Source organism: Tyto alba, unplaced genomic scaffold (assembly GCF_018691265.1).
Source record: "Tyto alba isolate M040663 unplaced genomic scaffold, T.alba_DEE_v4.0 Super-Scaffold_2, whole genome shotgun sequence".
NCBI classification, from domain to species: Eukaryota; Metazoa; Chordata; class Aves; order Strigiformes; family Tytonidae; genus Tyto; species Tyto alba.
Genome location: NW_024881282.1, coordinates 78,734,852 through 78,806,940, shown reverse-complemented (window position 1 = coordinate 78,806,940; position 72,089 = coordinate 78,734,852). Strand labels below are relative to the sequence as shown.

Here is a 72,089-nt window from a genome sequence, read left to right as displayed (position 1 = left end):
TGAAAATAGAAGTATGCTAGCTCAAGGATTTTGTTTTGAGGAACTTGAGATAAAGGATGGAGAGAAAAAATATCAATAATTTATATCATATACACCTATTTGTTAGATTTCCAGCCACAAATACATTAAGTTAAATTACTTGTAGGAGAAATTGTTTTGTAACTCACAAAAGGTCAATAATCTAAAGAATTAGTCTAAGTTATCTAAAACAATGAGCACAAAAAAAGTTACTAAGACTGTTTTCTTTGGGGGGAAGGATGAAAGGCCTTTGCCATGGAAGAGAAAGATCACCTTTATCACAGCAACAAATCCAGATGCCTCTTTCACTAGGTGGGACAGAAGGAGCTCAGAAGTTTTCTTCTCTTTCCAAGATTTCTAAAGATTAGAAAGATTTATGCTATTTACCTATATATGGATAGATTTATGATATTTACCTATATGTGGATTTGTCCTATGTATGGATCTGTCCTGTGCTATGTCCTTCACCTAACAATGTCTGGAGCTGTTTATCAGGAAATAGTTAAAGCTGAGAATAACATGCCTGGTGAGTTATCCAGGGCTCCAGAAGAGGGGAATAATGTTTGCTGCCATTTGGTAACCACCTGGCCCTCTGGAGCACACCAGTCATCTCCCGACACAGGGGTTGTTGTGGTGTGGTACACACAGGCTAAGGAGCCCTAAATGGAATTAGAGACGGTTCATTTTCTTGTGTTGCTGGAGACCAGTAAGAGATTAACAAAGAAAGAATTGCCTTGCCAGTTTATTCATTCCTGTCAAGAAGGCAAGCTGTTATTTTGAAAGGAGCTAATGACACGATGGCGAAAACCATATAAGCTGAACAGAAACTTCTACTGCATCCTCCAGCCAATTGTAAAGTCAGCCAGCAGAAATCCTGGAAGTGGTACAAGTCTTCCTGCATTGAGAGCACTCACTTCTGGATGCCAAGAATAAATCTCACTCTGAGGGAAACCTCTGAAATAAGTGCTGTTGACTGAGCTTTTACTGGCTGTGAAGGCAGAGCTGAGTGTGGCAGACAGTGTCATGCCATACCAGATGCTGCATCCCCTCTGGCCCCCTTTATACCAGATTTTGCCTTACTTGTCAGTGTGGGAAGAAAAGGAGATGGTGCAGTCCCCCTTCCTTTGCCTCAGACTGGCAAGTCTGGGCCCCTCCTTTGGTTCACTCCAGCTACTCTGTGCTGTCCCAGAAAGCTGAAACAGTCATAAACATCATTTAACTGGTTGATTAAGTCAGTTCACAGCTGCTTTTCATCACCAGAATTTTGCAAAGCAATCATTGAGTCTAGGCCGTTATTTTAAGTTCCTTTACCAAGACAAATCACTAAGTTGCACAAAGACAGTTTTGGGACTTAATGACATCCTAAAGAAGAACACAGCACTGGGAAGGTTGGTGCAATAACCAAGAAAGCTCTGATTTGCAAGTAGTGTTTGGTAGTGACCTCTTTCATCTGTAAGGTGGGAGAATGGCTTCTGTAATTCTTTCTGAATGCTGAACACCTGTATTTCCCTAAACAAGACAGTCTTTAAGTTACATCATACCTTGAACTTGAAATTTAGCTACTGGAAAGAGCAGGAAATATATAATTCATGAAAAAAAAAATAGAATTCAAGTCAAGACAGCTCATGCTAAAATACCCTACGTCTTGTGCAATGTCATAAAGTCCTTGGCTAACTCAGGCATCATCTAGGAAATCCCATCGCCAGATCCTAGCAAAGATCGAGCAAGTATTTCCTTACAGACATATTAAATTGAAGCCCAGTCCAACGTACTCCTTTTCTCAGTTCCTTGAGCCAGGTTCCTAGTGAAAACTCCTAATGATGTTAGTTATTCAGTGTGGATGAGTGAGCACTGAATAAGGCCTGTGGGATTTGGCTTTCTGAGAATCATGTTCAGCATCCTTTTTCCTGTGTCCAGGGTTTTCTGCATTTGAAATATTTCTCACCACCTGATTGTGGGTGCTATATATGCTCTCTTCATAAATTCATTCCAAATCACTGAAAAGAACACTTATTTTCTGTGTTATTTATTTTAGGTTACTGTGGCCATAGTAACCATATACAAAGTCAGGATATTGCAAACACACAGTAATAAGAAATTATTCAGAAGGTGTATTTAGAAAAATAAATAACCAGAGGAAAATGAGCTCAGTAGTATTAAGAAAAATTCAAAACCAAAATCAGAATTAAATAATTCCCCACAGATTCTGGTACTATGCAGTAAAAGAGAAATTAAAATGTACCCTGATGTTGATTTTATTTGACAAATCTCAGTCATAACTATGACAATTTTATTCCTCTCCGTCATCTCCATACCCCAAACCACTCAGATCCCCAAATAACCGGATTATTTCTTCCACACTGAGTAATAAGAAAGATAGCTAAACACTTTCTTCACTAGAGGTTCTCTCTTGCAGGAAGAACCTCATTTTTTCAGGAGTGGGTGCAGCCTTGAACCAAACTGGGAGACATGCATGACTTTGCAACCCTGGCTGTCATGTAACTGTGCTGTTTAGTCCACCAACTATACCAACACTGCTTACATCCAGTTTGATGATTTGTGACACTTGTGACCTGTTTGATGACTTGAAGTTGCCTTTGAAGTTGGCTAGATGGTGCTAGAATACACTTCTGTGTTACATTATCGAGCATGTGTCTCATATTCTCCTTACTGTTGATCAGAGAGCACTTAAAACTCAGTTTTACATTTTAAGTGTCTCCACACTTAAAATTAGTAAAATGAGTCAGTTCTACAGTCCAGCCCTCCTGGACCAGAAATTATTAGCAGTGGCCCATTAACTAACTATTGAGTTGATTTTAAGGATGGAAATTTTTTTGAAAAGTAAATTTTAAAAATCCCTTCCATTGCCATAGGATACGGCTGCTTGGCAATATACTGGTGCTTTGTAGCCCTGAAGGTTAGTTTGTCTTCCTTAATATAGAAATTTGTATCAGTTGTGCATTTTAATTTTCCTTGCTGTCACAAATCTTGACCCTTGTTGGTCTCCCTAGATGTCTTTGCAGGGTGGCTGTGTGTTTTTCTTTGTTTCTTTGTAACTCACTTGGGTCTACCAACTCAAAGAACTGTGATGTAATTAATATGGGAGAGCTTCAGAGACAGTTGAGCACAGCCTGAATTTATATTTTCATTTGGCTGGTCGGAAAATTGGTTACAAATCAAAATGAATGTGTTATCCCAGATATCACACTGTTCTGTGGACAGCTACACACGCATGGCAACAGCTGAAGTGAAAATGTAAGTCTCAGAGGACATTTAACCTCCAATATTTTCAACTTCTCTTATCACCACTGACCCCAAATTACATATTGGTCTCTTCACAAAGATAAAAAAAGGGTTTGACATGCTGAAAAATGAATTATAGCAAATAAATTCAATGTGTACCAATACAATCCTGATATTCTGCTTGTAAGCAAACAGTTGCTGGTATTTTATAACTAGTTTTGGAAAAATTAGTTGGACCTTTGCTGATATGTGTTAGCTGACTGCTGTAAAGCCTGCAGGAGCTTCGGTGCCTACCACCAAACAGCACCTTCCAGTAATACAAGAAAGATAATCACAGCTCAGACATTTCCGTGAATATGGTTGCATGTTTGCAAAATAGCAGGAAGTTCCCTTTTCCCTCCAATTTGAAAACTGAAGAAATAAAGAGGGTTTTTTTGCAACTCGTGCAGGAGAAACCACAAAAAAGAAGAGACCTGATACAGAGAAAGCACTTTTCTGTTAAGGTAAATATTGATGCAGCTGTTTATTGCCCTATCTACTGAGGAAAACAATACCTCTATAAGGTCAAAAGACTTTCAAATAAACATTAATACACTTTCTGGAGGAGTAAGTTTCAAATTATTGCAGAAGGATCTGTCACGTGAATGCAGAACTTGCTGATTCATTCATATAGGATTTGCTGCTGTCAGTCCTCCCTCTTGAGCAAGAGATGTTGAACAAGTTTCAGGCCACAACGTTGGACTGCTCCACGTACTGGGAACTAGATGGAGTCTCTGGGATGGATTTTCAGTGCAATCTGTACAAGAGGGAGGTTTCAGTGCTCAAAGAGAGTAATGTTGGTTTCTTTGCCAAGTGACAGTCCTGAGCACTGTGTTATTGAGGCTTGTGAGATTTCTTTTTTCTTCTCTTTTCCATGCAAAGCCAACCAACCTCAGCAAGAGGGACATAGATACCCCTGCCCAAGATGCTATAAGGGAGCTAGCCTTAAGCTGGTTGAGAGGATTAAAATCTCTTCTGGTTAGGGAGTGACTGGCATTTGAGTTAGCCACATGACCTGTGACTGAAAAGGAAGGAGTTGAGGAGTCCTTCTCCAGATGTGTTTAAATAGGGTTGCACATAGTCTGAGAATGACTACAGGCTTATGCTTTGTAATTGGAATAATACATGCTGTGGGTATTCCCAAAACTCCCAGGAGTATAAGTGACTGGTGTGCTCACATGTGGACAGATGAAGCTTAGCTGATTGTGGCCAGGAAGTGTCACTTAGATCAGGTGGGAGTTTTGATTTAGGCACCCAGAGCCAGATGCAATATATTGAAGAGACAGTTCTGAAGATAGATCCCATGGCACACATAGCAAAAATAAAACCAAAACCCTTCTCTCTGGTGCTGGGCAACCCTAAACACACCAAATATGAAGGGAGGAATTCATATGAGCTACTTCTTTCAGTTCCTTGGTCAAAAGGTTAGAAATAAGCCTTTGTCATTTGTGGTATATCACATCACAAGCCTTGAGCTTAGAGGAATCATGACTCATAAGTGCCTCTTTTTGTCCATTAACTACAAAAAAAGGTGTAATGTGCTGGTATAATACCTATGATAAGGACATGTAACACTTGGTGACATAAACCTCAGCATAACTGTCTCCTGGGATAACTGAAGTGTCAAGCACTGGAAGGGAGGAAGAGCAGTAACACCAAAACCACAGATGAGCTGAAAGACTTCATACGTGCCAGCTCACTCAGGGGCATGCACTGGGGCATGTGCACAGAGAGTGTCCTGGGCTCATACCCCTTTTCCCTTATCTTTGAGTGAAAGACAGCGTATTCTAACTGAAGAATATAAGCATCCTCCATATTGCACTGTAAGAGCACTTAGAGGCCCCAGGCCAGAGCAGCGGTCATTTGTTTTTTTGCCCTGTTCAAATACATAAATGATGACCTCTGTCTAGGTCAGCAAGACAGATAAGAGGCAGGAGTCACAGGGCAAGATGTCTGTAAGGCTACCATGAGGAGTGAGTTGCTTGAGTCTGGTGGATACACCTGGATGATCATTGACCTCTATGCTGCTGGGGAGCTGCTCCCAGGACTTGCCTCCTCCACCCTTTCCAGCTTCCAGACCACAACAGGCATAAGAGATGTGCAACCTTAGTGTTCTTTCTGACAGAGTAACTTGGACTACCCAGCACACCTCTATGACCACAGCAACTCACATGTTCCAACTTAATTTTAAATTATCTAATTTAATTGTAGGAAATGGCCTTTGACCTTATGTTGCTGCTTTTAAAAAGATTGTTTCAGCTCCAGCCATTATATTTATGCATGAACCACCTACTTAGATATGGAAATTGTTGCAGTCCAAGGGGATTTCATTAAGTAATTAAGGAGGAGGGCATATAATGGCATTTGCTGTAACTAGATCTACAAAGCCAATCAATAAGTGCCCATATGTGCATGAGCCAGGAGAATTTCAATACCATCAGCATCCCTGTGAAAAAAAAACACTGCAAGAAGCAGCTCTTTTATCTGTGACAAAATCTTGTGGTCTCAGGCATATTTTCATTGCTTAGAAGAATTGCATGAGCCATGCTGTCATATCAAACTGCACAAAGCAGGCAGATTTATCATCTGCCTGGAAAAGCATGGCAACCAAAGAGCTTTGTGTTTCCAAGCCAAGAGCTTGACAAGCACTGTAAGAACAAAACCTGCTCTATATCAGAGCTTTCATAATCAGGCCATGTTTTGCATTTATGTTCCAAGTTTGCTACTCTTAAAGGTCAGTTTTGTTCCGAGTCCGAAAGAAATTCATGGTATTAAGTGTTAATGCAGCTGTAAATACAACTTTCCAGCTTTTTTCTGTTTTATTTTTTTTCCTCCTGTTCTGTTGGCTAAAACCCTAAACAGCTGGTGTTGGCTAGATTGCATTCTTAGGGTGAAGAGTTTGTCCTACACACACAGAATGTGTTCATTCCTCAGGAATTGAATGACCACACCAGAGCTAAAGAATATGTAAAGCATACAATTTATTTTGGACTATGATTTCTTCAGATGCTGAAAGCTGGTATATTTATTAACTTTTGACTACAAACCACTGACTTTCAGTAGAAAAATGCATACAAGAAAGAGCAAAAACTTTTACTGTGAGGTAGTATTTGGAACTTCACTAAATACTTGCTGTTTTTATACCTTCTGGTTTACAACACTGAATCTCTGAACACAGAAATGAGACAAAGCAGACAAGTTTTTATTTGCAAGAAACCTTTCATTAAGGCAAAATGTCTCAAACAGACACTGACTGCACTAATGGAAAAATTTCCCTTGAAACTGTGGGAGCTGGTGTGGGTCACCTGTTTGAAGACAGACCAGGTCATCATTTGCAGTAGCTCATGCATGGTTTGCAATCCAAACCTATGCTATTCAAATTGCATCCATTATAGTCTAGGTTTGGGTTATACTTATCAGTTGCTCTTTTGGTTAGGTGGGTAATGGTAGGCCCCATGATCAATCACCCTGGGGTCACATTTTCAGGGCTCTTTACAACCAGAGCAACCTGAGTCTTGTGCCCAAGGTCCAGGGGTAGCTGACTAACTGTTATTTAAGACTCAGTGAAATTAATAGGAGTCATAGGTGTAAGCAGTACTTCAATCATCAGATCTCTTCTAACACTTGGGTTTTAAATATCTTGTATGTGACAGTTTAAGCTCTGGAAGACAGAACTGATGTTCGAGGGAAGCATAGATCTGAGGCCCACTTGTGACCACCAAGAGCTGGGACTGTGGCCTAGAAAATGAGTAAATGGTTTTTATTCTTTGGCATCACAGTTATTAAAATGTCCCAATCCTACCAAGAAATCTGTGACTCTTCTCAAACCCTTTTCCTAATCCTGAAAAGCTCAGAAATTGATGGCACCAGAAAAAGTCTGTGCTCTTCCCCGAAGGAGGGCCAGTCCCTCTCAGGCTGCCGGCACATCAAGGCTGCCCAGCCTCTGACCCTGCAGCTCTCTGCACTGACATGTCCTGTGCTCTGATCAAACTGTTGCACACACTGAGTATATCACTAATACCCTGTATGGAACAGCCCTGGACACACATATTTTGCATTGAAGCATGGAGTTCTTTGAGCAATGGGGTTGGCAGGTATTTAGAGACATTATCAGTCTTGTATACAGGGCTGAGATATGCAGGAAAAAGATAGTCTGTCTGAGACATGTTTATACGTCTTTTACCCTACTGCATTCACTTTAATTTTGTTGAGTTATGATGGTAAAGTGGGTCAAGTGTGGGGCCACACCCACCTGAAGGGCCATGGCATATGTTATCTCCATTTCTGTAGTCTCACAGACAGTTATCTGATTTTACCACCCTGACTAGTCGGGGGTTTCAGGTACGGTTGTGTACACAGTTGGAAAACAGTCATTATCAAAAGAATGCATGGTTATCAAGGAAGAAGAAATGGGTGAGGAGGGTGTGATGTAGCATACAGTGTCATGGGTGTGATTGCAGATATAATGGAGAGCTCCAACCTTATCACGTGGTGCAATTTTACTTTTTGTCCTTATTTATGTAGGTATCCAGTAATGATGTCATGTGTGCAGCAACTGCTTCACAATATGGCTTTTTGCATGTTTGTTAGTTGTCAATGCCTGTCTGAAGGAACCATCAGCAGCCGCTGCTGAGGGCTGGAGGAAGCAGACTGATGAGGACAGAAGTAGCAAAACCCAGTATTTTATATATCAGCAGCTGTGTGTAACTCCCTGATGAGTCAGCAGCTGGAGATGAATTCATGTGATGGCAGCTGCCCTCTTTGGCAAAGACAGTAATGGAGAAAGTTTAATACACATTGCATATCTGTCATTTTAACACGCCTCCACCACCTACTCAGACCTGGAAACACTCTCCCTGCCCTCCAGGCACTCAGTGTGAAGTCTTAGTCTTCAGGAGGGACACCCAGCTATCCTGTGCTGTGCTTCAATCAGGCAAGACTTGCTGCAAAGTTAATTTCAAGAGCTAATTTGGTTAATGGATACATCATTTAAACCACAGCAACACAAAAGTCTTCACTATGGTACCAGCTCCCTGCAGGATCATCCCCATGTCAAGTTCAGTTTGTATGGATAAATCTATTTAAAACTCATTTTTCTTCAGCAAAAGACAAGTGTGCCAAAAAATAATTTCAGTCAGTAGTCAGAGGAAGTGATCTCTTGTTTAAAATATATTAAAAGACCAATCTAGTACTTATGTATATAAAAAGACCATAAGATAAATTTTATACTAAATTGCTGTAAAATTTAGGATGAAATCCTCATTCTAAGATTGTTATCAGAAACTTCCATAGTGTACAGTGACCATTGGACATACATACAGTATGCTCCTCATATCAGATGTAGGTCAGTCAACTGAAACTGTGTCTTCAGGACATCCATGCATATATGTTGCAAATAGAAACAGAGAGGGAAACTTGAACAAGCCCAGCATTTGGCATCTTGTCTGTTTAGCAACACAGATAACTGCTGATGTAACATCTTGGTCCTTATTTCTCTGAGGAATAACACTAGAGTCTATTTCTGACACTCTGTTCATATAATTCAAGCTGTTTGATTTTGAAAAATAAACTGATCATCCATCATTGTAAAGGGTCTCTTGAGTGTTACAAGAAGTGCTTTCCCCTAGGCATTAGGATGTCATTTCACTGGCATGAGAGATAATAGCCCATGACTTGTCAGGCACAGATTCTAACATTTCTCTTTTGATCAGTAATTATATATAAAAACATATATAGATGTATACATATCATCCCTCTCACACATCCACAAATAATCAGTCCTGGAAATAGAGGTGGTCAAACCCAACAAAACCTTATTTTTTCTTCTTTGATGATATCTTCAATTTTAATATGATTGAATTTCAAGGGGGACTCAAAATTTCTCATCTCTTCCCTAAGTTATATTAATGCCAATAAATTATTTGAAATAACTATTAAAAAAATATATTATTTTCAGGGAAACCTATTTTTAATAAATCATTTCAATAGTCTTCTCAAAAACCTTTCATATTTTTAATATTTTTAGCATTAAAAACATGAATATGTAAAGAAAAATATATATATTTTTAATAAGTTCTATTTTCTAAATAAAAGAAAGACTGCTATCCAATTTTCATAACTCCAGGAAGTATACATATGTTATGATTAAAGACAATAAATACACACAGATGGATAAATACTTTATTTCCATAAATAATGGGCACAGGTGAATAGTGTTCTAACCATAATTTCAGTTAGACCTGATGAGATTGCTGAAGATCTGGTTCTCAACAGGGCTCACACTATTAGCTTGACAATGGAGATCAGAAATGGCTCATATCCTGATCACTTGTAAAACCCTACAGAACACCCTGTAGACATGTTTTTGAAGGTAAGCTACAAAGCCAATTTTGCAATTTACATGATTCTTTTAGTTCCTGTCATTGAGGGCTGCTATCATAGGCACCCTATTAATTGGATAGTTATTATTGGTGCAAATATGTTATCACAACATATAAATGTCTATCTAGCTACTTTCATTGTAATATGTGTGTTCTTCCCAGATACAAAAAATATAAACATAACCTCCTTTCTCTGCAACCAAAACATGTCCTGTAGTAAAGGCAGTATATCAGTTAATGGTTAGTTTGATTTACAACAGAAAATCTGGGAGGAATGTTGTAACTGCTGCAACTATGTTTAAGCAAATATTCTAAATACAAAATTACACAAATACATACAGAGCCATTTCTAGACATGTCTGCATTGTAAGTAAAACTGAGCTCAAATGCTCAAGCAGGTCATGGTCAGATGTCCCTACAGCCACAGGAAGCAGAGAGAATCAGAGAAGGTGAATTTTCTGGATGGATAATGAGGATATTAAAAAGAAGAAGTCTTGGAAAGTGGGAGTTGTTGTTGTGATGGTATGGTAAAGGGCAGCAACTGGATTTGCTGAACAAGAAGATCTTACATATACTCTCATGTCCTTCATCAAAGCTGGCCAGCCTGGCTCTCTGAGCAAGAACAGGGTCTGCAACAGCTGGCAAACAAGCTGAGCGTCTTCACATTGTTCACATGCCTGGGAGTATGTGATCTCTTGAAGTTCAAATACTGCACTATTTTTTCACAAGCTGAAATGCAACTTTGTAAAAAAAAAAAAAAAAAAAAAAAAAAGATATCTCTGTAATATCTATTTCTTGTGGAAGCCATACATTAACATATATGAACGAATTAGGTAACACTTGCAACACTACCAAGCTGTGTGAGGCGGTGATGCAATGCTTATTTTATGCTCTTGATTAATGCAAAAAAGGGGCCTCAGCTGAAGTCTCACCACGTCCAAGTGTATCCACCCAAACCCCGGTGCAGGGTGAGCTGCTCAGACAGGACATTTGGGGAATTTGGGACTGTCAGCCTAGATATTGCATTGCCATCTAGTGTACATCACAGAAACTGCGTGGAAAGGCCTGGAAGTTAAAATGCACAGCACTGAATATGTATAAAAAAGTAAGGAGGGTTCTCAGAAATGTTCAGTTAGAGGGTTATCATGTAATGGCAACAGGAAATTCATAATAGAAATCTCAAATCTCATTCCTTCTTTTACTAAAGGAGAAACAATCAATGTTCTGAGGGAACAGCAAGAGAAATTTGAAACTCTTAGTCCTTCCATTTTCCTTTCCTGGATGTAGGACAACCCAGGGAAGAACCAGCACTGTGTCAACCCTCCCTGTAAATACAGAAAGGACAAGCTGCAGGTAAGACCCACACAGTGTTTCCTCTTTCAATTCAGTATTTATTTGCAAATAGAATTCAAATACATACCTCTCATTTCTCATTCAAAATTATTCAATGTTTGCCTTTGGGATTTCTCCATGGTTTGCACATTACTCCTACACTGCAAACAGTGACTCAATGAGCTGGGAAGCATCGATCTCTGAGACTTCTGGCAGGTGTGCTGCACTCCCAAGTTTTGCTGCATGGGTGAGTGTGGACCAAAAAATTCAACATCGCCAAACTGTAAAATATGCATTTTTATATCTAAACATGCCGTTCAGGGTTTCAGGCTGCAGGAGAGCATTTCTTCCTAAACGGTATTTTGGAACATCTAAGCAGTGGCTGTAAAAAAAAACCTTAGAATAGATTAGCAAGATAAATTAGTATAAATCTTCTCTCTTTTGCCTACAAAGAGGTTTAGGGGAGGTTCCACAGGAAGACTCAGGTGTGAAACAAGAACAGCAAAGGATTGAAGTACCTGGCCCTGTGTCTATGAAGACGGTAACTTGACTGCTCAGCAAGGAAGGATCAGGCACCTGAGATGGGCATATGCAAAGGTCAGCTGTCTCAGAGGGACTCTGTCAAAGCTAACCAAAAAGTCTTGGTAACTAGCTTCCTATATGAATTTTATGGCCCCCTGTACTCATGATTTCTTTTGCAGCCTTGTTTTCAGCCCAGAAACTGTGTTAAAGAGCCCAGTCCTGAAAAATGCAGTTATGGAAAGAGATTATAAAATGATCTAGCAAAACTTCTCACATGACGTGCTCTGGGATATTTGAGATATCCATGAGGAACAAGTGGTATGATGTGAACTCTATGGGAGAACCTAAACTAGCTGCTAATAAAAAAATTATGTGTCTGGAGATATACTGAATTTATACAGTTAGGCAGCTGAGACTGTTCACAACATTCCTGTTTTCCCTGGTTTGCTTGCACACGTGTGTGACACACACCCACACTTGGTGTTCATCAGCAGTGAACAGTTTGGGAACCGGTGTGCAACAAAGTCACTAGTGATGTGATGTTCCTGGTGCCCCAACCTGTGCAATGCCCAGGGCCTGCTGTGTTCAGCCTTGTAGTCCTTCTGGAGCACTGCATCCCAGCTTTCACTTTATAGCTGTCTTCCTGCACACCCCTACCTGCACCTGAGGCTGTTATCCCTGTCCTATTCTTCCAGAGTGCTGTCATCCTCATTGCCTTGCACAGGGGCGCTCAAAAATTGCTGTTATGGATGTTCAATTGGGTTTTGATGAAAGTCATTGACACTGCTATGTGAGTTGGCCTTCCTTCCTCCCTCTGCATTTCATTCTCCACTTCATAATTTGTACTTTAAAGACATATATAAGGGAGAAGAGGAGCATAGCAGGTAAGAGTTGTTCAGATAAACAATTAACATTTCCCTGTAATGTACACGTACAAGGCTCAGCAGCGAATTAGAGCTGCAAAATCTGTTCCAGATTGAAGCATGTGTCAGTCAACTTTATTAGCACAACGAGGGAGGGAAAGCAATGGTGAGATCAAGATGTAACTGCAGTTACTTTGAAAATGGTATTTGCAGATGGTGCTTCACTGGAGAGGATGCCCTGAGAAGGCTAATCATCTGGCAGGACCCCTGTCACTTCTCATGCAGGCTGGCCACTTGGGAGCACATTCACTCTTTTTTTTCTTTCTCTCTTCTCCCCTTCCTTCCCTTGTATATTTGTTTGGGTTTTGTTTTGCCCAAATGGAAGAGATATTGTTACAGTTATTGCACCCCGTGAGTTATGGACCCCACAAATAAATCATTTTGCCTGTAAACCTACTTCATCATCCTTTGTGTAGTAGTGAGAACTGGTCTTTTTCAGATGAAGACCAAATAGGTGAATTTAATCAGTTGTCAAAGATTTAAACATTCATAAAGCCATTTAACAGGTCTCAGCTCACATCTGTTTGATAGAGATAGTAGCTTAAACTGTATCCTGTGTGTGCTACATTAGAGAGGTTGAAATAAAATCAAATGTATTAGTTTAAAGTAGCACCACCACAATTTGTTTAAACTCATCTCTTTGCCTTTTCTGTCTCAGTCTAATGTGAAAATTTTCAATTCAATTTTCAGCTATTAGTGAATAAACAGATATTAGATATTACTGAATAAAGCTGTCACTTGCTATCTGTGAGGCTGCGATGTGGTGTAATCTGCCCTTTACCACTGCAGACAGAGCCACTGACCACTCTCATGTTCGTGAAGCCATGAAGCACAGATTGCAGGACAGACACTCTTAGCAGATGACTGAGCTAAATGCACTCTTGAAAGTTTTCCACATGAGTATGAGTCATTGTCATGCAAAACCATCTGTGCAGACTTGCCTTTCTTTATCCTTGTGTAAAATTTGACCAGTCTTCAGGAATATCCAGCCTCTTCACTGAGATATTCCAGAGAGAGCAGCCCCTTCCAGGTCAAAGCTGAATTAAACTGAAGGACTTAAATGCTTTGGTAGTTGGTGCTGCAGTATCTAAGGAGTGCTTGGCCCCAGGAAGGAATTCAGGTGAAACACAGGGTAAAATCTGACTCTTCATCTGGATTCATAAAAGCTGGTGTGCTAAGAAATAGATCGTCTAAATGGATTCACACAAAAATAAGAGCTTTTGGAACCCACATATTCCACATTCTTGCTGATACCTGTAGTCATTAACTTATTTTTACTGTTAGAAATGTTTCGTACATCTATCAGATATGGCTCCTTCAGGACTGTACTAACTGAAATGGTCTTAAGCAAGAGACACGTATATACACACATTTAGCAAAGCGAGTGATGCTCCTAGATAGTCAGGGAAGCCTCTGTCCTCTGCCCAGAAGATTAGATGATGGCTGGAATAGATTTCATGAATTAACCTTTTAACTGCACTGACTTGTCATTGAATTAAAGTATATGCTTTGCCAAAAGATCTTTCTTAGTGCTTTTTTCCCATTGCTCATAGGAAAACCAGAAATAATTAGAGGGTCCTCTTTCCCCTTTTGCCCTTGTTTTCTGTAGTGTGAGTCTGTGAATGTCAACAGTGTTCTTCAATTTATCCTGCTGAAGACAACCAGGCTGAGGTTGTCAAGGCTGCAGAATAAAATGCAGCTGCTACCACATCACAGTGTATGTGTGTATGCATGTCCATGTGTCCATGTGCATTAATTGTAGTGATAATTACTGATTTCAGAAAGCAGACCCAGTGTTTGACCAATGCAAAGATAAATAGTTACGCCTTCAGAGTGCAGAGAGTAGGATTGGCTTCCACATTTGTGGTAAAAACATAGGAAATGTCTGGATTGGTATGTCAGTACCCAAAAGTACCTGCACCTCCAGCAGGCTTTTACTTTCTGCTGCTGGTTTAAGGTGTCAATCATGTTTTAGATCCTATCATGAAAGAAAGTACTAGTGAGACATTTACCTGTAGAAGCATTCACATATGTGGGCTTTCCATTTGGAAAAATTAAAAGGAAAAAGTAAGGGCAAAAATGCAGCTTTCCCAGTCCTATGCATAAATATTCTAGTGGTGCTGAAATTGCAAATGTGTTTAAGATGCTTCCAAAACCTAAGTCACATAAAAGAGCACTCACATGGCTATATGTAAGTCCTGGTTTGTCCACAGATCCTTGGTGTTACACAAGTTATGCTGGGCAAGAAATAGAGTCCTGAAAAATATGGGTGTGCATGTATTTCATAAAGCAACATGTATTTCATAAAACAACAATTCACAGAAGTCAGGGGAAACCCGGGCCTTAGTAAAACATTCCAGAATATTAATGGGTATCAAAATTTCTTAGTGCTGCATATGACAATATGTCATTCAGTTAACACTTAGGATGTGGGGTTTTTTCATACTTCTTTTAAAGTGATGTAATAATTTCTGGTGATGTCAACTGACAGAGGAAACAACAATGAACAACAATTATTTTTGACTGCCTATGCTGAAATGAAGGAGAACTTGTGAAAAACTGTATGCCCTTTGGGTGGCGCCTACTGCAAAGAATTTGGTTTCTTTTCTTAAAGAGGTGAGCTGAGAAAAGTCCCATCCTGACTGTGGCTGGGTGGGCTCTCTGTCCCTGGCTCCTCTGGGTAGTGCTGTGGGAGGGTAAGACCACAGAGCACCAGAGATACCTGGTATGCAAAGAAGGGACAGAGAATAGAAAATGAAGAACATCTATTTATAAATTCAGTTTGCATTTAGTAAGCGTGAGTTATTTGCATCTTTTTTGTTTTGTTTTGTTTTATATGACTGAGGAAAAAAAAGCTGTAAACGTATTTTATGTGTTATTAATTTTTTTTTTTTAATACTGTTGATACATACACCCATGAATAAAACAAGTCATTGCCCAGTATCACAGTTAAAAGAACAGAGAAAACATCATTTTTTTTCAAGGTGTAGTATGTTTATGTTACCTTAACAGACACTGGTAGGCTAGGTGGGAAGAACAGGTTTTAAGAAAGGTTTTGAAAGCTTAATTACAGTTAGAGATCAAGAGCTGGCACACCTGCTTTGGGGTGTATGTGGGCTGTTAGATCTTGGGTCAGATCTGATTTTCACCAGTGATTTTCACCCATAAGGACATGGAGTGGGTGGGGAATGTGAGGTGTAGCATAGCTGGACTCACCTCCACCCGACCTGCCAGGCCAGCAGAGTCAGCAAAGGATATTGTTATGTTCTGTTGGATGTGCTCACACCCTGCTGCCAACACCTCCAGCTCAGGGGAGTTGCAAGCAAGTGTCTCTCTGAGCTTGGTTTGCTGGGGTTTTTCTAGAATTCCTTCAGTTTTGACATGCTGATGTTCAGCTCTGCCCACAAAGTCCCCTGCTTTTTGTAATCCAGAGCATAAATGTTGTATGTCACTGGTATTTATAATATATCATGTGACAACATAAAAGGTGATGTGCACTTCTAAGTAGCTATGATGTGCCAGAGTACAACATACCAAGGTTAGCTTTAAACTCACTCATCAATTTATAAAATCAATCTCTAGGGAAAGAAAACACACCCAAAATACAAAAAAAAAAAAAAAAAAAAAAAAAAAAAGAAAAGAAACACAAGAATGTAATTATTCAACACAGAAGACTTTATTTACAATAAGACATAAGGATATCAGAAGGAAGAGTTTGAGTTTTATTTATTTGTATTGAGTTCATTAACACTTTTAATAAACATTTATCCTGCACTGTTTGAACAAATGTAAATACTTAACATTAGCCTTCATAACATGAATTAACAATAATTATAACTGATGCTTTGGATGAAATAACTAATTATAATTCAAGTTCAGTCTAGGTGCTGAACATAGTTTAAAAGTCCAAACCTGCATTGAGAACAATGAGATTATGCATATGAACAACTGTATTTGTGTACTTGCAAAATTGGGCCCTGAGACATATAAAATCATGGCCTGACTTCCTGGATCACTGTTTCTGGAGCATCATGCAGCATAAGCAATACTAGTAGAGCACTAACTTGCTGACAATGGACTTGAAACCAAAGAAAATTAAGCTGAAATGCTAGTGTATCAAAAATGACAGGAGCATTGCTGTTGTTTCTTTCATGAAAAGGTCTCACTGTTAGATTCTGGCACAAAAGACTAGTTTTAGTATAAAAACTTGGTGTCAGATCTTGAACCACAGAAAAGACGTGCTTGTTTCAGAGAAGGTGACTTAAAGACTTAAGCTGTCCTCATATTTTTTTGACCAGTCCATAGGACACTAGAGATCCGTTCAGTTGTGTCAAACTGTTCCCAGACTAATATGGGAATAGCGCATCACATATGACAGCAGCAATAATGTAGAGATGAGAGAAAAGTCTTGTTTTTTATTGACTAGCAAGCACCATGAGTAATAAAATTCATGGACTCTCTAAGTGAGAGGAGAGGTCCCCCTGAGTTCCATACCTCCCTCACATCTCCTGCCCTGTTACTTTGCATTTCCAGCTCATGGCTAGAAAAAGAGAGACTAACCATGTACTGCACAAACCTTGAATTCAAGAATAATCCCAAAAAATTGGGATTTCTGTGATTTATCAGCTCTATTAATAGCTACACAACTTTGTCCACAAGGAATATGGGAATAAAACAACAACTTTTCAGTCTGTTGTTTTTTTCCGTTTATTTCCAAAGGGTGAAAACACCTTACTAAAGATATCCAGCCAAACATATTGTCATTTATTACCAAGGCAAATCTTTAAGGTTTAAAGTCCAATGTAGCATTATTCCCAATCATCAGGCTGAATTTAGGCTGAACTTGGTGCTCTTGTTCTGAATTCAGTGAGTCCATGGGAAAAGGAGAGACCCCACAATATCTGCCCCATTGACAATGATTTCTAAGATATGGCATTCAGAATAATGAAAAAGTAAACTATTTACGCAGATGGCAGTGTTTGCTACCTGGCTACAGGCTGATGCACTTCATTAAACAAATGGTTGCACAAATTTCCTTGTGGCAGATGGTTTATCAGTAAAGAATTGGGGCTACCTGTTTTAGTTTATGTTCTTCTACAGCAAGAATGTCAAACCCTCTGATGTTTGAGCAGAATCATTATCTCAGTCCTTCCTGTGTCTGGAGCATTCTGGAATATTTTCTCTTGACCTTAAAGGTGACATATCAGACCATTCTCCAAGGGAAACCTTGGGCAAAACAGGGTTAAAGCAGAGCAGAGAATGGTGTTCGAGCAAAAGCCAGAAAGAAAAGTACAGAGGAGGCAACAGAAAGAGCAGTGGAGCAGGATGGTAGTTAGGGAGTTGTTCAGAGTACTAAGCAGCTGTGGATACAAATGTTGATGAGCTCCATCAACATATGAATGACTGTGGTGTGTCTATGAGCCATCTCCATATAAAATTTATAAACCACATATTTTAGTAAGTCTTTTATTAACTTCATGTATTACAGTTAGTAACTTTACATAATAAACTTCACATTCAATGCAATTCACACCCCTGAATAGAGGGCAGAGAGCAATTCTATTGTAGTAGCTTCCATTCCTTGAAGGAACAGAAAGAAGCATTGCAATGATAGCATCTAGAGCACAGCATGAGCTCAAAGGTGTTGTCATTCCCAGCCTGTGCTCAGAGACAGATCTTGCAAATCCCAGAGGAAAAAAAGTATCAAGTTGAATAAAAGGAAGGTGGACAAAAATCCAACTGCATCTCAACTTCAGTCCGCTTGACTGTCATTTAAAATTTATAACAAGGTTCAAATAATCAAAGTTATTTGAAAGCATAGTTTCCATGGTCGCCTCTTTAGTGATGTCAGAATGGTGGACCTTTGGAAATATCAACTTATTTGGGTTAGTGAATTGATCTTCTCAAACTGGAAAAGCATGTTGAATTTCATAGCATGTGGACTGACTGTGCCTTGAATCATACCTTTTGTCTCTGAATTTTAACATGCTGCTTGGCTGCATTTTCAAACATTGACTACTTCTGAAGTCTTTTGTTACCTGTAGTGAAATAAAACCAGAATTCAGCATGTGATGAGGTAAGTCTTCATCTTAAAAATGTCTCTACTACAGCATACTTCTCACTATAACATTCATGTGTCTGCAAATCTTTAATATCATTCCAAAAATGTGTTTGTTTCCTTAGAATATAGAATCATAGAATGGTTTGGGTTGGAAGAAACCTTAACGATAATCTAATTCCAAATCCCCTGCCATGGGCAGGGACACCTTCCACCAGACCAGGTTGCTCAAAGCCCCGTCCAACCTGGCCTTGAACCCTTCCAGGGAGGGGGCAGCCACAGCTTCTCTGGGCACCCTGTGCCAGTGCCTCACCACCCTCACAGGGGAGAATTTCTTCCTTACATATAATCTAAATGGACTCTGTTTAAAAGTTTTAAACTTTTACCCCTCATCCTATCACTACACTCCCCGATAAAGGGTCCCTCCCCAGCTTTCTTGTAGCCCTCTAAATACTAGAAGGCTGCTATAAGGTCTCCCTAGAACCTTCTCTTCTCCAGGCTGAACAACCCGAATTGGTGATGTCAGAGCATTAATCCATCTCTTGGTTGTTCTACCCAAGATGGGAGTATATTTAGTCTTAGTGATCTAAGTATATTCAGGAGATGTTTAGACTAACATAACAGTGATATGTGACTGAGAGAAAGAAGTGAGAAACCCTAACCAACACTCAATAAAAAATGTAATTTACAGTAGATTCTCTGAACCTCAGACAGGGTTGTGGCCTGGAAGAGCACAAGAATCTGTAGCTGTTTTGTGTCTATCCCAGAGACGTACTAGAGGGCACTTCTGAACAGTTTAGCAGTCTTTGATAAAACGCCTATTTTCATAAACTCACAACAATCACATTGTGTTTTGGAAGAACAAAAATGTTGGGCTTCTGATATAGTTCCCAATACTCTGTCCTGAGTGTGTTAGGAGCTTTCTGGAAGATTAAGACTGGGAAAAGAATCTGAAAACATTACCTAAATTATCTGCATGATTTCCCACGGAACAACTACTGATTTTACTAGCGATTAAAAAATAAGAACAGCTAAATAAGTAATGATTCTAGACTTCTTTAAACCCTGTGGAAAATTTATTGCTGAGTTCTGAGCTGTTAGTGCTTACTTACTTATTTTAATTTCTTTGATCTGCATATGAAATAGGAACCCATGAATGCGAGGAACAGCACAGAACCTGTGATCATTAACACCATCTGCAGCACACTCAGCATCTGGACCCGACCGGTGACTTTATTTCTGAACATTTCTGCTTTTGCATCCCCGATAACAGCAGACTGAAACAGTGCAACAAAAATGTCAGTTAAAGGTAAGTATGCAAACCCTCACTTGCTGAATATATTCTTGGCATGTGCAAATCACAGCATGAATTTAATTGCCCAATTTCAAGGCACCAAAACTGAAAAAGCTAGGTCCGGGTTTTTTTCATTTTTTCTCAACAGTGAAGATTAATAAACAGAAAATATACTAACCTCATTTAGCCAAAGAAGAGGAAAAATATAAGGCTTTTTGACTTTTGATAAAGCTCTGAAATGAGAAAATAAAATAAATACATGTTATCTTTAGTTTGGTGCATAAGACCAGTTTCTACTTAAACATTTTTCTTCTCTAACTACATTTTTACCTTCCAGATGTACCTATTTAGTATAGTTTGGGACTGGGAAAAAAAAAACAAAAAACAAAAAACAAAAAACAAAAAACAAAAAAAAAAAAAAAAAAAAAAAAAAAAAACAACTATAATTAATAACAGAGATTTTATATATCAAGCAACCATCTCTTTCTGTCTAGTCTTCAAATGTGGATAGTCAGAAAGAAGAAAGGCTGGACACATCTAGGTGCTGGTGAGAGGGTCTGAAGATCTGTGTGGTGTTCACCTGTCAGATATACAGGATGCTGAAATGCACATATGTACATGTATATTTGGGCCAGTGAGAAAAGAAACCACCAGCGACCTGTCAATCCTTGTGATAAAATCCATCTAGTGACGGAGAACACATAAATTCTCTCTCTCATTGGATTTATTACAGAAAATATATTTTGCCTTCTAGTTCATCCTCATAGTCCCCTCTTGGGTTTTGTAAGAATGTTATTTTCAAGATCATGCTGCCTTGTAAGCTTCTGTGGGGAAATTAAATGTGTGTTACAATATTTAGGCAGTGTCTTGCTCAAGAAGGTTTGCTCTTTTGCTGAAATTTATGTTCTTTGAAAAGTCATGACTGAAATTTTTGCAAGGAAGGCAAAAAGGCTTTGGGAAAGTATTTTTATTCTTTCTTGTCCCAGCCTTTTCTACTGAAACTCTCATAGACCAATCAGCCTTCTTGAAAAAGTCTTTAAAAACAATATAATGAAGTAGTACTTACTCAATTTTTGGTGCAGGCTTCACAAGGAGGTTTACTTGCAGCCTTTTTGCAAATTGTAGTGTAAAACCAGTGATCTAAAACCAGAAAAAAAATCTCACATTAATTTATTTTTTTTAATTTGATGTCTAAGCCTAGAATATGGACTGTGTTAAAAAGCACTTTGGTATTATTTTATTCTTATGAAATGTTAATATTTCTAAGGGTCTCTCATTTCTCATAAAAATTCTGATTTTGTGGCCTTACCATAGTTACTTTTGTAATTTCCAATTAGAAATGAAGGAAAAAAAAAAAAGGTTAAAAATACTAAATGAGTCATTAAATGTATAACATTTCATATAAAAATATATTTTAGGGGTTTTTTCTATCAGAAATTACCTATGTTTTCAATAAGAAGGATGTTTAATTTGCACAGGGCTGAAAACAAACATTTCATATCAGAACAAACATATTAAAGCAAATGGTAGATCTTTTCTTCATCTCCTTCTTTCCCTATCTGTCCTCCATAAAAACAAGACAGGGTGTGATTCTTGAAAATTTCATATCAGATTTAGGAAATCTTGGATGATATTTCTTTTCCAAATAAAATGCACCAAAGATCTAATTTTAGATATCCTTACTGAAGTTACATAGTTTAACTGGCAAATTATATGACTAAAAATATTTTAGTGAGAAATCCTGAATTTTACCTTTTCATCCAAATTCAGAGCAAAATAAAATTTTGGAACCTTAGAATTCATCACACAACTCAGAAAACTTTGGTAAATACTTGTAAAGTTAAGAATCTGAATCACTGCAACAAAAGTAGAGGTAAAATTGGAAGCAATCAAAATCATCGCTGTCATAAATTCATCAAGTTTGGGAGCTCTGTTGGACAATCCTAGTCACAAACACTATATTAGGTCTGTTCTAGACTTGTCTGTTCAGACTTCTAGCAATTTTCTTGGAAATAAACTAGCCTGTATTTATTTAATTTCAACTGATATAGTAATTATACAAAAAAAGCTAGTTATATAAAATTAAAAAAAAAAAAAAAAAGTATAGAGGGAACAGAATAACTTTCATAGAAATTATTTTTCTCAAAGTACTTGAAGGTCATAGAAAAGGCATAACATACTTCAAAGTTTTCAGAATCTATTTAATCTCACATTGCTAAGAAAGAAGAATCAAAACTTATTTTCCAAACTCTGAAGGTAAGAATGAGACAAAGTTGTGCTCTAAGTTTCCCCTGCTAAAACCATAACACTTTTGTGAGCAGATCCTGCAAAAGCAAGCATGAAAATATTGTATATTCTGCTCGTCCCTCTGGTAAAAAGCTTACTGTACTACAATTAAATTTAAACACTGCAGGTTTACTAAGTTACAATTATTAAATATTTGGACTTACAGGCTCTACATCTAGAAATGTCTCATGCTCCTTCTCATTGGGGCTCAGGCCTTCAACATCATGCAATATAGAATCACTTGCGTGAAGAAAATGCGGAAGAGAGATAAATACCGGTCTTCCTATTTGAAAAAACAAAGTCACTTGAAACATCAAGACTTGTTTCAGTGCTCACCTTCTAAGGCTGTTTTCCATGCAAACATAGTTTTTTATGTAGACACACAATCCTGATAAAAATGTTAAGAGTCCCACACCCCCCCCCCCCAAAAAAAATATGAGCATTTCTGTAATGCTACTGACATGAGGAACATTTGCATGATGAATTAAATTGTAGCTACAAATCCTGCTTGTCTGTGTCTACACTGTGGCAGTACTTCCAGTTTCATGCAGAGGTGAGGACCTGACTGCTACTGTTTTCCCCCACCTTCATGATCTTCTCTCAGTAGAAAGCAAGCCTAAAGGGAACCCATGCTGTCCACTCTGCACCAAATGCAGACTCTTGGATATGTCTATTTTATTATACCAATGATAAACTAAGCCAGTGGTGTCTCTCAGCCTCTGCATGTGTATATAGTTATGTACACACACACATGGAGTGTTTGTGAATTATCACAAATACAAGGGCTGTGACTATCTCTGTTTTTTATACAGTGCCCCCTCCTTTCCTTTCTATACATGCATTCCTGCAGTTTCAGTACACAGTCTGTAGTATCATGATTTTGCATAACACTATGTAAAATACAGAAATACTATAGTTTTCATTTGGGGAAATTTGTAGAAATGTAAAAGGTCTCACAGGCAATCTGTGGAAGAAATCACAGACAAACATGAATGTCCTGGACCTTAGAGTAACATCTCAGCTACAGAACATGTACTGTCTCCCCAGTTAAATGGCTTGTTTGGCAGTACCGTGTCACTACTATACCTGCTTTGCAGGCACTAATGTCTAGGACTCCAGCTAATGTGCAGTTCTTTGATATGACTTCATCTGTACAGAAGCAATAATTATCTCCGACTTCAGCAGGTGATGCAAATGCTTCACGAGGAACTGCAAAACGATAGAGTGATATTCCCTTCACATCTTGCTTGCCTTGGAAAACTCCATAGATAGATCTGAATATAAAAGAGGAGAAACAAGTTTCAGTCATTTGGATTAAAAATCTGAATTCATGGCAATATTCCTTAAGGATCCCCCAGCTGTCTCTCTCTTAAAAGAAACAAGTACTCCAGGAAGCCAAAGTCCATGTTCTCTTCACACTGTTCAGCAATTTTTAGGGGTGTTCCTCTGTAAGGGACACTATTCCACACTTTCACAAAAGGATGTACAAACTCAGACATGAGCATGACAATGCTCAGACAAAAGTATGAATACTGATAATAAACAATATACACAAAACTAACAAATTAATTGAGAGTTCTTTTCCCTTTTAAACCCACTGTTATGAAATTTTTAAATGTTTTTAGACTACAGTAGAGATACCTATCAATTTAAATCAGGTCTGCTATAGGTTTTTGCTGATCTGATGATACTAATCTAAGCTTTATGATGCAGTCAACATTTTGTATATAACCTTATTCCATTGCATATGAATCAGAATACAACTTAAGCTTCTTTTTGCTGATACATTATCAACCAATAAGGAGGAATTACTGTTACACTGTAATGTAACCAGGGCAGCAACAGTTTGTATTGCAGCCAAATAAAAGAAGGGTTCTGAGTTTTGCAACATGGACAGAACTATATTATCCATGACCCTGTTTCAGCATGTCTTTTGGGCAATTGTTACTGTCCTTCATTGTTCATTAATCGTGAGAATTAAATGGCCAGAGGGATCTCTCAAACTGTGTGCAAGCAGCCCAAATAATTTTATCATTTTTCCTCTTCATAGAATTCCCTTTCCTGTGACTTATAAAATGCCTTCCAGTTTGGGCATACAATTACTTCACAAAAAAAAGAACTAAATTAATGTAAAAACACTGATCTTTAAAAACAGTCTGCAAAGCAAATGCCCCACATCAAACCTAGTTAAAAGGAAGCAGCTGTTTCCAGGCAGCAAAATAAATAAAGGGATCGAACCTCCCAAGGTAAATACACTGTGATGCACTTTAAATCTTTTTTTACATTGCTTTCAGCAATCCCACTGGGGAACTCAGGGACACTGGATACACACAGCAGAAGAAGCAGGCTGAAAAGCTATCAGCATGGGATGTATTAAGCAGGTTTGTTTGCTTGTAAATAGATAAAAATAAAATATATTAAAATATCCTGTGAGAAAACAATTTTGAGTATCTAGTGAATGACAGTATATCCTGTCCTGCATAGATGATATTCTGCAGAAATGCCAAAGATGGGCCTAACTGGACCGTGCTGTGCCTATTGCCTTCTCAGACCAAATAAGCAGCATATAGTCTGGATCCTGAACTTAGAAGTTCAAGACTTTGTACCCTGTGGCCCTCAATGTCTTTCATAGGTCTGTAACAGCTCACAACAGTATCAGATATTCCTGAATTATACATCTGTAACTGGATGAAATAAAAATCACCACAAATAGCTTGCTACTTGACATAAAAAAAAGCGATAGAATCAGTTTCTGAATCATGAGCACAGCTCATGAATTTAGTTGTTTAGATTAAACTTTTATGTTGAACTGTCTCAGTGACCCGAGCCCAAGCACAGCCACTGCAGCGGCCCTCTGAAACAAAAGAGCATTTGGGTGGCACACGTGGGTGTGTGGGCACAGCAAGGAGTGACCAGCCTACCTGCAAATATCAGAGGAGAAGAAGCGCAGTATCTGATCCTTCTTAACAAATGGTGGGAATGATGCCCCATCTGTAAATAAAATAAAATAAGAGCTTGAAAGCAATTCAACTTAGAAGGCATGGTTTAATTTCTAGCTCAATACTCAGCTGCTACTTTCCTATAAAGCTGTGAAAAAGGTAAACAGAATGAGTCATTTATGAGGAAAATATTTATGTAAGTTATTGCACAGTGACCTGCACTCCACAGAGAAGCTTTAATTGTTTTTGAAAGTGAGCCAAATTATAGCATCTATTTTATTACTTTTTTTTTTTTTTTACAGATGTGAAGCTGTGTGATCAAGCTCATTAAAAACAGAGGATACAAAAAACAATCCTGCTTAATACAAATCCCAATACCTACTGCCATTGCTTCAAGTTTTATGCAGTCTAAAGACCTAAATCTTTCTAGAGATGCTTGGATGCTTGGTTCACCTGCAGTTATGGCACTTGGCACTAACAAGAAACACAACTTTAGACTTCAAAACTGACCATTTAATAATCAGTGGTAAACCTTTTTTCACCAAAGATTGCTCAAGCAGACCTCTTCTTTGTAAACTGTGATCCTCTGTATAGCTAATGGAGAGAAGGCAGCACTTCTAGGGCACAGCCCATCTCATTTCATGATAGATGTGCAAAATAGGACATAAAAATAGCACTTTGGTGATGTCTTTTTCTCCACTCATTATAAAAAGAACACAGACAGCCAGTTCAGATGCATATTTCTGCATTGCAAGCATCCAGAGTTACGTAAGAAGACTCTGCCATTTTCCCAAACAAGGTGTTGTAACAAACCTTTATCCGGTACATTTGTTACTTCTTGCTACAATTTCTGTTTAGTTTCTTAGTCAGCAACCATAACCAAGGGATTGAAAACATCTGTCATATCTTTGAATCTAGTTGGCAAGAGCAAGAAAGATAAATTACATACTGCCACTTGCCCGCTGCTGACAGAAGCATTTTTTCTTAAAGAGGTTCCAAGATCATCCTAGACACACACTCTATTTCTAAATCTTGGCAGTCTTGGGGAGTTTGCAAACATTGACTCATTTCAAGCTCCATACAAGAACGCTGCTTAATATTTTTTATCTAGATATTTACTTATATTATACAAGCTGCACTTTGGTGTGAAAGCTTGCAAGATAAGAAAGAATTCTCACACATACAAGACTTTTTAAACCTGCTGCTTCTCTAAACACACAGTTTTTCCTGAGCAGTCACACTGAATGGTCTTGTAAACTGTGTGATAACCTTTGCTAACAAGGAAAAGCTCCACATTTTCACTGCACTGGAGCACTTAATCTAGTTAGCTGACTATGTTTATTACATCAGCTGTGGAAGAAGAAAAAACAAAAGCTGACCCTGAGAAAAAAGGCTTCAGGCTCCATAAGAAAGAAGAAAATATTGCCTTCTTTAAAATTAATTACACAGTTTAAAAAGGAACTAAGATTCACAGACTTTTGGAAAGTCATATTCTTGTGATGTATTTGAAATACTTCAAAATAACTTGCCATGTTCTCTGAGTTATAAGGAAAACAATCTATTCCAGGTAAAGAAGTACAGGAAAAAAAAAAAAAAAAAAAAAGAAACCAGCCCAAAAATCTGCTTGTTTTAATGCTCGCCCACTGAAGGCCTACAGCTCTTTGCAAAAGCCTCCATCATGATGTCTGCCAGCCTCAGCTTAACAGATTGTGGTGTCCTCACAGCGATGTTTTCACTCATCAAGAAGAAAACTATTATCTTCAACAAATTTATCTTAAACAACTCAACTGTTTTCACATGCATTCCAAAAGCAAATTCAAAAATATTCTGTAGTTTATTCATCCCAAACTAAACTACTTCTCTTCTTCAGTCCGTTACACTTGCTAGTGGCCTCCAAACCACCTGTCTGACATCCTTCTCCCTTGTCACCTCAATTTCTTTTCATATCTCAGTAAAAAACTTTTCTGGCCATTCTGGTGCATAGAATTTTATTTTTCAACACTGTAAATGAATGTGCATCATTAGAATGCAAAGATAATTTTCAACTGCTATAACAAAGAAAAAGAATCTTAATTATGTTGTACTGTAAAAATTAGTAGAAAGAGAGAGCTGAATTCTTTTGTTGTGTCTCTTCCACATCTACTCTAGCTGAAGAAGGTGTGTGTACATGTACATAGAAAATAATATACAATGATGTATAATATATATATTATAATAGATACACAAATATGCATGTAGTAGTACGTATACTTTCATATTTATACAGACATTTAATATATAGAATACATATCTGTCAAAGCCCAGGGGAAATAACTTAAATATTGCATCTTTTTATTCCCTTGCAATACCAAGAAATGTGTTGAAGTTGTAAAAAGCTTCAATAGGCTCACCTGTGCCATTAACCAAATCGCAGTGACCTTCCCAGTATGAAAGATTCCTTTAAGATAAAAAAAAAAAGTCATGCTGAATGTAGTATATTATACCATGTAATCCATTTCATTACCTGTTTGCTCAATATAACTGCTCCAGTATAGGCCAGGTCCATTAGCAAAGTCAGAGGATAGATTTGTTCATTCATTTATTCAGATAAACTAAATGATGCGTTTGAATAGTATAAAAAGGATCTAGCTACTTAATTATGAAAAACGGAAGTAACTACTTGTGTCAAAGGATCAGTAACAGTCTTAAATCCAGTCTCCTAACAGAACCATTAATAGCTAAGAGACGTGGTTTTGCTAAGCCCAGGGCTTGATCCTTGAATTGCTGAAGATTTTCCATTTATCTATAGCTGTTAGTGAATCACGTTTTAAAAGCCATACCTTGAAAATATGTATGTTTTTTAATTATACAATGCTATGATACCTTTTATTTTTATAGCTTTCAATTATTGCCGTTTTTTTAATATCCTTTTTCCCAGTATAGACTTTGTAAAGTCCGTCGAATGTCCCGTTATACTGTAAGAGACACAGGAAAAAATAATAGGAGTTAGAAGTACTGAGCTAGATTCTAGCATTGTCTGATTATTCTTCCTCACAATAGCTACCTTAATTTTTATTCACAGAAAGATAACTGAAGAATTTGCCTCCTCATTGGCTTCACTTACCGGGTAGAAGACTCCCAGAACCGGGTCCAAGGGAAAGGGGACCTTGTTTAAGAAGGGATCTGTGTATCCCCACAGCAATTCTTTCACTGTTCTGTTCTGCAGCATGGATGACTTAGAAGCTTTAATCCAAGTATTTAATAGTAGCTGTATAAAAGTGTTTGTATACAAGGCAGGTGCAGCCTACAACAGCAATAAAATTAATGTTTAACATTAAATTATGCATGTGCTTTAGATCAAAACCACAGTGGCTAACTCCTAGAAATCTCTGGAAAAAACAGTTTCCAGAGTTGCAGCTCACTGTAAGTTAAGTTTCTAAAACTGACACTCCTTAACAAAACTATACTGGGCATGATTTACACAAAAGCAAAAAATTTGTCTTTACTGCTTACATGAGCTCACTAGATCATCCTTAATCACAGAACAGTTGAGGTTGGAAGGGACCTCTGGAGTTCATCTGGTCCAGTCTCCCTATTAAGCAGGACCACTGAGAACCAGTTGCCCAGGACCATGGCCAGATGGCTTTTGAATATCTCCAAGCAATAATCTCAAATCCCTATCTGTATAACATGGGTTGTACCACTTTTGGTTTTCTACCTTTCTGTCGTCTCTGTCTGTCACGTATTTCAGACTCACTCATAGTAAAAACATGTAAGTAAAGATATACAAGCCTTGTTACTTATTGTCTTAGATAAGTAGTTTAGATTTGCTGTTACATTAGCAACAATAATACTGCTAGCATAAAACTGAACAAGTGCTGAATCTCCATTATTTATTTACTTAGAAAGGATACATATTTGTAATAAACAAGTCATTCTTTCTGAAGAGTTTTAATTCTAATTAATGGATAATGTTTCTTAATTCAATGAAGAATAATGTAGATTTGCCAGCAGTAACTGTAATGAATGTTCCCAGAGGCATAAATATAAAGTCAAGTCCCTAAAGACAGTGAATAACTTGTGGAAAGCAAACAGAAATTATCTTTGTTGGCCTGTCTGATGAAGCAAGAAATAGTAACAATTTTGATAAGTAAATCTGTGTAAAGACAAGTGATTCTCTTAGAACAAGTACTCAACCTATGCCCGTTAGCAGGCCATCTCTTTGTACTCAGTGTTATGTGGAAAGCAATGGAAGAGTCTCTTTTGCTCTCATTTCTTCTCCCTCAACCCCATTAATCTTTTACTTTTGTCTGAACTTGAATGCAGAGTAAGCAGAAAGCATAAATATGACAAGATTATGAGATTGGAGAGATGTGGGTTCAGTCCCCTCGGGGTTAAGAAAGTGTGAAAAATACCTCTCTGAATTCTCCTGTGAGTATTTTGACCACAAGTTTATGACATAAAAGGTGGGCTCTACTGAACTGAAGTCAGTGCTGCCAAACAAGATAGTAAGGGCCTCTGTGGGAATTTGGGTTTACTCCAGTCTGTTTCTGAACAGCAAAATGGGGCTTGGATCCTCTGTTCTCATCTCCCCTGGTACAGTTTCTTCCAGGAATGATCCTATGCTTAGACCCACAAAGAGCTAGGAGATCCAATGTATGGGACCTGAGCAGCGTTAATACTGTGACACGAAGGACTCTCATCACAGGAAACAGGAACAGCTTTTCAAAAAATAAATGCAGGCCTAAATTAAGACACAGTCAGAATATATATGGTCTGAATAAAGTCATCTGCCTTTATTTATTAGGCCTTTTCTCCCTAGAGAAAAGAAATTTCAGGGGGACATCATCACAACATTCCAGTACTTAAAGGATAGTGACAAAGAAGGTGGAGACTCTTCCTTCACAAGGAACAATATGGACAAGACAAGGGGCAATGGGTACAAGTTGCACCAGGAAAGGTTTCATCTTGATAGAAGAAATAATTTTTTTTTTACAGTGAGAACAGTTGTAGAGTCTCCATCACTAGAGGTTTTCAAGGTGCAATTGGACAGGGTGTTAGAAAATCTCATTTAGGCTCCCTTTCTTGGAAAAGATTGGATTAGATGATCTTTTGACATCCTTTCCAATGCGAGCTCTCCTACGATTCTGTGACTGATTCTATAATTCTATATTGTGTTAACACCCAGGACATCTTCACGCTGCCCCTAGCAGCCACCCTCTCACAGTGATCCTGAACACTCACACACAGACACCACAGAGTTAATGCAAGACAATCAGGCAGCACAACTGGGGATGAACATAGATGTGAAAACTGTAAATGTCAGCCAAGGGCAAGCATGTTCAGCCTGTGACAACAAGAAAATATCTGGACTGAAAAGGCCCCAGCATTAGTCTAGGTGGGGAACCATGTGCTTTTCTTTGAAGGACTAAGGTCTCACTGGGACAGGAGAGCTCTGGGGGTGCCGTTGCAGTGGTGCTGAGGGGCACCGTGGGGAGCTTGCAGCTGGGGCAGAGAGGCTGTGCATCGAGCATGGGATATAATACAGCATTCCCTGCAAAGCAGAACTGACGATATTATGGAAAAAGTATGGCGATTCTGTCTTGTACTGTTCCTGCTGTACCTCACACAGAAAGGGAATCCATCCACAAACTCTTGACTCATACCCACACTAAAATTGCCTAGGATGATACTTTTTGATACATCCCATCCAAACTTATGTGTATGCTTCCATTGATAGGAACAAGTCAATTTTCATTTACTGTTAAGTTTACCCTGGGAATATAAGGAAACCTTAATACATATGCAAAGTGTCTTCAGAATTTTTTTTTTTTTTTTTAAGACAGTAATACAACTATCCTCAGTGCAACTGACACTAATGTCATCTGAGTTCACAGAGAAAAAACGTATCCTGTGTCAGTTTCAGTATTACTAATGCTAACTTCTTCCTATTTCCTCCAGTATCTCAACATTTGAATGTGAACATTACAGTTTCGTTTCTTTACTCACAACAACAGCAAGGTTGAGGCACGTGATGGTATCATTTTCTGTCCCAACAGACATATCAGGTTCAAAACGAGCAACGTTAGGCAACATGTAGGATATTGTGCCATCGTAGTTTTCCGTGATATTTTCTTTGGGTAAATATCGCACCCTTGAAATACAAAATAAAATCAGATTATTTTTAACGTTTTCTTTTCAAGACAGCACATAACCATGCCTGACTGAAATTTTTTGAAAAGTTGATGAACATTTTTGTAGATGACTGTTGAACATTTTACATCCACTGAAAGGATTCTAAAACTTTCATTTGAATATATGTAAAAAAGTCCATTTTCTATAAAATATTTTTCTTTTGGAAGGATTTCTTAATGCTTAATGGATTTTTTTTTTCCTTGATACTAAAATTAAAACAAATATTTCTTTTTTATTTTTATTTCAATAATGGACCTTGTATCTTCTGATATTTTGTTTTAAATTAATTATGTTTTATCATATTATTTTCTAAGCTTTCTTATGGTTGCCTGTAATTAGAAGGAAATGACTCAGAATGGTTAGTAAACACTCTCAAGTTTTGATCTTACAGGCCTGTGTTACAATAAAACATATTACAGGTTAAATCCATAATGGGAGTCAGTCTGATAACAATTCATATGCATGTGGATATTTATAAGCAGTCTTTTAGCTCCACTGAGATTCTCATAAGTCTCTCAAGCACGTCCTGTCAGCAGATCACTAAGGTATAAATCTCTGAGCTGCTGCAGACCTAGATTTAGCTCAACTCTTCAAGTCCCCATCCTCTTGTTGACCCCTGTGCAGGGCAGCATCCAGCAGGCATCATATGACTTATCATATGCTGTGAGTCCACAAAGCCTGTCTCAACTCCATCTCAGAAGGGATCTGCAAGGAAGTCCCTCAGATATTCCAGCCTGGGCATGGGGAGACCAAAAGGTTCAGAAAGTATTTCCTCATGGTACAGATGTATCCAGTGCAGGTGGGTCTTACCCCAAAAGCAGCTGTATCTTGGTGACTCAAAACTGGTTTGTGTGCGTGTTGTTTTATTTAATAGCATAATGTGTAGAGCACATACCTGAAAGTTGGGAGATTTGTTTTGTGATTAATGTTACTTCTAACTGGAAACAAAAGATCTAAAACAAGGTTTCTCAACAGAACTGTGGGGACAGTTGCGTTTTCAAGGCCAGTTCTACATAGTAATAAAGAATTAAATATTTAAAGGGTGACTGAGAGAGACTTAGTGTCACAACGTAGACCCAATATCCCAGGTGAGTATGACTGCAGCGGTGAGAAGAGGTATGGCCATCATTTCTTACACAGTCTCATCTAGGCTTCTGGGAGACATTTGGCCCTGAGAAAACCATTACCACCACCAGAGTAGAACATTTCTGTTTGGTGGGAACACATCTTCTACAGTATTTCTTAACTGGTTAATTTCCTAGTTCCTGTATAACCATTTCCTTTGTCTTCCCAGGTACTCTATGAACCAAGAGTTCTCTATTTCCAATGAGAAATAAAAAAACTTTTAGTCATCAAAGTATCTCAGGTGTAGATGTTGCAATGAAAAAACACCTTACAAATATAATATACTTCCCCAAAGATATCAAGAAAGAAATTTCGTATTAGGAAAGCAATTTCAGAACAAGGATACCAGTGATAGCTGAGTATTGGGCTTAATAACTCAGGAAGCATCAACTTGTCCTATGTCAACATCACATGTAAAATTAAGAAAATGATTAAAAATGTCCCTGAAGGGGATTGAACTGCTGCATCTAGGCCATAGATAGTACATTCAGAAAAAGTAATTCTTTTCAGAGGAAAAATTGAAAAAATAAAAACTATCAATTGAAAATAATTAATAAAGGAACAAAGAAATAAAACATATTATTAAAATAAATATGAGTGATACAATAAACTCTTGATTTTAGGGCATCTAGTATATTTTCTTCTATGCAAAAAGTTGGCAAAAATTGAACAGCAACAAATGCAACCATGCCTGTGTGTTGTTGTGGCAAACACCTTGTTAACGAGCAATCATTTTTCACAAGAGCAAACAGCGTCACACCCAATTACCTATTTCTATATGTGTTTCCCTAGTGTCAGACCCAATACAGAAAATGGTTGTTATTGCTGTGTATAGATGCAATTTAGTCATTTTTGTCAAGTCTGACTAAAATATGACACTGGAATTTCAAAAACAAATTTTAACTCAGCAAAACTTTCTCTGACTTTAACAGAACTTCTGATATGACATATCATATATTCAGGGGATTTTGCTTACCTGTATGTGTAAGGTCCTCTCTGTTCAAGTTTTGGACGTGCTCCTTGGTCTAATACCTCTGAAGGATTTTGCACATGGAAAATCCAAAATTGTCTGTAAACTGAACTTCCTGGCACAAGCCAATTTTCAAAAGCAATGGTACCATTTGAAATGACAGCTTCCTAAAAGGACAAAAATCAAAGCTAAAATTAACAACAAAAAATGAGTCACAAGCTGCATTTACTTTTCACATGATTGTAGAAAATTTCCAAAACAAATCCAAAGCTATTTTATCATTAATATGACTCATACAGCACACATTTTTGGTGAACACTTGAAGGAAACCTGACATCGCTGCTTAGTAAGAGCAAAAGTGAGGATCCCTAAAATAAGTGATCACAAAGCTGATATAATTGCTGCTGTAGCCAGTAGCAAAACTTTTCTACTGCTGTGATCAAGCATTGCCTTAGTTCCCAAATACTTGCCAAATCCACTCATTATTTTTAAAAAGAAAATCTTTGAATTACTCAGTGATACCCAGCAGATTTTAGAATCCATAAACTACTATTCAAACATTTGCAAATAGCCCAAGGGAGGAAATTAGTTATCTCTGAGCATTACTCAGGCACTAAGTAATTTTTCACCCAGAAAAAGCAAATTGTGTTCTTGCAGGACTGGTTTTTGTCAGAAACCTCCTGTTGCTAAAAGTGAGACTTTCTAAGAAATATCTCTAGTTTTGATAATATTTTCTTAGGAAAGTTTCCCAGGTCTAGACCATGAGGGCAAATTATAGCTATAAGGACAAGACAGGGCATCAGGAACGACACTAGCAGAACCAACAGGTTTATGCCCATGGCACTCAGTTACAATATGGTAAATGTTTATTCATTCCTTGGGACTGTACAGTGAGAAAGAGAGTTTGAAGGTATGTTTCCTATATTGTCAGGGGAATGTCTGCTTTGCCTGGTCAACATCAGGCATCTTTAGATATGATTTTCCCAAACCCATTGGGATAATGTACTTTTTCCCTTTGGTGATAAAAATTCAGAGAAGTTTTTATCTATAAGAAGAAAAATCTAGGCTGCCTGACTCCAACCTATAAAATTATTTTTTATTAGAATGGTGCAATATTAATTAATTAATTTTCACGCCTTCTAGAGTCCCAGGAATTAAAAATCCAGAGTGTCTCCAGATAGCAAGAAAAGACACTCTAAATTACAAGTTGCTAGAGTTTCTTTCTAGTTTAAGTTTCTTCCTCTAGAGTTTGCTTAGCAGGCACCATCAAAAAAAAAAAAAAAAAGGATATTACCAATTAAGAACAACTTCAGTTAGAAACAAGTACCAAGTCTTGGAGAACTCCTAACACAGTCAGAGCTTTGTGGAAAGCCTGCTTGTATGGTGTAGTTGAAAATGTCTTGCTGGTGGTGTAAAACACTGAGATTTCTGTCTGAATAGCTGTCATAATTTATGTGCATTTGTCTGAGGGAGGAAGGAAACCTTGTGGAAGTAAATATGTGTTGTGGTTTGGGCCTGATCGGCAACCAACCACCTCAGCTAATCACCCTCCCTTCCCCCTCCCCACCTGGGAATGGGGGAGAGGATTAGAGGGGTGAAGGGAGACTTACAGGCTGAGATAAGAACAGTTTAATAATGGCAATAAAATGAAAACAATAACGATCATGGGGGGAAAACAAAAAGAAATATATAAACAGACAATGTACAGCGTAATTGCTCACCACCCGCTAACCAATATCCAACCCGTTCCCGGTCAGCGACCCCGAGATACCAAGATCCCACAATCACAATCCCGGAAGAGAGAGATTGCTCCTTCCCAACCACCCCTCCTTTATATAGTGAGCATGACGTTCCATGATACGGAATATTTCACTGGCCAGTTTGGGTCAGGTGCTGTGGCCGTGCTCCCTCCCTGCTCCTTGTGCCCTTGCGCACGGGCAAGACATGGAGAATCGGAGAGTCCCTGAAGTCTCAGCAGCAGCTGAAAACATCAGTGTGCTATCAGCATTTTTCCCCTTACCAAACTCAAAGCTAAATCCAAAACACAGCACTCATCTAGTCCCTGAAAAGGAATATTAACTCTATTTCAGCCCAAACTAAGACAATATGTTATCAGCTTGAGGTCTTGCACTCAGAACAAAAGCTAAAGTTCTCTTAAGCCTTGTTTTGCAAAGTCAGGAGGCCAAAGACTACCACAGCTGTGATCCAGCATGGGGCAGACCATCTCCTTGATGAAGGGAGAAAAGCTTACATGATTTGGAAATCATCTTTTCAGTTTCCACAGAAAATTGCTCAAAGGATCTGGGAGAAACAGGCTGATATAAAGAAAGGCACAACTCAGTCTGCTCAGACTCTGTCTGTGATCTGTACTCAGCAGGTTCCTGGGATGGGGGCAGACTCCAGAATTTGACCTTCTGCCTCCGTATAACTGGGGTAGGGAAATGGTTAAGGATTCCTGGTAGCTATATAATCAAGAGGACAAAGCAATCTCTCTAGAAGTCAACAACACACAGGCACAGAATTGAATAGAGAAGTTTCAACCTTGTGACAATAGATTTTAAAGAAGTGTTACTTCTTAAATTAAGTTCACCCTCCATACATTCCTCCCTCCCCTTATAAACATTTGCTAGGGGTTATAAAAGCACAGAATGATATACTAACTCCTCTGTCACTGCAAAGTTTTCTCAGAGTGCCTGAGCCATAGGACCTGGGACGTCTTCTCCCATCTTGAAGATGCACAGAAATAGTCCCCAGCCTGCTTCCAGCCTTAGATTTTTTGAGCGCTTTGAAAAATGTTTATTCTGCAATGATCACATTTTACGACTTTATGTTGACTTGGAAGAATGTAAGGAACATGTTTCTTCACAGCTTTCTCCATGTAAATGATCTTATTTCTTCCAAAAGGTGGTTCTTTGCCAGTGATCCTCTCTCTGCTATTGCAGGGAAAGCTAAGAGTGTGCAGGACTTTATGCCGGCTTTTTTAGTGCAACCAGGACATCTTTCCATGTAAACAGACTGTAGGCTATGTGATGAGCTTTTTCATATTCTTTCTGAACTGCCTCTTACTGCATTTTACTGTACTACGTACTTTCTTATCAATCTAGAACAAATGTGCTCTCCACCCAAGGAGCTGTTTTGGCTTTCTATTTTTTCATACAAGAATAACCACTATGTCTATATTATACCCTTAGAAAATGCCACCAGGGAAAAATTACTTTGGGCATTGTACAATAGAGGTCCCTGAGACCTGAATACATGGGACTGACAGGTCATGAGTTACTGTTTGGTTTTGCAGCCCACCTTTTGTTCTGTGCTAATGCCACTGCGGACAATCTTGTGGGATGCTTCAAGGGGACAGCTTATCCAATCTGACAGTGCTACAGCCAAAGGGGCAAGCCAGCTCCCACAGCCCCTGGTACCTGATCCACTCACCTTCCCCTTCCTTTGTGCCAGCTCTCATTCATCAGGGAGCTTTTCCTCCTGCCAGACTGGAGGAAGATTATTTTCTTTTTTTTTTCTTTTTTTTTTCTTTTTTTTCTGGGTTACCTTTCTACCAGTGAGACACTTGGCTCGGTGGTGTGGGTAGGGAGAAGGATCAGTTGAGAACCAGAGTTAAACAAGGGAAGCAACAGGACAAAAGAGGGAGGGGGAGGAAGGGAGCAAGACCATTATTTTTGGTGGCATTCAGTCATTATTGTTAATAACATTTCTCCCACAAAGGAGGTGTGTATGACCGTCACATACTTCAAGAGTACAAATGGTGGGTTAAAGTGGAAGAAAATCTAGCTCTATCATCATCTATGTCTTCATTTACTAAAACTAATATCCTCACAAAAGCAAACCCTTGGGTTTTGGCTGTTTGATCACTGGTGAGGCCAGCCCTAAATATTACCCCTCTCTGGCTGGTTACTTGTATATTCCCCTAGCAACACTGCCATGATCTGTGATATTATGAAAAGTAGGGTAATTTGGGAAATACTAATTTGCAATTGGTAATATGAAACACTTCTCATCTTCCTAGTCAGCCTTCACCAGCTCTAATATCTTATGCAATGGTTAATTATTGTTATCAAATGTGGCTATAAAATATGTAATTGCTACACATCCAAGTTCATCTCATGACTGAACTGCACAAGACTGAGTAAAATAAATGGGAACTTTAACCCCTTTCATTTCTGACACAATTTTTACCTCACTTGGGGTAGGTCAACTGTCAATATATAAATTCAAAAAATGTTGAGCAGTCAGCAATAGAAGTTTGCTGTACTTTGTTGCTTTACACTATATTCAGCCATCATGGTTTCTGATGAAGAAATACAAAACATAGGACAAAATTGCCGTCTTGACAAAGGATCTAGCCACGTGAAGAAAAGATACCATTTTCTAGGAACTAAGAGATGCCATGAATACTTTAGGCTGTAATAAAAATGTTACTACTTCATCTTTATGTGTTGTATCCATTGGGCTGCATATGGAAGCTAGAGGAAACAATACAGTTCTGTAAAACTGAATAAGTTATGTTCCAGGAAAGCAAATAACCTCCTTCTATTTTGCAGCTGACAGTACAAATATACATTTATTATTTTTTAAGTGAGGATTATTAACTTATTATTAGCTTTTGTAATCTGGCTTTGTTGGACCAAAACTTTAAATCATTTTTCAGTCCTTGATCATAAAAATATATGGAAAACAATCAAATTTTTCAGTGATAATGTTAAAATAGGTGTGATTAGATCACTTATGTTCTGCTGAGAGCTAGAAGTTGCTTTAGTTTCATTAGTTTAGATAAAAAAGTGGCATATGAGTGTCACAAACACAATTTTAAATTATATGTGTTTCCTGTGCCTTCAGTAGTTGAGAAGATATAATCTGGCCAATTATAGATAACAGATATGTAGAGAGACAGATGGGTAAACATAACAATAGCTAAAATTGATAGCTTTATTTCTAAAAATAGCAGAGACTAACCCTGAGGACTCTACAGAAAGAGTGCAGCACTGAGGTATTGTGGCAAATCATACACCATTATGTATTATCAACTCATAAGGAATTCAATATATTAAGTAACATTATGTGGTTTCTGTTAACCTACTGAGCTCACGTGCTCAGGTAGAAAACAAAAACTCTCAGGGAAGTGGTGATAAAGATTTTTCCAGCAAATGAATCATCTACCAATGAGTTTGAGCGGTTATTCCTAACTGGAAAAAAATAAGCTGATTAGCTGAAAAAAGTGTTTTATCATAACTGAAATAATGGGAATTATGTCTAAATTAATAAACTTCTTTCAAGGGAGAGAAAGGCAAAAAGTGGTAATTGACCCATGTCAAAATATTTCCTTTCAACAATATCAGATTCAAGCTTTCTCACTGGTTGGTTTGAATTCACCTTTCCTTTTGATATTTTTTTATGTTAGACATGATAATGTCTAATAATAATCATAACAGACATGACGATGTGCAACCAAAATGTGTGGAGTCAGTTAAAAAGGTATATTTTTATAGATTCAGACAAAATATTTTTTTTTGTAAAGAAGTCTACAGCTTTTATGTTTCACTCTTAACTGTACCAAGGACAGTTTTTTAAATCTGTAAGACCTTCATGGAAAGGCATCTTTCCCTCTGGATGGATTCAGTCTTTGAGGAAACTAGGATTTTTGTCCTTTGGTACTGAAATAAAAGGCACCTTTTAAGGGGGAAGTTTCCTTTCCCTGAATAGTATCAGAGCTGATATAGCCTAGCACTAATCTCGTTCAGTGGATCCATGTCAAGATGTTGCTGGTGGTGGTGTCATTGTGAGTGTGCTCTTCAAGTGACAGTTTCTTTAAAGATCTTCTATAAAGATTCCCAAAAATATATATAATATAGAAATTCTTTAGAACTCTGCCCCCCACTGGAGGCAGGAGTGGAAAATGCTTATCCAAAAAAAATCTGAGACACGAGTAAAGCAGTCTGGGGTTAGAAAACATAGCGGTGTATTTTGTGTTGAAGCACAGTTGTATGTTAATAAACTGGAACACATGAAGAGGTGACATCCTGGTGTTCCATGGACTTTGCTTGGGTTGTCCACCCACGGACTGTTCATGTGTAGAGAACAGAACTTGCATGCTAGGAGATAGCAGCCTATACCCAGAGAGTCTCTGTCAAATTTCTAAGGGCATCTGAGATTGTCAATACACTTGCAGATGTTTTCTCTTTAATGCCTTCCAGCAAAATATGACCTGTAGTGTTTACTCGGGCTAATCTCTCAATGACTGCAATAAAGGAGAAATGAGGCTGGTAGTATTAGGTAATCTGCAAAGATGTGTGGTTAAGTGAAGCATATTCAGGCTTCTGCAGCTAGCAGAACAAGAACAGCAAGAACTATTGATTGCATTGGTTTTTGAAATCAAAGTTGTCTCTCTTTACTGGGAGATGCTAAGAATTTCATCTGGACTTGCTTGAGAGGAAACTGATGATAATGTGATTTGACCAAAACTTGATGACAATTTGATTTTTTATGATATGAAGTGTCCTAAAACTATTCATTCAGTAGAAAAAAAAAAAACAACCAAGCAAATAAACAAAAAACCAAATCAACATTTGTTTCTCCAGTCCAGCAATAACATCTTATAGGAACATTAATTTCCACTAGAAATATAGATTTGATCTTACTGTATTGATGTCAACTTGTGCAAAGAATTGGGATTTACTCTGAGATAGGACAGTTAGATGAACAACTAGGGGAAATTTTTCAAGCTTTGGATTGTGAAGAATTTAAGACATGATTTTTCTTATAATGGGGATATCTGAAACAGTTTTTTCCTTTCATTAAAAATATGGTGGTTTGACATTTGTTTTCTAAGTTCAGGTTTTCATGTCATGTGAGTCCAAATGAAAATACAAATGCTTACAGGTGATATCTGAAACAACCTCTCATTCATTAGATTTTTTCCTGTCCTAGAGTCTCTATTCTTGAGAAATTCCAAATAAAATTGTTATTGAAATGGATGTTTCTACCAAACACTTCCCTAAAAAATTACATTTCCAGAAGTGAAAGATTTCAGAAAAAAATGTATTTTCAGTAAGCTCTGCCCAGAAAACCTGTTTCCTTTGTCGTCAGATCTATATTTATCTTAAACATAACTGCAGTGAATAACAAATATTTCTTTTTCTTACTAGCCCTTTCATCAACTCAGGTAAACCAGAATTAGTTAGATTCAAGTCCCTCTTGAGCACCTGCTGAACTGATCACATTTCAGCTGTTGTATCTTGGCATATCTTTTTTGAAAAGGAATTGTCTTAAGAGTCTCATGGTCTCACTGATTAGTTAGCATGTTAAATAAAAAGAAAATAATCTAATATGAATTTTGCTTAGGGAAAAAAGTGTCTGTTTACTTAAAGCTTTCAAAAATTTACTCTTTTATATTTTATATGAATACTGGCACAAATTTTGCTTTTTATATACAACAAATAAGCTGCCTTGAAATACGTACAAGCATCTGAAACACAATGACAATGCAGAAAATTATGAAGAGGTTAAGGAAAAATTTACTCTGTCTAATAGTTTACCACTAAGAACACATGCAGGTATAATTTAATATGTGGACATTTGTAAACCATGCGGTATAACTGGTTCATTGTTATAAGTAAACAGATGAACACGTAACATTGCTAATATGTGTAATTTGCTTTGAAAATATCTAATGACGTAAGACAGAACTCTAGATTAACTCAAAATAAATACTTAATGTAAAGAGATACACATTTTTTAAATTATGTGCTTTCTAGAAAACCTGCTATATCCTTAGTATGTCAATCAGTATAAATTATTTGCAAATATAGACAATATTAATGTTTTGTAAAATATTGCAAGGTGGGTGAGACATTATCTAGTAAAAATTATTTTTTTATTGTTTGTAAATTTGAACATTTCATAAAAATTACAATTGGAATTGGAATTAGAATTGGAAAATTATTCTACAGTTACGTCTTCACTCAGTTTGCTGACAAAATTAAAATGTTATGTAGAAGAATTTTTTTTCAATTAAAAAAAAAAAATGCTAGATTCTAGGCAGGACTTCAACAGACAGTTTAACATTTCCTGACAGTTCATGTATCTGCCTCCTCACCAACTTCAATAGCTTTTAAGTGCAGTCTTCCAGAAAGGCCTTTGAATAAGTATCTCCAAGATCTCCAGTCTTCTACATCATAGCAGACCGTTAAGAGGACTAACCATCAGCCAAAGACCTTAAGGATTTTAGATGTTTAACTGTAGGAGAGCCCACTTTGGCTGCAGTGACTCCAAGGAGACTCCATGTCTCCATGGTGGACACCCTAGTGCTTCCATGGTCCTTCAGTCCAGATTACTAAATGATTTAGACCCTCAGTTATACACCCTTTCCACCAATGATTTAACAAATTAGCTTTTCATTTTTGTTTAAAGACAAAACTAGATTTTAAAGACATAAATTCATCTAAAAAAAAAAAAAAAAAAACAGAAAAATGTGTCTGCCAGCTGTACAAAGCTCTACTGCAATTATTCTTCACCCTCCTTGAATCAAGGACATGTATATGATCAGATCCTTCAGTCTTCAGGACCATATTGACTTGGATCTTATACTCATAGAATGTGAGCTGAATGCATGTAAGCATAGGATTAGATTCTGCATCAGAAGTTTGTTTAGATTATTTGCAGTATGTACATATAAATTCATGGAGTGAGTACCAAAATAAGAAAAAAATGCAGAAAAATAAATAAGTGGATCATTATGGGGGCAAAATAAAGAAACTAGAAACAGTCATAATTAAAATAAAAAAAACACCTTACTTCTAAATTACATTTCTGAAAACAAATCTTGAAAACAATATTTTGGCTTCTCATGTGAAGCATGAAAGACAGCAAGCAAATAAACATGGGAGTATGATTGATATATTAAAAAAATATTGCTGTAGCACCTATTCCTATGGAAGTTTGGCTTGTATATATTACACAAACTAGGTTTAATAAAGAAATTAAAAGGAAAAAAGCAGAAACAGAACACAAGATTTAGAAATAATGACTACTCATTAACCACAAACTATATAAACTAAAAAAAAAAAATAAAATGGTACCTTTTTTATTGCTTTGCCTATAAGGTTATCTCCAACCGGTATCAGAACTCCTCCAAAGATAGCCAGCACAGCACCAATGATGGCCCCAGTGAGGAGCCCACAGTTTCTGTTACAGCCCATTCTTCTCCTTTGTCAGGGTGCAGGCAGACAATGTAAAAATATCCTTGCTGTAGGCTTGGTGGTCTTTCTCACTTATTGGTCCCAATAGACTCACTGATCTTCCTGAAAGAGGCTGCTAATATAAGGAGAGAGTGAACAAAAATCACATTCCAAAGTTCAAAGTACAAAGTGCATGAGGTGAAGCAAGTAGGAAGATAACATGTCAAAACCAGACAGACAGTGGCAGCCAGTGCCAGAAAAAAAAAAAAAAAAAAAAGTTGCATGCATTGTTGGCAAGCTAGTCGCTCATTACATATCACTAGTTTTTTTTTTTTTTTTTAATTCATTTCTCTAAAAGACTGATAAGTTCTTCCATAAGGTTTATTTGGGTTTTGGTTTTTTTTTTTTTTTTTTTTTTTTTTGGTTGGTTGGTTAGTTGGTTGGTTGGTTGGTTGGTTTTTGGCTCTGTAGCATTAGGTCAAACTGACATAATTATTATTCCACTGACACTCTTTCTGAGGGGAGCACCTTCTCTAACATCTCTCTGTGACAAAGGAGCAGTCTTCAGTCATATGCTTTTATAACAGCCTGCAATGGCCATGGCTCCCATTCAGGAAAAAAACAGGACTTTTCACCATTAGTGTGAGTTACCCAGTCTGTTTCTGCATTATACTAGTAGGGAAGTCCTCAAGGTCCCTTAGCACCTTTGTGGGAATGGCAGTCTCTAAGGGGAGGCACCTACAAGAAGTCTGTCTTTCCAGATCTCTGTCAGTCCACAGTCTACTACTGAAGGGATAAAACTTTGTTTAAGCAACTTCATAAAAAATGCATGACTGGATTTTCCTTTCAGAGTTGCCTTCTTACCATCAGCTAGTTTCATCAATCCTAATTGACTCACAGAAAGGCAGACTTCTTAAAGTGAGTCTAGATATTTGAGAGATGTAACACTTTATATTTCAAGATCATTCAGTCTCATAAAAAAAAAAATAAATAAAAAAAAAGTCTGCAATTACTCATTGGAAAACAACAGTTGCTGGTAATAAATGGTAACATGTTTTAAGATCTGACCTCTAATGAAAGCTGTTATAAAGAAAATCAGAATGATACCAGTGCTGAGAGATATGGTAAAACATAAGCTCCCAGCGATATTTTTTCTTATTTGTTACTGTTTATTAATAAACTGAGACAAAGGGATGCTTAATTTGAAATTTATTCTTCCTCAGGAATTAATCACATCCACAGCATTTGCAACTTCATTATTTGCTTTAGACCTCCAGCTAACAGAAAATATGCGGTTTTCTATTTTAGATGTCATTGTCTATATCCATTTTATTTTTACCAGTTTCTGTTTGACAACATGTTGCAATCATCTCTAAATCAATTTTAAAGCAGGTATTAGTTGCAGAGTTAATTATGCATTCAAAGCCAAACACAGAGAACAAAGGAAAACAGAAAGATGGAGTGGAAAAATAACTCAACCTGAATTCCCAGTTTGCTCATGAGGATTAAAGGGCTAAAAAATCTTCATGGATTTCTAAGTAGTAAAGAAGGTGTAGCAATAGTATGTGTTTTATTTCCATAAATGCAGTTATGAGGTCTTTTTACTTAAAAAAGGACACACACAGCATGTGCTGACATATAAGGTACCATGGTCAGCAGGCAAATGATGTGTCCCCCCATGTCCTCCCGAACTCACAATTATATCATGTCCATACTTGAGCACAGACTACTCCTTTTATCTCTATTGAAAACCCACCATTTTCTGGCTCTTGCACTAGCAGCAGTTTATGGCTCCCTTGCCATTAACAATGACTACTGCTGTACATTTGAGCTTGTTTGGTATTTTAATCATTTCTGCTTGGATACTTGCAAGCAAAATGACCAAGACTACTTGTAATCTCAGAAAAATACTCTTCCTATAAAAGTTATCCAGTCTATCCACCTGCCACTCTGTCATTCCTTGTGATTCCAACATCAAAACTTTACCTTTTGATTGTTTACTTGCAAATACAAAGGATCAAGAAAGAAAACAGATTTGGCCAGTTTTTGAGTTTTGCTAGGGACTGATAAAAATCTCTTTACAGCTGTAAGTCTGGCTTTTCTGCTGGACGAGGTACACCTTGAACTGCTGGTTTACTTAGTTGCTTTCCTGTCCACCAGCTCTGTTACTTTGTGCCTTTGTATAGAACAGAAATAAGAACTCATCAAATGGGTAACATTAAGAAAAAAAAACGAATTTTCCCAAACTTGTTACACTTTTCACAAAGATAACTGAAAGAAGACTTGACTGATTATAAAACCACCAAGTTTCTAAAGTCTCTTTGATGTAGTAGATGGATGCATAATGTGGCTAACAGCAAACTTCAAAGTAAACTCAGGTTAGAAATTCATTAGATCTGAAGAACTTTTAAGTGAAAGTCACTAGGACCAACTGTCGTCTTTGTAGATAAATTCAGATTAGGATCTTTAGTCTGGCAAAAGAAGAACTGTAATACAACTGTGCATCTCATTGGATAAGTGGTATAGGGATTTAAAAATCTGACTGCTGTTACACATTTTAGCAAACCTAAGGAGAAGCAGAAATTCTCAATGAAATAAAATTCTGAAAGATACATATTTCAAGTTGATTTTTTCCCCCCCTAATGTTACCTATTATAGGAGATTTTCTAAAAAAGACATAAGTGTGGAAATACATATTTTAAAATTTAAAAAGAAAATTATCTCTTCTGTAAGTGTTTAAAAAGGGCTTTTAGATATTGTCAGTCTTATTTTTTTCTTGGTTTACATGCTGAAGCTTCTGAAGTTCAACAGAAATATACCTTGCACTGAAATACATTTCTGTCTAAGTTTCCACAAGCTGTTCCAAAGGATTTATTTTGTGTTAGGCAGACTAAGTTATCTCTCACGAGGACCAGCAATAAACAGCTAGAGAGCATCTGGCTGCTAATAACTTGTGTCTATTTCAAGCTTTTGCAAACTGCAAAATATTCCCCCCTTCTCCCACCAAACACAATGCAATAGCAGTCTAGACATATTTCAATTTATGCAATTCAAATTATCCATTACACAACTGCAATGAAGAGCACTCACAACATAACACTCAGTTTCACACAGAACTCAACAACTTGATCTCATCTATCACAACTGAATTGAAAATATGAAGATTAAAGTAAAAATTCCCAATAAGAATGCAATTGTGTCAGGGAACACATATTCACACCAAAATTATTTACTTTAAGCAGAATAGAAAGTACTATAGCAAAATTAAATATTGTCTAGATATTGTCTATGCAACTACAGTATCTTTTAAACTTAGACTTGACTACAGGATTAGTAAGTATATTAACCTCATTCTAGAGTGTTGGGTATGTACTTTTAATATTGTTTCAAATGTCCTTATTAGAATATTCACAATGGAAATGGTCCATTCAAATCTCTGAAAAGGCAATTTATAAGCAACTGAATAGGAAGAAAGATACAAAATATTATTAAACCTTTTCTTCCCTACTTAACTTATACTTCTGTACATGTCAGTTTAAAGAAAGCCCTTATAAAAATCAAAGAACATTATCTATATTTTTTTAATGACTTCTCGAGCTCTAATAGTAATTTTTAAATATTTCTTGATATGGCATTACTTCAATTCTGACAGAGAATCAGATTTATTGCCCCAAATGCAAGCAACTACATGGGGAAGAAGCAATGTGTAGAGTGAGAATTAAAATGAGTTTTGAAAATTCCTATTAAGATTTTCAACCCAAAACCATAGCGTTATTTTAAACATAATTCCAATTTCTCCAAGGTCAGACGGTGGAATTAAAAATCCTGAAATTATTAAGAAATATATTTGCAGGGAAGAAGTTATTTCCATCTTTTTTTTTTTTTAATCTTTGACATATGTTGAAATTATAGTTTGAGCTTTTAACCTCCAATAGTAAATGCTACAAATATTACTTTAGAACAGATGCATTTCTTATAAATTCACATGACTCCAGACCTGTACATTTGAGAATATTAAATGCCAGAAGACAGAATGCAATCAAGAAAGCCAGGAATACTAAACATAAAATACCATTGCTAACATAGTAACTAAGCATTTCACTAATACATGTAAAATTTCACTGTTTCTTGCAGTTTTGAAAAATCCCGCCATTTTATTTTATATTACAAATAAATATTTTCAAGAGCTTTCCACCAGCTGATTTTAAATTATTTCTGAGGAAAACCCTCTGATTTTAAATGCTGTATCATATGACTCACCTTGAATAAGGGCAACTGACTTTTCAGCTGAACATACAAGTACTTAACACATGACTTGCATCGAGTTATGAGAGAGCAAGCAGATAATTCTCCCCACCAAGCACATAGCCCCTAAACTCTGAGGGAGTGTTTATATATTCCAAGGGACGTCAGTTCCCTGTTTATCTTTTTGACAGAAGAAAAAGTTAATTTGTATTGGTGCTGGGGGGGTTATTTTTACAGTCTGACTAAAAGCCACTACCTACATCTCGTGGTAATATACTTAGCAGCTGCAATCTTTGTCAAATTTTGATCCAAGTGAGTCAAAGGTCAAGGAGACAAAAGGGTAACTTACTTAATCAGTTCCTGGTCACTTCTCTAATATCCCTTTTTTAAAAAAACTGCTGATACTACCAAGTTATGACTAACCAGTTCCTGACAGCTTCTTTAAGATACAGAATATTTTCAAATATTTTTTGCTATATAGCATGCTCTGCTGTATAAATAAAACCTTACTACTACAGTCATACTCTGTCAAAATACAGTCTGAACACATTTGCAGCAAAATCATTGTGATTTTATGTTTTCAAGTGATAAAAATCAGGAAATGTGAGAATATTTTCAAAAGGTATTTTTTTTTCACAGTTTGTATTACAACATTTCCTCACAAAGTACTAAGGTTCTTCCTCTTACTAAAAGTTCAGTGAACATCATCCCAGAAGCATCTTTTCCATAGTCTAAAAATCAGTTATTTTTACAGTGACATCTGTGTAGACCAATGTGTCACTCCAGCACAATGTCTACTAACAATTAACAACAATTAGTCTGGTGATCTTTTGCACAAATAATTTTTAAATGCCTCCTCATCCCAGATGAATTAAAAGAATGGATTGTTTTAAAAAATTCTTCTAGCAGCAGCAAGAGGAAGTGATTTATATTTGTCTTATTTGTGAGAAAATATTCCTAAAACCAGATTCTTAGGTCCAGACTTTCAGAGTATAGCTTTGAATAGTTTGTGATCCACATGCTATGTGTTTTGACTGATTGTTTACTGTTCTGTTTTTGATATTGCACTATTTGAAAGTTAAGCTTTTGTGGAAGAAACTCCTTTCTTCTAATCTACTTCTGTGAAGTAAATCTGAGGTAAATTATGTGAAGAGGGAAGAATTATTAGCTTCAGAAGATTAATGAATATGAGGTTTTATCTCCTAGTATTGAAAACAAGAGTGAAAGTAAGCCTAGTCCTTTGTAAACCACCTGTAGGACAGTCTTTGCACAAGGCTTGTTGCCAGAGAAAGTTGGTGACCCTGAATAGGTCCAGAATCTCAAAAAGTGGAGTAAATTTGCTTTCCCCTATTCTCTAATTAAAGAGTGGAGTTTAACTGCTGAAGGAAGTCCTCCACACTATGGTTCCCATGAATGGGAACTTTTATGAATGCGATCATTAATTGTTTCTGTTAGACTTTCCCTCATATGATACTTTCCCAAGGATGCTCTTGTTCAGGATCCCCCAGCTCTCCTCCAGGCTACACTGCCTTCTTCACTGCTGATTTGTCTCTTCTAAGAGGAAATAATTCCAGTTACTCACACCTTCCTGTGGTGACATTCCCTACCATGCTCATTTTCTGCATTTTCAGTCTATGGGATTCAGCATGCACCATTCATAAGGAAGGGAAATATCTACTGCTGTCTTTTTGTTAGAAACCTAAAGGCACTAACACAGATGCAATGAAGATCAGCTTTCAACATATACATGCTGAGTTTCATCAGCCAATTTTTTGACTTATGATATCCTATTACTGTCCTATATAAGCAAAATCTCTTCTAGGAGGCAGCGCTTGGCAGTGAAACCAGCTAAGAGAGTTTGAAGCTAAGAGAAAACTTGTATGCTTTCAGATATCAGTCATTTCTGTTTTTTTTTTTTTTTGTTGCAGTTGTTTTTAAGAAACAAAACAAACCATAATTATTTAATGATCCTTCTGTGTTCTCTGACTTCATATCAGAGTTCAAAGTTTATAGGGGACAGAATATAGACACACAGCAACAAATCAATGACAGAAAAAGAAAAAAAAAATATGTACTGTATCAGATTTCCCAGTGATGCTACAACAGACAAACTACCCCACAAGAAGAAACTGTCAAGAATGAGAAATTGTGTAAATAACACTCACATGCTTGATGAAGAAAACACATTCTCTGATGTACAGTACAGTGCAGCATGATTTTATATTCTCATGCTTCAACAGTCATGGCACTCACAGGGATTTTCTACACCTGCCTATTATGAAAGTAAAAGCACGGATTTATTGCTTATCTATCTGGCTTATTCTATTATCATCTTATGTAGCTTCTACACTCTCTACCCAAAATCCTGTTGCCACCACTTAGTGGTCCTCTGTCTTCTCCACTGTTATGAAGTCCCACAAGAAGGGCTGTATCTTGCTCAGTAGTGAAAGATTTAAACCATTAAAAAAACAAAACCACAAAAAAATAAGTATATGTGGATCCTGTCCCCAAATAAGCTCTTTCTGGTTCAATGCACTCATGTTCATTCATGTGCACTTAGTTCTCATGAGAACAACGAAGATGAATCATCTACAGAAGAAAATGTACAATATGCCACTAGCTTGATGAGACTTCTGCCCTTTCACATGTATTGGGGATATTAGGAGGTTTTCCTTTACAGGGAGAGAAGTTTTGTATTCATGAAAGGTAGTTTGATTTCCTATGGAAATTAAAACCTTCTGTGTATCATGTCATCACATAATACATAAGAAGTAGTACATGAGCTATCCACCCAGACCAGCCTCAACAATTTATTTCACTTCTATTTCATAAGAGCCTCCCCTAGAGTGAACATGGCCTATCTTCAAGTACTACCTATAAAGAACATGAATGTATAACACTCAAATTACAAAAATAATAATATAGAACTAATATTCTTTTTCCTAAATTATACGTTCACGGTCTTTATCTCAGCTACTCTTACTGTGACTGCTATTTTGTACCACCTCATTTTCCAAAAGCCACAGGATAGAACAGAGTTAAACAGCAGCAGTAGTCACCTCACTCTGAAAGGAAGTATCAAGATATTTTGGTTGTTTCAGTTTTGCTTTTAATATCTTATCTCTAAGTACTTAAAAGAAAAGAAATACATTGTTTCATACCAATAATTTTTTTTTTTTTTTGCTTAAAGTTAATTATAAATACTTGTTGCAAAGAAATTTATCCAGGTAAAAGTAAGCATCTGGCCTAAGGAAGATTAATTGTTTTCCTCTACTCTCAATGGAGAGGTATGAACACATCCACAAATTCATCCCATCTACCTTAAATCTTATCTTTGGCAAAGACGTATCATACCCTTTGGAGGTACTGATGTCTATCACTTGACTGAAGAGGATCTAAATGACTCACTTAAATTACACATCTAACTTTTAGAAGGTTAATGTTAGAACAATTGTACTTAAACTCCCCCAAAATGTCTTTCAGTTCCTCCCATTGTCAGTGTGCTGTACCAATAATATCAGGACATCTATGCAAGGTTCTGGTAAGTATGAACAAGTTATGAAGCAAGAAGAAAATACAATGAGAAAACTTCAAAATATTTACCACTTGACATTAATGGAAAGTTTGGCCAAAGATTGCAGATGCCATGTAGCACTTTTTTGCCTACATCACATCACATCACTCACATCACAACACAGACTTTTACTGTAGGTGTGTTGGCTTTCAAGGCTTTCCAGTGTATGCCCTGAGACATACTCCAGTCACTCACATCAAGCTTCTTCAGCCCTCTGAAAAAAGATCCTCCCAAACATGCATTAATACCTGATTTTTCATCTCAAGAGCTTGGAAGACTCATTCCAAACAGCTGTGTGACTCATTTATTATCCATTAAAGACTCCCAGCTTTGGTTTTCCCAGCTCTGTGAAGTGTGTGTTAAGACTTAAGGTACTGTCCCTTGTGATTCTTAATGTGTTCTGATGATATGGAAAACATCCTGAAATACCTTTGGCTCAAGTCAGTTTGGCAGCAGTACAGTGGAAACAGTGTGATATATTTGGCTCCTGCCAGTGTTGAGATTCTCTGTCAAGCTCTAAGTAGGTTCTTCAAGGGATTCCCCAGAAATATTGATTCTGAACTCCTCTGACTGTGGTATGCATAAACTGCTGCCTTTCTCAGTCCTCAAAATCAATTTTAAATTTTATTTTCAAATGAATTTAGCATGGGAATCAGGTGAAGAAAGCACAAGAAAGACAGCAATAGAGCAGGCTTTGATTCTTCCACTCCTGTGGGTTCATGTGAGAGTCACTCAGAATGTACATAGGAAGGAACTTCATAGAAATGAACCCAGTACAGAAACTGTAATATAATAACTTAAACTTCTGGGTGAGTCTGAAGCAGTAAAGAGCTATAAAAATCTGTTACCTAAAGGGCTGGGCCAGTCTATTAATGCTAGAGACATTTCTCACTGAAACCTAAAGAGGGCACAGGGAGGAAGCTCCAATGGTAGGGGAGAAAAATTCTGAAAGCAGATGTCTTTTGAAAGTCAAGAGAAATGTAATAAATCTTGTCCCTTCTTGGATATTTTCTACTTCTTGCAAAACTCTTCTCCTTGGCTCAGAAGTCACAGAATAATGGAATAATTCAAAACTCCTTCACTGGTGCAATACCTGATTGAGAAATAGTCACCATAATGAATCATCATAGACAATGGTAGTGGCTTTGATGAATGACTGGGTAGACATTATGTTAGCTTTTGCCTACCAGCCACACCATAATTTTGCCCGTGTAATAATTAAGAACAACATACGTACAGAGTATTTTTCCAGTTAATGGAGAAGTAAGTTTAAGGTCAACGTTTTGATTACTTTTCAAGAGTTGAAGACCTGTCTCAGTTCACATGTTCCAGACCTGGAGACATGTCCTTGGTCTGACCAACATGCAGAAGACTTTCCCCAGGACTTCAGTTCAGCTTCACAAGGTATTAAAGCCAAACCATGAGTCTACTGACAGAAAAAGACCCTGCTCTTCATCAGGCCAGAACAAGAAGACTTTCCTTAACCAACCCCATGTCCTTGGGACAGTTGCTTAGCTCTACTTTGAGAATCAGAATTGGTGGTTGGGATAGTACCAGGGGATTCAGGCCTCTGCCAGAGAAATGCATGTTTTCTACCAAAAGAAAGAGTGACATAGAAAATCATCTGGAGAATTAACACAGGCCAAAGCCCTCCCTGATTAAGTTTTCTTCCTCAAGGGGAAATCTCAGAGACTACAGCAGTGGCAGCACAGAGTTAATGGAAATACACTCAGAAAAGCAGATTTTCCCCTCCAGCTGGCAGTGGAGGTACTGATCCTGCAGGTCTTGACTACCAGTCTGGGTGAGGAAGCAATACTCAGACAATTTTAAGAAAATGTATGCTGACTGTCATGGTGTTTTTCAACTTTTGTATCTTTTCCCTATGGATCTGGAGAGCTAGGCTTTATTTGAACTACTTTATTGTACAAAAAATTGATTATACATATTTTCTTACGTCAAATGATGTTTTTTCTCTAATTTATTCTAAGTGCTAATGTGCTACTTCTGTGTGCATAAGAAAAAATGAATTATTCCTTTTTTTTTTATTTTTCTTGAGAGGATATTTAATTACTACAGTGAAAGTATAAAACGTAGATCACACACACATAAAATAAACCCCAGAACTGAAAAATAAAATCACCCTTGCCACAGAATACTTTGGCAACAGCTGATGATCTAAAGAGATAAGGAAACATTGTGTGGTATTATTGTGTATTAAGAAACATTAACAACTATGAAGAACAGAGCAGTAGAAAAAAGTACTAGCAGTGATTTCTGTGCACTAGCAGTGAATGAAATAGTCAGCTTCTCAGATAGTGTAATTTTCTGATGCTAAGATATGACACTATTCTTTCAGGTGAAACCATGTTGCAGAGATATACATATAACTATCAGTTATACAAACAGTCATTTCAAAACTACATTTCTGATCATTTTTCTGGTTGTGCCAATTATATAAATGCTTCTGAAATCTCACTTGAGGACAGATAAAAATCCCCCAAACTAGACAACTACAGATTACACATTTTTTATGAATAGAATATTTTTGCTAAGTTAAAAAAAATCATCAGTTCTTGTATCAGTTGTTAAAGAGAATCAGATCACTAAAATAGCACAAGTTATTAGTGTTTATATGACTATGTTATATTTAATGAGTTGATCTCAGGACTTCCATATCAAAATTAATTTATGTTACATCAGCATGTTTATTGGACATGAATCATAATTTTAAATCTACACAGAAATATACATATATACCTCTTCTTATAATTAATACTTACTACTGTATTTTCAGATGTTCATTTAGAACACACTTATAAGACATATGTATTTTATGATCAGCCATGTACTTTATATTTCTCTTAATTAGTATTTTTTTGATAATAAATTTATATAATCCTTTTTATAAGACTTTTATTTATAAGATAATGATTCATAAATTATTATATACACTTGTTATAGTTTAAAATATAAATACATTGTTTTTAATTGCAATGTACAGTGAAATATAAGCAATAAAGTGTTATCAAGATATTAATATGCAAGTGAAAGAATTTTATTTTCATTATATTTACTCTTTCTTGATTTTAGTGAATGGGCTCTTCTTAGAGTTATAAACAGTCAAGAAATAGAGGCTGAATGGCATCTGTCTGCTTTTAGTAATGTTAGCATGTAAGAACATTTTGCTAGCAATAGGACGCAACAGTACACTCACAAGAAATGAATACAATGTCCAACTGTGTGCTGAGAAACTGCATTTAGTCCAGGAGCAGGGTCACATACCTGAATGGAGGGACAGCTGCTCTCACTGCTCTTGCCACCACAGACTAGAGAGCTGCGGAATAGCTTGCTGAATTATCTCCTTATTCACAGAAAAATTATGTTGCTGTAACAGCCCTATAGCAACCCTGATTGCCCTACAAGTCAGTTGATCTTCCATCAGCCACAAAGAGAAATAAAAAGTTGTACAGACCTTTTAAACTCCTTAGTATATAATCTGTCTCAAATGATAAGGAATTATAAAACCTGAGAGCCAAAGATAATACCCTTTCACAGTTAGGCTTCACAAGAAAGACCAGTTCTAAGAAATGCTTTCAACACTAGCTTCTGCCTCTGATCTCTTTACCCTCTGCAATAGGCAGTACTTGGAGGTAATGTATCAGGTCCCTGTCTCCAATCCAGAACAAGTTTAATTGACTTTGGTCTTTGCAATAATTCTTTGCAAACACAGTCTAACCTCAGCTAATCCTCACAACACACTGGAAACCAGGTAAGGAGTTTCATACTAGGGATAGCTCTTCAGATTTGGGCTTATACTTATTTATACAAAGCAAAGAGACAGATCAGGATGAGGAATCACAGCTGTGAATACAGCTGTTCAAATTCATGGGACTCTTTCAAATTATTTCCACAGCCTTTGGTACAGAAGTTTGTTGTCTAAATGAACATTTGAGCCAAGTGATAATGCTATTCCTTCCTTTGCCTGTCCCTTTGGATCTTTGCTAGATCCTTTTATCATAGCAGTGATGAACTGTTTAAAGCATTTTTTAAAAAATATTGAAGTTTTAACTCTGTATTATTTTTTTTTGTTTGAACAACAGATTGAGGCACCTCCTACCAGATAGTGATAGCAAATAGCAACAGTGAGCAGCCTGCCTGCCAAGTCTTTTCATAATTAAGATAAATGCTGTCCCAGAGGACCCTGAGGTGAGTCAGTATGACAGGAGCTATAAAGCTACATCCCACATGTACTAACTCAAGAGACATCCCGTGGTATAAGCCTCTTTGCCTGGCTTTCTATTAAGTTTCTGCTTCTGTAAAGTTAGTCAGAAAATGAAGTGACAAGGGAAAGGAAACAAACAGAAATATTCCTGAAATTTCCATTAATATGGATATTTTATGACCTACCCTCTTATGTAAGAGCTGTTGTTCTACCTTTGGTCTTCTTGGAGTCCCACTGATAGCTTCCTGTGTGGCTTTCACAGCTGCAGCCTCCAGCTTGTCGCCCGACCTCCCTTCTGTCTTCCTTTCTACATGTGCTTCCTTTTTCTCATGTTTCCTTCCCCAAGAATCTCCTCCCTCTTCCAGCTCTCTGTATGTCTCTCCCATCTTCCATCCTATCCTTTCAACAGTCACTCCTCCCTCAAATATTTCCTCTGATCTGTCTCCTCCCCTACTAAATTATCCTCTAGTTTTTTTTTTCTCTACTTCCAGAATTTACAGCTTTACATCAATTCTTTGTCCCCTGCCATTAACAATTATATTTCTCAAAATCTCCCATGATAATTTTCTTTCTTCTCCCACTTCCCTTCTTCTCCCTCTGCTTGAAGTCCTGAAATATAACGTTCTTACACTACAAGTTAATGAAAAAGCTGATTGCAACTGAAAGCCATATTTATCAGTGCTCTTTGGTGTACAGATGAATCTTACCTGAAAAGGTTAATTATAAATAATAATTTAAGTTTGGTACTTTAATCCTGTAATGTGTTATTGTTTGTGTTCCTTCCTAAAGCCTCAGAGCATTAAAGCCTATGGTTCTCCCGCCCACTATCTCTTCCCTGCCCAGCTGTCATTCAGCACTCTTTTTGAAGTCCTCCCACTCCTAAGAAAATTAATATTGAACAGCTATGCCCATACACAAAGAAGCAGATATGCCAGGTAAGGAAAAGTAAACCTTGTCCTTGACTTACCTGCACCAGAACAGAGAGAGGATCTGACATGAGTCTGGGTACAACTCAGACTTCTCTGAATGGAGGACCAGACAAGTTCAGTGGTGGAACAAGCATATTGGACTACCAAAACCAGTGCTGTGCCCTTCCTTCCACCTCACAACATCTAGAAAGGAAATGGGATGTATCATTCACCTCTTTCTTATGCTTTGAAAAGTCAGGGCAATCATTAGTGTTTAGTGTTTAAAAACAATCCTTAAAATTACATAGGATAAAGATTACAGAATTGTAAACATGCCATCACAACATGAAATGCCTCAGGCATGTTTGTGGAGGAGTGCACACCCTCCACATAATTATACTCGTCTGTTTTAGGCAAAAAGTAACAATAGTCACTTATCAGATTCCCAAAATGACATTGGACAGGATTCAGCAGGACACACCCAAGACTTTATGGGTAGTAACAGCCACAGGATTACAGACATATAAATGCTCAGTCCCTCCAGCTTCTTGCAGTCATTTTTTTCCATGCTGTACTCTGATCTGTCAGTGGTTTTCTAGTTAGCTTTTTGCCAGTCTTTCTTTCACAGTTCCTTTTCTCAGCTGCCAAATTCTAATGTGGACTTCTCCTCCTTTCCCTGAGACTTTCTATCAGGCTGCTTGCCCACCTCCTCTCAGAGGATAAATCTTGACCTTATCAGAACAGTGCCTCTAAAAATCTTGGATGTGCAGACTGAAATGCTTATCTCAGCATTGCACCTTCATGCAATATGGAATTTTTTTCCCACTGTACTTCTGTGTGTGGGAACTGTTTTAATAACAGTTACACATTCTAGGTCTTACTGAATATTGTGTTTTCCAAAGTTGTGTACCCAAGGGAGCATTCCAGTATCTTGATCAACTATCTATTGGCTGATATCTGTCAGTTTACCTATCATGTCTCTGTCTATAGTTTTAATGTGTTTGATTTTAATGTACACATGCCTAAATAGTGTCTGTATGCACATTCAAGTAATGCGTAAGAATCTCCTTATAACAGACAGGAACAACTGCAGTGGAGACAAATTTTTGTGGCCTCCCAACAGCTTTCCTGGCAGACAGATCTCATCCATTAGACTTCTAAAAACCTAGTAAAAGACAACTTCTTTGCCATTTGGAGACAGTAGACCCCGGTATTTTGATTCTTCATCTGAATGTAATGAGAAGAATCTTCCTCTTTCATGACAGACATGTTGCCTCATGAAATGGTGAGGATTGTGAGAGGGTCTACTTTTCTTGGATAGTAAACATGACAACACATTTTCCTGTAAAGATTTTACTTTCTTATGCCCAGCTAAAATGTGAAGGCCCTCTTCTCTAAGGGCAGTAATATTCAATTTCAAAGAATGTCTCCTGAAAATCAGTGTGTAGTTGAGCTCTTTTGCCTCCTGCAACCTTGCCTATTGCCATTTTCCATCATGCAAACACCCTGAAAAATACCACCTTTTCCTCAGAAACTTCCACGTGTGTCTCACTGAAATACACGTGGCTGGGAGGATTTGTGCCTACATATACCTTTGAAACTGTGTTAAGGTTCCCCACATAGCCCTAACCAAGCCATACTTTGCATACCATTCATCTTCCTCACCTGAAGAATGGGATAGTAATATAGTCTTATTTCTTTGGCCTGTTGCCACACTTACTGTATTGCTTAAACTGAGGTGATTTCTGAGGTGCTAACCCCCTCTTTAATGTGGTTACTGTGTTTCTGTGTAGCCTTCCTTTTCCTATGATGAAATATACCCATGGACAGATTCCTACTTTTAGAACTATGTCTCATCTAAATACCATTTTGATACTTCATGTTTAGTTCATATTATTCTCCAGGCACGTGCACAGTGAACATTTTATAGACAGGACAAGACCAGCTTCCAAAGTAGAGACCCATTGCAAATGGTGTTGACTCAACACATCACCTGATTTCACTTGCAGATGTTTCTGGATCACCTGAAAAGATATCTGTTTGGATCTTACTATAAATGTGATGTCTTCCACCTTACTGCAGGAAATCTTCATGCTGTTGTTGTTCCCTGTTGTGAAGATGATGTGCATCCCTCAGTCATCCTAGGAGAACTGAATTAGTGCATTGTTTCTTGTGTGTGAACATCAATAAACTTTTCAGGACTAAAAGGTAATAGATCTTAATTAAAAAAAAAAAAAAAAAAAAACAAACCACAAAGCCACTACAAACCAACAAAAATCACGCAGCACACCTCAGAAAAATATGCCTTTCGAGGACTTGAGTCCTCTCATCCTTGACTGTATGATAAATCTCATGAGCCACCTGCCAGAAGTGCATATTGTTCTGCAAAAACTTAGCTCAGAATATTTCCCTTTGTGAGATGAAGTTTCTCCTTTATCTCTGAGGGAAAATATATATATATATAAAAAAAAAAGAGTATTATTGAAAATAACATCTGAAAAAAGGCACACAAAGATGCACTCCAAAAATCTTGAAGGATTTTCAGGATTTCAGAAATAACTTGTATTCAACTTCGCGAGGCATTAGAAGGGAGCAGGAACAAATAAAATGATAATATAAACTATTTCTGACCTAGACTCATCCTCATTTTTCAATTTGGACTTATTTGATTCTGGGATTTACTGGCTATAAGGAGAGTTTTGTCCTGAGACAGTGATTATAGTTAGTGACACTTGATGCAGTAACATAACTTGAATTTAAACAGCCTATGGGCATTGTTCCTGGATTTTGCTCAGGGTGAATTTCATCACAGTTCAAAGAGCTCATATGACTCTATTAAATGATCACAGTATGAAATTGTCTGACTCTATTTGATTCATTAAATTTTTTACTCTCATTTATTCTTACATTCTTCATTTCACCATGTTGTAACTAGTAAAAATTAATTTAATACACAATTAGTTATCAATTAATACTTGTCAAGCACTCTGTTCTTGCAATGCATGAAGCCTAAGCTTCATGAAGTGATGTGGAGTCCCAATAAATGGTTTTCTTCAAGCAGTTTTAGAGGCACATAAATGAGCCATCATATGAACCAAATAATTATGTCTCTTAATTAGTTATTAAGATATAAGTTAGTTCAACATTAAGGTTTAGCAAGGAACATGCTAATCTAGACACACCACTCAATGCTGAGTAGGATTAATGAAAAAGTATTACACTGGCAAATATTTGACACCTATGTCTTTCTGTATGGCATCTCTTATAACAAGATGGGAGATACTGCAGTATGTTGCATGTCTGTTCAGAAACTACAAAGAACACTGAGCTCGTCTGTGCTGTACACTGCATGAGTAGTTGATATTTCAAGTAAAACAGTGGGATAACAAGATTTTTTTTTTTAAATGAAAAATCAAAATAGCTCCTGTAGTGTTCAGTGGCTCAGTCTCTGACATGAGAAATGAACTTTTATAGAGTTTATAAAGACTCAGAGCTCTTGAAAGTAGTGTTCTACCTACTTTTTGTTGACAATCCCTGAAGTCATGAATAAAAACGTAAAGAGAAATTTATACACTGTTAATATTTTCTATGCATGTTTAAGAGTTAAAAGTTAGTCTGAATTTAGAAACTACAAAGTAGTGTAGCTCCTTGTTTAATGACAACTCATCCCTGCTAAATTTACTCAGGTAATTGAGCGTTCACAGCGAATCCCCACAGAGCCTGTGGGGAAGCTGGCAGAGCTGGCATCAGTGCTAAATCTGGGTGGTGAAACTGGAAACTCCTGTGCCTCAAAGCAAAATGTCAGAGTAGGAATTTTGCCTAGGCCAGTTGCCTAGGCCTGCTGCCTACATGCCAAGAACTGGTGACAGTAATTGTCTTCTTCTCCAGCTGAGTCTGGATGTATTCAAGACCATTCAGAAATAGAAGCCAGACCAAGTGACAGATCATAGAAATCCAAAAGATTTTCCATCAGTGAAGTAATGAAGTTACATAAATATAAGGCAGTGGAAAATCAGAAGTTCTGTGGTATTATTTGGGTTTTCATAGATAAAGCCCATTTATTTCCATGTATTTTCTTTAAGACTCAGTATGGCTGAAAACAGCATCTCTGCTTTATTTCTCTAAACCAAACACTGCAATATACTCATGTACATGAATCCTAAAAATGTTATTCTCAGAAGTCACATATTATACTGGATGTCTTCAAATTTACATAGCTGATTTATGAAGACTGTTATTTGTCCTTTGAAAATCAGATCACTTCTAGTTGAAGTTACGATGTTCCCCAAAACAGAGAAATTAACATTGCCAGAAAGCTTTTAAAATAAAAAAATGCTGGTTGCTTAAAAAATTGAAGTGGTGTGTATGTTTATAAAGTGCCTACAAAGTGAAAAATAAAATTGTTGGTTTAGATATTTCAATCTTGCCAAATAGCAATTGTTTTTAATCATCAAAAAAAAATATAAATCTCAGATCTGGATTGCTCAGGTGGATAGTTCTTTGATACCTCTTTAAACAGAAACAAAAAGACTTTCTGTCATTTTTTTTAGCCATATAACTCAGAACTTTGCTCACCAGAGTCAGCTGGAATGTTCCCAGCAGGATGCTCATAGTGCTTAGCTCCTCTCCTACCAGAAAGGTCCTTAACATTTGTTGTTTCATCTCAGTTGCCTTTAATTAGTTTTAATTTCTTTGGCCTCTCATTTGTATTTTCCAAACACAAGAGCCATATCTGTAAAACACCTTCAGATGGAAATGTAAGGTTGAGCATGCCTAATGTCTTTTGAATGAACATTGATTTCCAGTGTGTTTTGGTACATCCTTTCTTAGGACATCTCTCTGGAAGTTCGTGGTTTACAAAATATATCTCCAAGGGCATAGGAAGGTGCAGTAAACAAAGCCATAGGCTTTATAAATGACTGAAAAACAGTTCCTTTCTATTTTAGCAAGCACAAGTCATGTACACTGCTAGATGAAAGAAGGCATGATATCACTATTCAGGCACGAGGCTTCTGTCCCAAAGAATGGGAACTTTTTTTTTTTTTTTTTTTCCCTGCTAAAAATGAGAAAGCAATGCCAAATTCAAGAAAACTAAGTTTTTCATAGAGATCTCATTGAATAGCTTATGTCCAGCTCTCCATCTTATGCGTCTGAAACTAAACTCAGTGAAGACATACTCTAAACAAAGCCATCCAAAATACATTATTTTAAAAATCAGGCCACAGGTATATTATCAGAGGGTACCGTCAACATTAACATCTTAATATGTGCATTTACTATTGACAATTTCTCTCTTTTAAGCTTTGACGTACACGCTGTAAGCTTCACCAATCTGGTTGTTACATTTCTGAAATAAAGGCTGCTTTAACAAATTACATTAATGCCTGGACTGTTCTTGCTTCCTTGAGGCAGGATTCTCCTGTGAATTGACCAGCATTAAGAATCTGATCTATTTATATCTTGAATAAACATTCTTTTATTTCAACATTTGCAAACTTAAACAGCTAAAAGAACTTATCCTTTATGGAATATGCAGACTTTTTAATTGATGAGAAGCCCAAATAACAATTTGAATTCAAAATCCTCTGATACTTGCATTATTATCAGGGTCAAAATGCAGAATCTGGTGTGAAGAATGAAAATGGTTATGTCTTTTGCTCAAAGACTATCTGCCCTACTGGGAATCTGTAACAGATACTGATCTTTGTTAAATTAGAAAGATACTGAACAAAATGTCACAAAAAGGTTTCCTGAACTTTGTAAGGACTTGGAACCACACGTGCACTTTGGATCTCTAGTGGCTCTGGCAGTAATTGTGGGAAGAATAGTAGCGATGCTGGAAAGTAAGAAGTCAAGAGCAAGAAACATGTGGGGATCGAGACAGATCTTGACGTTGCACAAGTCATACTCAAATGAGTGCCAAGAATGACTATTCAGAGGTCAGTAACCCAAAGATACTTGGCTTCTCTCTTACTTTTTAATCATTTTGTTCCAGACACGTACAAACAATACCTAATTGTAGGAAAGCTGGGAGGAAATTTTCAACTCCAGAGAGTATGTAAAAGGGTAAAGGAAACTCTGATGTTAATAAGGAAGAACCAGACTTAAGAAGAACTATCTGAACAGCCTCTAGGCACTTGACAGCAAATAGACTATCAATCCTCAAGTATGATTATGTTTTGGAAGGAAATTAGAAGAAAAGTAAAGATTCAAAAGAGATACCAAAAATAACAAAGAAAATTAAAACTAAGTAAGTGTGGTGGGTTGACCTTGGCTGTCCACCAGGTGCCCACCGAGCTGCTCTATCACTCCCTTCCATCAAATGGACAAGGGAACAAAATGCAATAAAAAGCTCATGGGCTGAGATAAGGACATGGACGTCACTTGCCAATTATTGTCACAGGCAAACCAGACTTGTATTTGGGAAATTAATTTAATTTATTGCAAATTAAATAGAGCAGAACAATGAGAAATAAGAAAAAAATCAAATCTAAACCCAACTTTCTCCCCATCTTCTTCCTAGGCTCAACTTCACTCCCAACTCTTCTACCGCCTCCCTTTACATGGTGCATGGGGACAGAGAATGGGGGTTGCAGTCCATTCATAGCACTTAATCTTTGCCACTCCTTCCTCCTCACGCTCTTCCCCTCCTCCATTTTGTGGTCCCTGCCATAAGAAACAGTCCTTCATGAACTTCTTCAATATGGGCCCATTCCACGGGATCCAAGTCCTTCAGGAACAGACTGTTCCAGGGTGGGTCACCTGCAGGGTCACAGATCCTGCCAGCAAACCTGCTCCAGCATGGGCTCCTCTCTCCACGGGTCTGAAGGTCCTGCCAGGAGCCTGTTCCAGCACGGGCTTCCCACGGGGTCACAGCCTCCTTTGGGGGCATTCAGTTGCTCCAGCGTGGGGTCCTCCACGGGTTGCAGGTGGAGATCTGCTCCACCCTGGACCTCCACGGGCTGCAGGGCACAGCCTGCCTCACCATGGTCTTCACCACGGGCTGCACGGGAATCTCTGCTCTGGCACCTGGAGCACCTCCTCCCCCTCCTTCTTCATTGATCTTGGTGCCTGCAGAGTTGTTTCTCTCACATATTCTCACTCTTCTCTCACAGCCGTTTCACACCTTTTTTAACCCTTTCTTAAACATGTTATCTCAGCAACATGTTACCAATGTCACTGATTGGCTCAGCTTTGGCCAGAATTAATCCATCTTGGAGCCTCCTGTAACTGGCTCTGTCAGACATGGGGACAGCTGCTTGCATCTTCTCACAGAAGCCACCTCTGCAGCCTCCACATCCCCAGCTACCAAAACCTTGCCACATAAACCAAATACAGCAGGAAAAAAAGAAAAACAAAATTGTGGACACATGAAAGCATAAACCAGCAGAAATACTTCAGGTAACTGATGTTTATGAAATCAGCATTGCACAACAGGCTCACCATTTTACCATGGATCTTACAATATTTGGCATGGTTAGACTCCTAGTTGTAGAGTCAAGTGTTAGTATCTCAGCTTCATTTCTGAAAAAAGGTTTCTAGCTATTATAGCTATAGCAAAAAACTGGAGGAAAACAGAAAAAGATTACAGTCTCCTAATTCTAGTGAGGTTAATTTACTCTTCCTGGAGGGTGTGGTGGGCTTGTGTGCATTGAAAGGTTTCTTCATTTGGGGGAACTCTAGCAACTGTATTTTAAATATTGAAATCTATTATTAATACATAATTCTTGAGAGAAAAACATTTAAAACTAGATTTCCTCTTTTCTGTAACTCTAGCAGAGTGCTAATAATTTGAGAATTATACAAAGAAAGGAATCTGGCCTATACAATTTGTTTCTAAAGAGATTAAAAAGAAATTGCAAGAGTCAGTGCTGTCTTAGCAGTCCTTAAGTAAGGGATATATGTTTACTAAAATACATTATTACCGACTTCCATAAAATGCCTGGAGAAGCAGATTCCCTCCTTTGGTTTCACTGAAGATCTGTTACATTTCAGTAGTAGGTTCTATGTTTCAACTTTTTTTTTTGACTCAGAAGACTTTTGGACACCATTTCTGAATATCCTTGAAAATTAACACCTCTTCCTACAGATTTCTAATCATACAAATGCAGGAAATCATTACAATAAATGTTCTATAAACAGCCTGGTTTTGATGGATTAGCATTTCTGATTCTTCTAACTTTGCACTGGTATTCTGGAAATAATCTAAGTGAAAAACTAAGAAAATATTTTAGAGTTTGCAGCTATTTCAATAGCATCTAAGGAACCAGTTATTCTTTTAAAATGTTTCTAATCAGAGTAACAGAATTAAATCCACTTAAAAATACTGCTTCTGAGGAAAATGTTTTGTTGGTGATTCCCTAGTGTCACAGGGTTTCTCTGAACAGAGAAGTACGTGAACAAAACAAGGAAGACAGCCCTTAATCACGAAGCAAACAGGCCTGACCTTGTCTCAGTTGTTGAGATCAAGCGTGAGGGAGGATTTCTCAACTGTTTTTCTGTGAATTGCCTATTTCTAGCATCTTGTCATCCATCAAGCAATTAGAAATCCTGTCATTTACAATTGCTGCCTTATTCAGTAATTACTTCAAACCACGTAGGTGATTTAACATAGTCCTATTGAAAAAGAACAATTCAACAACAGCTGAAGGCTTGATGGAAAAACAAATCCATAAACACAGTGTCTGAAATCGAACATCTTCATTGTAGGCTGTGTTTGTATGTGGAAAAAGCCCTTCTAATAACAATAAAACTGCTTTCAAGAAGTATTTACTTATACTTTAATTAATCAAGTGTATTCATAGTTGTATTATTACAAGGTAATTCATACTAATTTTGATGATAAACCAATTGTTTGCAACTGTCTTGAAATTTTCATTTACATCCATGTGTGATAATGTTTTCATTGTGAATCTTCATGTTTTGCTGAGGGACAAAGGAATGAACAGGATTTTGAAGTTATATTGATTTTGTCACATCATGAGAGTTTCCAGGAGTACTTGTTTTTCATGACATGCCATTGTTATCATTACTTTTTTCAAGCTCTCCCATTGTGTTTGTTTGATTAAAATAAGGATTAATTGAACTGATCAGCAGCATTAAATGCTATTACACCCCAATGTTTCCACATTGTGTAAATCATTTGTCCTCATAGCCCAAGTCATACCTTCAACCAAATAGAAAATTTGGGCAGAACTGACAGCTCTGAATGATGACTGCAAATCAAATCCTTCTTTCCCTCCGCCTTTAACAGACTTGTTTTAAACCCGAGAATCACAGAATCATAAAATCATAGAATTGTTTGGGTTGGAAGGGACCTTAAAGATGATCTAGTTCCAACCCCCCTGCCACAGGCAGGGACACCTTCCACTAGATCATATGATTGCCTTCCTGATAGCTGTGGTGAAGAAACCATGGAGTAAGCAAAGTTGACCAAATAGGAACAAAAACTGACTTAATAGATTCTTTCTCTCTCATAGTCAGTATGAAGAGTTAATGTTAATAATTGGGTGCTCCAACACAGTTTGACTTTTGCTTCTCTGCAGCTGAGGTCATCTCTGAATATATATGAGTTAAGGAGATCGGATGTGTAGGTGAAAAGTGGCATTTTGCCGCTTTCTGTACTTTATTTATGTTTGAATAAAGCTGAAAGCTCAGTTATGTGATTTATGGTTGAAGAATCTGCTCTGTTTTCAGGTGTGATTGATAAAGAGAAACTAGACATTTTTTACTTCAGCAAGAGCTGTGGGAAATTGCTGAAATTAAAATTTTATCTGGGATATCTAAATTGCAATTTCTATGTTAAATTGTACAAACTCAAATCCAAGTAAGTCCATAAGGCCTGTTTGTATAGATCAAAAGTGGTGCAATAAATGCAGTCACCTTTTGAGAAATATACCAATATGTCATTGTGTTCCCTGTGTGTAGGTAAATATTTTTTGTTGGGGCAGAAGTTTCAATCTACATTAGTTAGTCCAACACCTAGTGCAGTGTGTAACTGATCAGGATTTCTCCAATTCACTCAGAATATCAGAGTAATACACTTAAACAAATCCCCACATTATTTATTTAAAAGATCAGTTGTAAGGTAAAGTCCTGAAATCTTCTCTGGCAACAGAAGTTTATCTGAGAAAGGATACAATAAACGGCGAAGTCTCTCAGATTTGTAACATAGTGTAAGAAACTGAAGGAATTAATGCCTCAAACATTCATTGACACAGAAAACCTCAAGGACAAGATGTAGCCTTTGTGATAAGTCTAAGGAATGTTGCCCAAGGAAGCATGGAGTGTATCAAAGGATGCACAGCTTCACTCCCTTGTGGTTGTATTGCCAAACTCTTTAGATAAGCCTCAAAGGGGTGAAACATGGGCTGAGTGAAACTATATGTTTGGGTTAAAAGACAAATAAGAGAGGTAAGTAACCAGTACCAGATGGACCTGAGCAAAAACTGAAGAAAAAATAAAGGGGGGCGAGTGGTGAGGGGGGAAGAATGACCACTGACTCAATTGGATGAGGGGGTTGGTGCACCCCATTCCCCCTCAATGCATGTGCAGAACCCATGTTCCATGTTTTCCCTGTGTCTCAAGGAAATGAGTTCATGGAATACCTACCTCTCTTGGTCTAGTATGCTAATCAGCTGATAAAGATGAACTTCAAAGGTGACAGAAAACTTTGTTGTGTGTGCATCCACGACCCAAGATTTCTGGACCTGAGAAAACACTGGAACCTGGAGTGGTGATATGGATTCTTTTTCTCTCCTTTCCTTTTCTTTTCTTTTCTTACCTTTCTTTTATTTTTTATAGATTTATCAGTAAGAGACGACGTTGCTTACTGTCCTTTTCCAAACCTAAGCTGTTTCTACCACAAGTAATATATTTTAACTGGTTATCTGGTGTCATTTCACCTTAATCTAACCTGAGGGAATCACAGAACCTTTACAACTACCTGTGGTCTCCGTCCAGGTTGTAACACATAGTCTGGAAAAACATGATCAGAAATTATTAACATAAAAATTCCCTATCCAAGACAGGACAGGTAAGTGTTATCCTACAGTATTCCATGTCATTGTAAAGAGCTTTTAGCTTATTCTGTTTTACATGGAGTGTGGAGTGGGAGGTATTAAAAATACGGTGCAGAAAAGCTCTGGAACTTTTTTTTTTTTTTTATAGTTCTGTTCTTAGAAATAAATCAAAACAATAAGGGATTATTCTATTTTTTAGAATTCAGTCCAAGTTATATAGGTAGAGGATTAAGATAACATTGTTCTATTTTAAATTAGTGAGATTCAATAATTATAGTAATTTTACCAACAACTGAAAACATGCAAAAGAAACAATTCATAACTTGACCTGTAATTAGAATCACTAAGAAGAGCTCTTCTGGTTGGTGGTGTCTGCCAGGTTCTGTAGCAGAGATCAGTAATATTCTGGGAAAGCGCACCAGGACCCCTGGCAATTTCAACCATAATAAGTGCTTCTGGGCAGCAGTCCAGACAGGCAGGTAGAAGGGTAGAAGGAAAGAGGAAAAGGTGAAGAGGAGAGGCCCAACTACAAAGCAAGATATAACAAATTCAACTGGAAATTACTGCGGTTTATTGCTATAAGAATCACATAGACATACGAGCATGAACCTTAATAAAACATTTGTCAAAATAGTACAAGAATACTCAACCTTTACATGTCAGCACAGTGGTTTTACAGTCAAAGAGGACAGCTGCTATGAGCAGAGATCTGAAAGGGAAGAGCTGCACAGAAAACTTAAGAGGGAAGGAAATTCACAGCAATGTGAATCTGGGAAAGTTTTGATAAGGTGGTAAAAACAGGCAGTCATCTCCTGTTAATAACCATGTCTTCTGCCAAGGTGAACTTCTTCACAGCTATTCTAAAATCTTGGATTCTTGTCTTCGGAATATTTTGACTTGGCTGTATAATGATTAAGTCCCAGCTTCGTCTCTGCTGTTCCACAACATGATGTTTTGGACAGTAAATGAGTGAAATGGGACAGGCTGAGAAAGAATCTGAACTTTGATCTCCAGTCTCTAACATTACATCCGTAACCACCAAACTCCTATACAAAAGAAAAGTACTTTTGCCAAGAGCACAACAACTTTGCAGCCTTGTTTAGGTTCATGCCACTCACTAAGGTACATATTCCAGCAAAATGACTCCCACTCCTACAGCCTGTTCTGGAGCCTGAAAACACCAAAATTTCATTTATAATACCTTCTTATGTCAAAATATGAAGAACTGACTTGGGACTACTTATGTGTCTTGTTCTTAGTTTCTTCCCTAAAATTTAAGCAGCTGAAGTTGAGAGGAACTTTATTTCAATTGTCAAATGGTTTGAATTTTTTTTAGAAGACTGATCATGTTTTTGAATATCCAGTCTTCCAGGTCCATATGCAAACATCTAAATCAGTAGTCTGATACCAAAATTAATTCTCAGAAAATTTGTTAATTTGAAGCTGGGGGGTGATGTGAACTCTGTTCTAACATAACTTGAGGAAATACATAAATACCAGGGAATAGTTAATAAAGGTCTGTCCTTTGTCAAGGCAAGACATGTTAGAGTATTCTCTGAAGAAGCAAGCAAAAGTGGGTGTCATGATTTGAGCCTGGTCGGCAGCCAATAACCATGCAGCCACTCTCTCTCCCTTCTCTTCCAGCAATAAGAAGGGACAGAGAGCCAGGCTTGGGGTCCAAGATAGGACTGGGATGGGGGAAAAATTATGCTTTATGGGCACGAGAAAAAGGCAGACTCATCAGGGAAAGGAAAAAAGAACGTACATTTATTACAGAAACTAATAACATATAACAGAGTAGGACAGTGAGAAACATTACCACATCTTGAGAACACCTTCCCCCCATCCCTCCCTTCTTCCCGGGCCCAGTTCTGCTCCCAATATCTCTACCTCCTCCCCCAGTGGCTCAGGGGCAGGGAATGGGAGGTGCAGTCAGTGCTCCCACCTTCTTCCATCTTCAGTGGGGGTAGCTTCTTGAACTTGTTCCCCCTGCTCCATCGTGGTCCCCCTCTCATAGCAGATAGTCCTCCACAAACCTCCTCCGACGTGAGTTCCTCCCATGGGCCGCAGCGTTCCCCACACTGCTCTGTCATGGGTCACCAACTTTCTCCAACTGGATTCCCTCCCACAGCTGCAGCCCTTCCCGAGCTGCTCCTGCGTGGGACACCCCCGCATGCTGCAATCCTCCCAGCGCTGAATTACAGCAGCGGAGCTACCTTTTCCCATGAGACCCCGGCCTTCTTCGGGAACAGCACCTTGATCAACAAGGTGAAAACCACAGGCCATAAATCAATGTCTGCTCCACCGTAGATCTTCATGTGTGGCAGGGGGGGCTGCCTTGCCGTCTCCCCACAGGATACAGGGGGGTCTCTGCTCCAGCACACCTCCCCCCTCCTTTCTTCCTCCGTTCCTCCACTGTCCTTGGTGTTCATGCAGCTGCCACAACTCCTCCTCACAAGTCCGACTCCTCCTCCCAGGTTCCTTCTTAAATAAGTTATCGCAGAGGCGCAGCTGATTGGCTCAGTTTCCGAGCAGAGATGGAACTGACTTGGAGCTGGGGGAGCTTCAAGAAGCTTCTCATAGGGGGCTGCCCCTATAGCCCCCTCCCCTGCCACCAAAAAAAACCCACCACTCACTCAGCCCAGGACAGTGGGCATGGGAAATCCAGTTTGAAAAAATTGTTCAACACAATCAACCATCAAATGTTCCTGAAGAAGACAAAGTGGCAAAGCATGAGAAGGAAAATCCTTAAACAAATTAAGAACTGCACAAAAGATTGGCAACAGGCGGCAAGAGGAAGTAATCTGGTTTTATAATTATTTTAACAAAGCTGTGAGATCAGCAGGGGAATTCCACATAGATTTGTGCTGAGGATTATGGAGGTCAGCATAATTTTAAAGTTTAGGAAAAGAAGAAGAATAATGAATTCACAAAATTAGTGATAATAAAAACTTATTCACTTGAGAAAGATGAAAACTGAGTGTGAAGAATCACGGAAAAGTCTTATGATGTTAAATGACTGCAATATTTTTTTTTCCCAAAATACAAGTGAAATGATGTATGTAAAAGAAAACAGTCCTAAAATTGCTAGAATTCTAAGCTATTATCAGTCAGGAATCTGAGTGAAAAGAGATTTTGGTCAGAAAAGTCAGTTCCATGAGAATGTCCTCTGAATAAGTCAGAACAGCAAATGCAATGCTGGGAACTGTATTGAATCCTTTATCCTGCAAGAGAGACTGTTGAGGGAATACATGACAGAGTTCTGTAAGTAGCATCATAAAGGTGAATTGTTCTTTCTTCCAATAAAGGAATGAAATCTATGACTCCTTAGAGTGGAATAATAAAAATAAATAAATAAATAAATAAATAAATAAATAAATAAATAAATAAATAAATAAATAAATAAATGATAAATAAATAAATAAGACAAACTCCACAACAAAACAAAACAAAACAAAACAACAAAAAAAAGAGGCAAAACTAGATGCAGAACAAAACGAGGTGTGCCTTTACACAGTGAAGCTATAGACTTACTTGTTGATATTAATTTACCTGGGTTCAGAAAGTAATAGAAAATTATTGAAAAAAAATATCTTTTTTAAAGCTATTCAGGACAAAAAGCTTTTTGTCAGTAAGCTACAACCTGCTACAGGCTGGGGGATTACTCAAGAGAAACTTTCTCTCTTATAGTATGGGTATAGTGTTCAGGATACTAGGCTAGATGGAATTTTAGTTTGATATCATTGTTTTATTTTTACATCCTTATGAAAATTAGGTATTTCAAAAAAATAACGAGGAGTCTGGCTTTACATCTGATTGATTTAATCCTGACACCTGAAATTAAACTGAGCAAAATGAGCTTTCTGCTTCTCAGTTATGATCCTCTCCCAGCTATGATAAGTAAAATGTCACAGTTCAGCAGAACAGAGCAGCAGTTCTTGGCGTCCCACAGGAGAAAGCTGATAACAAGATGAACCTTAAGGTTTTTTTTTTTTTTTTCTCTTTTTCTCACTTGGTCCACTGCAGAGAACTTGTTTCTTCTGCAGGTATCCTGTCATTTCAACTCATTTCACTTTGGCAGTCTGAAGAGGACTTTGACTAAAGAAAATGATGAGATACAAATATTTGGCAGGGTAGGTCTTGCATGCAGATGTTCTGATTGCTGCTGTTTATTTGTTGTACATGTGTGCCTGTTCTCATGTATGTAGTGTATAAGGAATCTCCACGCTAGAGACTGTGATAGGTGTATTCGAACTGAGTGGATTAATTAAAGGAGTCACAAAGACTTTCTTCATGAATACTGTTGAATGAAAGTTGACTATGCTACTTGTTTAAATATCTCATTTGATTCTGAATTACAAACCAGAACCACATGGGATGCTTAACTGTAGAGTGAAGTTTTTCACTGTTTTGGGGTTTTTTTTTCCATAGGGACTCACAAATACAATTAGTAAAGAGTCTCAAGGTTCTAAGAGAGTGGCTTTTGTAATGAATTTTAAATTTTATTTCCTATTTAAATTTTCTTAGAAGGGGAAGATAAAAATCTTACAAAAATGAATGAAGTATTCAGAAAATATTCTGGTAATCGTCAAATGAGACATTAATATTCACAGGTAATCTCCATCAACTTTTTTTTTTTCCAATTTGGTGTTTTCTATTATTATGTAATCCTTCAAAAGTCAGAAGAAATTTTATTTTATTTAAAATAGATACTTCTTCTATGTGACTGATAGATCTCTTTCTGTAGATGGCTATTAGTTTTCTCTCTTATTAATAGCCATTCATATTGTCTTTACCTATCATTCCCCAATTTTTAGGTTTCATTCTACAAAGAAATCTCACTTTCTCCAAAGTAATTCTTAATTCTTTTGCACAATAGCATGTTTTCCTAATGTTTTCCTTATTCACTTTTGTATTGCAGTAGTAATCACATTGTACTCTTTGTCTCCTTACTGGTATGATGTTCTGTTACTTATTTTCACTGACCTTAGTGAATTGCTCTGAGTTCACATAGTCATGCTTCCCTTAGTTTTAATTCCCGGAAAGGATCTCAGGATTTCTGGCCAAGATAACTGGCTGCTATATCAGTCCCTAGTGGGAAAGATGTTATAAATGTCACATGGACATTAATAATGAAATGTTCTGATCACCAGAAGCTCGCTCAGACCCTGGCTACGCAAAATATCCTCCGGACTTTTCCCACTAGAATATCTTTTACCACTTGCCATCCTCTTGCCTATGAGATCCTTAATGCTCAATACTTTGATTCTTAATCTGATTCCAGGAATATCAAAAAGGCATCTGAAGGGTCAAATACTGGAAGAAGAACTAAAGAGGGAAGAGAGTCCCAGTGTGAAGTATATAAGTAGTTATAGAATTGGTTCAATTTGAGGAGAGTGAACAGGAAATTAGGCTTCCATATACTGTGGGAGACCTGAATAATTTCCAGATTTTCCACAGATTTCCTGAGTGACATTTGCAAGTTGTTCAACTCCATACCTCCATATCACAAGTGTTGCAATGATCCAAATTAATTTTTAACATCTCATGTAGTTCCTAGTATGAACTGTGTGTCCCTCATATAAAGAATAGACGAGAGAACAGCTGCATAACATCCAAACAAGAAAA

At 37.4% G+C, this 72,089-nt stretch overlaps 1 protein-coding gene across 6 annotated transcripts; it reads right to left on the bottom strand.

The window, feature by feature from the left end:
• Window positions 1-17,909: 17,909 nt before the first annotated feature.
• Window positions 17,910-55,654, bottom strand: CD36 (CD36 molecule). 6 transcript variants are annotated; one of them, XM_042793229.1, is made up of 14 exons: window positions 55,500-55,654; window positions 42,393-42,627; window positions 33,310-33,470; window positions 31,023-31,167; window positions 28,138-28,317; window positions 27,897-27,988; window positions 27,425-27,471; window positions 25,017-25,086; window positions 23,182-23,369; window positions 22,260-22,378; window positions 20,876-20,949; window positions 19,988-20,042; window positions 19,628-19,792; window positions 17,910-18,495 (listed from the first exon to the last, which is right to left on the bottom strand). In XM_042793229.1, the coding sequence occupies exons 2-13, from the start codon at window positions 42,510-42,512 to the stop codon at window positions 19,628-19,630; spliced, it is 1,416 nt and encodes a 471-aa protein (XP_042649163.1). In that variant the 5' UTR covers window positions 42,513-42,627; window positions 55,500-55,654; the 3' UTR covers window positions 17,910-18,495. The 6 variants fall into 6 exon arrangements, with proteins under 6 accessions (XP_042649163.1, XP_042649165.1, XP_032860638.2 ...); XM_042793231.1 differs by having other exon boundaries at window positions 42,393-42,624; XM_033004747.2 differs by lacking the exon at window positions 55,500-55,654 and adding an exon at window positions 54,718-54,921.
• Between the last annotated feature and the right edge of the window lie 16,435 nt (window positions 55,655-72,089).

Excerpts from the sequence above, each read along its gene's own strand:
- CD36 (XM_042793229.1), bottom strand. The coding sequence starts at position 42,512 with ATGGGCTGTAACAGAAACTGTGGGCTCCTCACTGGGGCCATCATTGGT. Across the intron at positions 23,370-25,016 it reads TTCTCCTCTGATATTTGCAG|ATCTATCTATGGAGTTTTCC; the intron begins GTAGGCTGGTCA and ends TTTTATATTCAG. Across the intron at positions 20,043-20,875 it reads AAGCCTGCACCAAAAATTGA|AGCTTTATCAAAAGTCAAAA; the intron begins GTAAGTACTACT and ends TTCTCATTTCAG.